This window comes from Puntigrus tetrazona, chromosome 16 (genome assembly GCF_018831695.1).
Source record: "Puntigrus tetrazona isolate hp1 chromosome 16, ASM1883169v1, whole genome shotgun sequence".
Classification (NCBI taxonomy): Eukaryota; Metazoa; Chordata; class Actinopteri; order Cypriniformes; family Cyprinidae; genus Puntigrus; species Puntigrus tetrazona.
This window is the reverse complement of record NC_056714.1, coordinates 4,278,809-4,350,897: the sequence shown is the minus strand read 5'-3', so window position 1 is coordinate 4,350,897 and position 72,089 is coordinate 4,278,809. Positions and strand designations below refer to the sequence as shown.

The window sequence follows — 72,089 nt, the reverse complement described above, 5'->3', positions numbered from 1 at the left end:
GAACTCTTTGCAGAGTGATTCGTCCATCCTGGTCTCGATCAATGCTAATGGAAAACATCCAGTATCCGGGATTTGAGGTGACTTATCCACTGCATGCATCTTTTCACCAGATGTTGAAGTCAAAATTTGCAAACTCCTCCAGCTGCATGTGCCAAAGAGATTCTTAAACAGCCATACGGATTCAGACATAAAGTGGTTGTTTTATAAAAGTCACGATCACCTCTTTTCAGCTTTCTGCAGATGCTTCCTTCTAGTCTGCTCTGTCTGCCATGAGCCAGGAGCCAGAGTTTCTCCATTGACACACCACCAGCTGAATCATCATGGGCGTCTGGAGGGTCCAGCTTCTCCAGCGGAAGAGGCACTGACGAACGGGGCTTGCTGTGCCTCTCCTCCCTTTGCGTAATACAGTCAACGGAGACACAGCTGAATACATGCACACAATAATCATAGCAACCAATCACGATGCTTTACTTCACTTGGTTGGTGCTTTCTTTTATGACTGGGAAACCTGCTGCTTGGGAACCAGCTTTGTGTTTACAGGATTTGTAAATAGCTTTTCATTTCAGGTAATTTCCTTTGATCTCATTCATGAAATCCTTAAAAGGAAACAGTAACATTTCTTTGACCTTCATCGTGGTTTTGTTTTTTTGTAGAGGCAGATCTGCTCTGATTTTTAAAGTACTTTACTAACTAAATATTAAACTAAGTATTTAATATAGGGCTTAGTATAGATTTAAGGTTATTGCATGCAGTTGAATTATTTTGTGCTAATACCATAGGTACACGTATGTAAAAAAACAATACTTAAAAATGTTGTGTCTATGTTCTTCATGTTAATGTTCCATTTTCATTTTAATATGTCTATATAGTTGTTATTGATATAGCTTTAGTCGTTTTATAACTAGTTTATTTAGTTATTTTTGGCTAAAACGAAAATAAGTCTTAGGTGAAGTTAGCTGAAATTAAACAAGATACTTTTTATTTTATTTTAGTTAACATTTATTATATTTCAAGAAAAAAAATAGCAAAACAGTTTTATATAATTTTAGTCAACACAATAACTGTGATGCACATATGTATCCTGGATATTTGTGTATCAATATTAATTTTCTGATTTTTTAGTAAAAAAAAAAACTTGACAGGACCTTTCAGGATAAAAACTGGTTGATTTTTTTTGCTGATTTTATAAAGGGCTTTTGAAATAGATACACAGATGTCAAAACCTTATGAAAACTTGTCAGGACATTGCAGTATATTCTTAAAGGACAGTTCACTCAGAATGAAAATTCTGTCATCATTTACTCAGCTTTATGTTGTTTCAAAATTGCATTTTTTACAGCAGAAGAAAGTAAAGTGAGTAAATTAGACAGAATTGTTGAATCTGAATAGATTGGCTATATTACTGCAAAAGGAGTGATGAGCTCTGCAGTGAGCTCTAGGTCTTCAGGCAGCTGCCCTGCTCTCCTTCAGATTGAGAGACTCTTCAGCAGACGAGATCCAGTCCAGTAATCTCTGTATCTCCTCTCTCTCTGCCTCGAGCAGACAGTGTGCTCTGGATCCTCTTCGCCTGCTGCTTCGCTCACGCCTGACCTGAGCCAAATCGGCAATATATACCATTATTCTGTATTCAGCTCTAAAGCAGCTCAGCTTTACTTTATTATCTACACGTTTATTTTTTTAAGGAGTCTCCAATATGATCAACAGGTTTTAAAAAATTATTTTGCTCATTTCATTGTGTTGCATTGCATTATATGTGTTGATAATTAAACTATCATCTTACTTCAGTGACTGATTTTTATCTGAAGTACTGTTATAAACATCTTTTCATTTATACGTGACAAGATATTCATCATTGTGTTGATTCCATCACTTCAATTACCATGCCTTTATAGAAGAAAATGAGTGAGACTTCCAGAGCTCCGATGGTCTCTGTTCAACCACAAATCTCAACAGATTTCAAACTGGATTAACAACCCAGTGATCATAGTTCAACTGGACTCACCTCTTCATAGCGAAGTCCTTTGTGATGCTGATCCATGATTTGATGGTGATGACCGAGTCTCGATGGCAGGACGAAGGTGAATCTCCTCACCCAGTTTGGCGAATCGTTCTCGCGTTGCTCTGCTGAGCGCTTAAAAATCCATCGACTCCGCAGATCACAAAGACCATGAAGTAATAAGATACCAATCTCTGGGAATAATAAATGAGTCCATATCCACCTTACCTGATGACAGCTACGAATGCCAGAAGAGCCTGCTCTTCCTCAGGCAGCACTCCATACTTTAGGACCCTCTCAACATCAGAAAGATGATCCAGAAAACGCAGTGAACCATTCCATCAAACTCCTTCTGCCTGAGAACAAATATGTTGTGAATATCAAATATGTGGAATGTACAACCCAAATGTTGGGCTGTTATTAAATTTAAATAAAAATGTAGACTTAAAGACTTTCACGTGCGAATGTTTAAACTGAGAAATTTTACACTTTTATCCACTAAATGAGCTCATTTCAAATTTGATGCTGTTACAAAAAAAGTTGGCATGGTGGCAAATAAAGGAATTTGGAAAAAGATTCAGCTTGGAGAACATCTACCAACTACTTTGAGTCAACTGCATCAGGTCTGTATCATAATTTGCTACAAAAGGGTCTTAGAAAGGCAGAGTCTCTCAGAAGTACAGATAGTCAGAGGCTATCAACGTCCAAGGTCAGACCGCAAAGGCTTGGCAAATCTAACGCTCTATAGTGCAACATCATCAAAAGATTCAGAGAAACTGGAGAAATCCCAGTGTAAGGGAGAAAGCTCCAAGATCTCTGTTGATGCCCATGGTCTCAGGCTCCTCATACAACACTCATCACTCATGATTCTGTCATTGACATTACTGAATGGGGACCAGAAACCACTGTCGCAGTAAACACATTCCTCCGCACTCATCTACAAATGGCAAATTCAAAACTTGTGAACTTGTGAATGAAGGTCCTGTCATTATCAACGGCGTATGCTAGTACCTGTTGCAGCGCCGCTCTAGTCGAGTCTGTCTGGACACCGAGAGCTTGCACAACGGACTCCCAGCGGCCCTCCAGCTCCTCCATCTGCTCCTGCAGCCAGTGAGCATCGGGCCGTGTTGCTCCGAGTCAGATCCTGACCGAAGCGCCAGCGTACGGATACAGCTGGCACGCCCCAGCTCCCGCTGAACACTCCAGCGCCAGAGGAGCACAGAGCTCACCTCAGCACACTATAACACTCCTAGTTTGTATATCCTGAGATGTGCTACCTTGTGCTTGTCAATCAGATTGTTGATCAGGTTTTTTCACCGCAGACAGGCACATCTTCAGCCAGCTGTGGCTCCTGGCTCTGTACAGCCAATCATTAAGAGCCTGCAGAGCGCCAGTGAATCTGCCTGAAAACAGCAGAGCCTCTTCCAGCTTGTGTTGCCTTGGGACAAAAAGCAAAAGTTAGAGCTAAAATAAAATCACAAAAATGACAATCACAACAATAAACATAACTTAAAAATACAGTGCAATCAGTTCGTCACAGTGCTCATTCAATAAATGCACAGCTAAACAGATGGGCTTTGAGTCTGGATTTAAATGTGAATGTGTTAGCACGCCTGATCTCTTCTGGTTTCAACTGCAAGCAGCATAATAGCTAAAAGCAGACTTCCCTGTTTTGTGAGAACCTCTGGTATTTCTAACTGACTCTGATCCTAATGAATTCAGTGGTCTGTTTATATTCAGTGAGCATATATGCAATGTATTTAGGTCTCTACGCTTTGGTACATCCAACTGTTAATTTCTTCATCAGTGCATTGGCAGAGGGAATCAATTGGGATGTAGTCATTTGGAGATAAGGCTTTGGTAAAGTTGTGTCAACACATAGCTGTGATAGGCAGTTTGGTTCTTTCTCATTATATGACTTAGGCTAAACAGAGAGGTGCTAGAACTGAGCCTTTGTGGGACTCGCATGTCATGGACCTCCACTTAGACTTATGCACTCCTAAACTCACATAATAACCTCTCCTTTCTAAATATAACCTGAACTATTTGAATTAAAAAGCAAATCTAATTTATTATCTTTATGAGCGCTGTCTCTGTGCTGTGATGCAGTCAGAAAACAAATTAAAAAAATTGTCCAGGTATCCATTTGGGTTTAAGTAGTTGTTCAGCTGATTAAAAACTACAAAGCTCCCATAGGCTCACCTCTCGCTGATTTGCCGCTGATGGTGTCCCATGAGCCTCTGAGCTCAGACACCATGTTCTCCAGGTGCTGCATGTCTTGGAGAACTCTGAGCTTTCTCCAGAAGTAGAGCTGCCACTTCTTTCAGACAGGCCTCAGCACATCGGCCGCTTGGAGCTGGAGCAGCTTCTGAACTCCTGAAAACATAAAATCACCTTATAAATGAACTGACTCAACTGACTGCTTCTGTGGTGAAATTTCCAGTATGGTTTATACGTTTTGTTTTACTGTACTGAGAAGTTTTACAGCAAATTTGAATGTGCCATCATCAGAAATAACATCTTAGGTATCTGTTAGTTTACATCTTGATTTATTTTATTTTTATTTTTTGGATATTTCAATTTTTTATTATTTTTTACAAAAAGGTTACTGCAACTTCTTTATTTCACAGCTTGATATATTTTCTTACATTTGCAAGGTTACGTTTATATCTTGCTATAGTTCTGACAGTTTGAGAGTTTGTATCCATTCTCTCTCTAATTTCTCTAATTCCTTTTAATTTTAGAGGTTAAAATTAATAAATTATTACACTGTCAGCTGACATTGATATTTGTTGTTTTTAGCTTGTGTAACCAAAATCAAACATTAAGTCAATGTCAAATTGGTGTCAAATACTGAAGTAAATCCTCACTTTTCTTCAACTAAAATGCAACATCAACCTGACGTTATATTGATGTCCTATGCCTGTTGAGAAGTGACACTGTTATCTGATATTTTCTTTAGTTGGGACGCTGATTGAGCAACTATTAACATGATAATGCGTTATTGCTTTAACTAGACCCTGAAGGCTGATAGATCAAATAATTGCTTTTACTGGTTGGGACATCGATTATTGGCTGATACACTGATGAGTTCCTAATTCATTTTCAATCCTACACCATGTAAAATATCAAAGAATACCAAAGTTTGCCATAAATTATTATTATTATCAGTGTCAGCGTAGCACTGGCCTAAAGACCAAACTGTCACCTGACTTCGAAACTCTCTGACACTGGCCAGCAGTGACCATTGTTGCCGCGAGTCCTGAGATGTGACGTGCACCTTTTGTTCAGTGAGCTGCTGTTTGATCTCTCTTCCTGTGACACTGCAATCTCTTTGTGTGTATCCAGTGTCTGTTCGACTCCGCTATCCAGTCCACCAGTAGGTGCCATGTGACTCATTGAACTGTGGAGGAGAAAAGCACAGAAGCTTAGTATTTGCCAAATGATTTCTAAGAAAAAGGTCTTTTCTGTCAGTGTTTTAGCTCTTATGCGCTAAGTCAATACCTGTTTAGCTTGTCTTTTGATGTCCTCGAGTGTTTTCCCCTGTCTGTGGTGTGCTGGAGGAGTTTCTGTATCTGTCCTGGACGGTCATGATCAAGTTCTGGACCACATCGCAGTCTTCCTTCCTGCTGAGCTCTGTCAGACGCATGGCAGCGGTTTCCACACTCGCTTCCTCTCCTCCCATAAGACTGCACCTCACCCATCAGCACCTAGAAACCACAGGACTGAATCACACAGACGCCACCTCAGCGCACACACACACACACACACACACACACACACATACCCTGTGCTCCTGAAGCTGAGAGCAGACGGTGTCCAGGATGAAGCTGGGAGCAGGCAGAGTGTTTATAGTCTCCTCACACTTGGCCATTTTGGTCAGCAGGTCCTGACATTACTGTTAAACTCCTTTGCAAGACCAAGTCCCTCTGTTAACTTTGCCTAAAAAACAGGTACATTATAGTGACAGATTTAACTGAAATAAACTAGTTGATGTAGTTACTTATAGTTAGTAGAATGTGCAAACTGGACTATCAAGTTTAACCAAGCATTCAGTAAATGTTAATGTCAAAAGTGATACCTTTTAATATTATTTATTCCTTTGGCATGAACTGACACAAATAGTAGTATTTTTTAACTAAAATTAATGGAACTAATCTTAATAAAGATGGGTAAATGCTGAAACAAATGCATTGCTTATTGTAGTTTTTGTTAGTTAATTTATCTATTAATATTAACTAATGGAACCATAATGTAAAGTGTTAACCTAATTTATAATTTGGTCACACTTTAGTTTGGGCTCCATTCTATTAACTATGACTTTTGCCTCTCCTTAACTCATAATTATCTGTTTATTTATAGTCAGTGAGGTAGAGCTTTATAAGAAATAATAAGCCATCAGTGTTCTAGTATTATACACACTAATAAGCAACTAGTTGACTGTGAGAACTAGACCCTAAACTAAAGTGTTATATTTTTTTATTATTATTAAACATATCAAATTCTTTTCATTTAAAGAAAACTAAGTTCTCAAGACTCTCAAAGCCTGTAGATGGCTATAATTATGCAGAATATCACCTTTCTTTCTTGCATTTTAGCATAGACAGCGCTCCACTTCTGCTCCAGTATGCATAAGCTGTGCTCTGTGCTGGAGCCCCGGGACACTTCTCTGCCCTCCAGCATCCTGTGGATGGCGTTGCGCACATTTGTGTAGGCGTGCATTTTGGAATCCATCTCATTACACAACTCCTGCAAGATACAGAAACGAGACTTCAGTGTAGGATCAAGTATTCTAAACACAGCTTGCAGGGTTAAGTCTCCACGTTCAGCACTCAGCATTCGAGTTCTCCTTACCAAATGAGCATTCAGTCTTTCATTGGCAGAGTCTGGCATTCCCCACACCGTCTTACTGGACGACAGCCTCAGGTCTGTGTGCTCCAGCCACTGCAGGAGATCCTGGATCTCCATGGTTACGTCCTGAACCTGCAATCCAGTTATAAGGGTTTATGACACACACACACACACACATATACAAATTTCTATTGCATTTCATTGAATCCTCTCACATGTAAATATAAAAAATTATTTGATTTCTCATTTCATGACCCATTTGACTGAGACTCATTTTGACTCTAGAACAGCTGTAATCAGATCATGAATAAATCACTCAATGCAACTTTTTGACCTGGAGAGGAATTCTATTTTTTCAGCTACTGTATGTTATTGCATTGACCTCAGTGAATTAGTTCAAGCACAACTTCACTCTCAAAGAAATTGGTTAATGTTAGGTGTTCCTTTAAATATCTCACTATGCTATGTTCTGCCAAATATTCATTTGAATCCTTTTGTCACAGGTTTTACTTCATTTTGGAACTAAGTTTGAGTGATAATATAGCATAATAAAATATTTAAAAGCAAATGCCAGTCATTTTTGACTGAGCACCAAATAATACTCAGCACAGCACAAGGGTTATGGATTATATGTCTATAATGAGACCAACTAAAACCATTCTGTTTTCATGAATTCTGTAATCTGGCGTGTTCTCTGGTGTTTGTGGTCACCTGACTGAGGTTATTCTCCAGCTCTAGCTGTCTGCGCGCCTGTCTCACAGCGCACAAATTCCCAGTGTTCGCTCAGCTGTTCCAGACGAGTCTGCAGGACATGTGAGCTGTCTCCTGCCCCAGACTCCATCAGGTTTCTGCCGGCCTGGTTCAGAGAGTCTACTGCCTGGACATGTGACATCACATCATTCCAAAACCTAAAGACACATGACAAACGACCGCTTGTTTTAAAAGCAGCAGCCAGTATACAGTACTGTCAATACAGTCTGTGTAAAAACTGATGCGGTTAGAGTCAGCACGACTTCAAGTTCAACATTATAGTTCACTAATCCCAAGCGAGGCATGAAGGACATGTCAGATTTAAGATTTCAACAAGGGTTGCATGCTTTTGTGGGACAATCTGAATAATTTATAGGATTTCTCTTGTTCTGATTGGATGAGGATGTAATCACATAATGATGTTCCAACCATGTAAGTTATCTGTTTGTGTTCTTCCAGAGAATTGTTTATAAAACATCACGTAATCTGAAGAACCTTCTTTTGCCATAAAGCACTTTTTGTGAAACAGAACACTTAGACAAAAAGGTTCTTCTATGGCACCATGGAATCACCTTTTTTTAAGAGTGTAGGGCTAGGTAAGGTCTATGGTTCATTCAGGAACATGTTTTACATTGCCCATACTATTTTTTAAAGCAAAAATATGTTTAATGATGTTTATAACAGTTAGTGATAAGGTAGTAATTTAATTATGTTTTAAAACTTTTATTTTTATATGAACATTAAAAGGAAACATGCAAACATTTTAGATTTTTTTCAACAAGTACACTGAAAATTTTGTGTTATTGAATTTATTAAATGTTTTTAAGTGGTTGTAATCTACTTATTTTAGCTACATTTAAATAAACTAATTTAGTTCAACATTCTTTTTATTTAAATGTAGCTAAAATAATTTCTTTGCAACCTTTCCTTAAAAATTATCTTTTTTCTTACTTATATATAAAAAAAAAATGCTAGAACATCCGACTAAAATGTTTCTGAAATGAAACAACATTCCATGAGTTTTTAGATGTGTCACACTGTTCATAACTCTGAGAGAACCTTTATAGAACGTTAGGTTATAAAATTCTAGCATAACTTGTGAGTTGGGATACAGTAGATCTATGCAGCATTCAGTAAGCTGTACAGTAGTGTTTCATTTGAAATTAGCAAAAATCACTGCGAAGTGAGGACACGCCATGGCTAAGAATGTGCATACGCAAACATGCCATGGACAACTTGTAGTGTGTGTTTGTACTTTGTGCTTGGCTAGCTCTATCTCACAGGTTTGCAGGTCAATGCTGATTGGCTGAGAGGCCTGCAGTAGGTCAGCCGTGTGGGCGAGCCAGGCGTGCAGCTCATCAAGAGTGTTCTGGAACTGACCCAAGCTCAGCAGTGTACACTCCAGCTGGTGCTGCTCGAAAACACAGTGCTCTCTGTGAAGCACCATTATGATAAAATGTTATTTATATTTTAATTTAGCAGAGATTTTACCTGTCTGCTGACAGTCTCTGACTCCAGATTGTCCCATCGCTGCCGAAGTCACACAGTGGAGAAATGGACCCAGGCCGCCCAGTGCCCGGGAAAGACGGCACACAAAGCGATGGTTGAGACTTTCAATCTCGATCTTCTTCTGATAGAGCTCTCGCTTAAATTCCTGAAAAGAGAGGCAATGGCATCACCACAGATTTGTTTGTGATACATTTTTCGGTTCTCAAGGTATGTTTGCGTGGTCTTACCTTCAGGTCACATAGCTGCTCTTTAACTGATCCCAGGTCAGATCCCACTGAGAACTCCTTGGTGGATTTCAGCTCTGCAGACTTCAGCCACTCAAAGAGTCCCTTCAAGAGAAGGTCATACGTATTTATAGATTTGCTTATGCTTTGTTCTCCTGAACTACTCTACAGTATATGAATATTCATAAGTGCACATTGTCAGTTTCTTCTATTGTCTCAAGCGAAGTCAGCACAACCAAGAAGAGGATTCACTGAAATATGCTGACTTTAATCCAAATTCTATATAGCGAACATTGGTCTCTCTAGAAGGGCATCCAAAAGTCCTGCCAATTGGCAGGAAGTTGGCCAGTCTGTTAGAGACTCATCGCTACAACCACACATGGAGGCATGAAAACTGAAATACTATAACTGTAGACTACCAGCACCACTTGATGAGACAAGACAGAAAAAGTAACAAATAGACCATTCTTTGTGATTGTGTTTGGAAGTTTCTACAGTAGGTACAAACTTTATTAGGAAGGGTGACATTACATGCTTTTTCTAAACTGCTATTATAAATGTCTTGGTTTTACTATTGTTTCATGCATGCATAAAATTTATGAGGTCAGTAAAAAGAACATCAAATAAATGAAAATAAATCTAAACTCCTGGAAATTATAGAAAACAGTTTCAGAGCATGTCTATTCTGGAAAATTTAGGTCAACCTAGATTAGGAATAGAAAGTTAAAGGAATTGAAACTTGTTTCTTGCTGCTAACTCACCTGCATACTGTCCTTATAATGGAGCGCCACTCGTAGACATTCTTCTAACTTACTGTTGCACTCTGTCCAAATCTTACTGAGATTGTTCCATGTGCCATAAAGCTGCAGAAAAACAAACAGCTGGATAGTGAGATGTCAACAAATGACTACACAATGACTGCAAGAATTAGTCACAATTTAGTTTTAAATACAAACCTCATCCAAACATTTGGTGACCTCTGGCTTGTCTGTGTCACCACAAGCTGACATGAGTTCCATTCCCAGAATTCCTAGTGTGTCCAGGTCACCTTGCAGAGAATCAATATCCTCCCTCAATGTCTGAGAAGGAAGCATAAGAGAGTTTGGATGGTATGAGGCTTTGCATTGATTCAAAACTTTCAAAAGCAATGAGGAAATATCCTTAAATAACCCCGTTGAAAGAACAAAGCCAAGTAATGAGCACAGTTCTGACGCTGGTCCTTCTAAAAGCTGCTAAAATGAAATATATATATATATATATAACATAACAATATACATAACAATATATATAACAATATTACATAGGTCAACCAGCTTCTCCAGCATTTCTGGTTTACCAGCTAGATCAACACTACACCAGCAAGAGCCAGCCTGATCAGCATAGAGCAGAGAAGCACTGGCCACAGTATCATTTTTTTGTAGCCTACCTGCATGGTCTCCAAGCTCTGTCGAATGGTCTCTGAATCTGATCGACTAGAGTTGAGGTCCAGAACAGCTTGCTGGGCGTCATTAAGTCCAGATGTCATGTCACTCACATCATTCCAGAACCTGACTGCCAAATCTAGAAGATTGAGAAGCCACTTCTCCCTCTCCTGAGCTTGCCTTTGAGCCTCCTCCCAGCGGCTTGTTAGACTGCAAACCCGGTCTTTAATAGCTGAAATTACCAAGATCATGACAGACTGACCAGTGTTATGAAACAAAAGTGTTTATCAAAAGTTTTAGGATATAAAGCTGTATGTGCTCAAAGATGTATGCAGTTCCTGTTTAAGGTACCTGTGCAAATGGAACTGTCCCCAAGAGCCCCTGTGTTGGTCAGGAGCTCCTGAGCCTGTGTCCTCACACTGCCAAGGTCCAGATCCATTTTTGAGAGCTCAGACAATGTGTGCTTGTTGTCCTGTAGCTGCTCCTGTATTCGTGGGGTGAGGCCTTGAAGAGCCATTGAGGCCTGCAGGTGACTACACAGACGCTCCAGTCTCTCTCCAATCAGTGTAATCCTCTCATTGCTGACATGGACATACAGAGTTTCAAAAGTGAGCTTGTATTTATGCAGCTAAAATGTGAGATTTTGTCTTTCTATACTACTTTAGCAATGTAAAACTGATATACTGTAAGTTATGAAAAAGCTTTTAATAACAGGTTAATCTTTTAAACATTCTTTTTAAACAAGTGTACAGTAAACTAGTCTCAGCATATACATTGTAGTTGGGGAATTCATCAAACTAACTTTTTTCGACTCTCTGATTTATAGCTACAGACCATGGCAAACCAGATTTAAGCATAAGAATCCATTGTTGCTGGATTCTCCAGTATGTTATGGAGAAAACGCTTCTGTCTTGCAAAAGGATGCTGACGAGGCACAGTTCAAGAAGTCAAAACTGGACTTTACTGCAAAAAGACAAATCTGAGACCTGTGCAGAACATCTGACTTACTCACAGCTCATCCTTATTGCAGATGTTCTCCTCCCAATACTCCCTAACTCTTCACCTCATGAAATGGTCTCTTGTTCTTTTGTAAGGGTGGCAGACTATGTAGAAACATATCACAAAGTGACTATTTGTTGTATTTGCTCTCTTTTTATCTAAAAACATGTTGAAGGCCATGTAGCTGAAATTTATTATCACTGTGGATGCCAAAAGAGCCAAAGGATTCCATGAGCCAAAATCCCATTCTTTCCCATGCAACTTCTCCAACAGTCATGTAGACCAAGAGGCCTTTAAAACACATCAGTTTTACAGTATTCAAACTACAATTCTACAACTGGACAACAGCATAAACAAACGTTACTTTGCATGCATGCTTTTGTGTCCCTAACTTAACTTCAGGTAGACATCGCAATAGTATCAGTAACAACAGTTAAATCCTTCTAGAGTAGATTTTTTACTTGATAACAAGCAAAATATGTTTGCCACGTAAATCAGACAGATTTATTAAAAATGCTAATTCATTCTCTGCCAGCAGGACGTGCTTTTATGTGAGAAATAGAGGTTTCTTGTAAGGGCTGTAGACAAAGCAGCTATGAGCTTACAAACGCTGAGCTTACAAACATGCAAAATAAAATTCAAATTAAATTTTCTAAAGACAGTCTTCCTTCAGAAATACAATGATATAGAAATGCCTTTGGTTTGATTTTTTAAACCTGCATTATGTGCACATGTTTATTTAACAAAGCCTTTTAAAAAATTGGTCAGTTTTTTGATATTGTGGCAGGTCGCCACAAATAAATAATTGTATTGAAATGAACACATCCTACAGCACAATAATCTGAGAGACCAACTTGTATTGCTCATCATTAGCTGCATTTGTTGCTGGCAGCATTAACCACACCGATAAATACAGACCAGAAGTTAAATTAGGCCAGGCGCATGTGCAAATACGAATCGTGTGTTACCTGTGTATAGCGGGCAGAGACTCCTCCAGTACTCCAGCAGCTTCTTCGAACCCTATCTCTGATGGCAAGGTGTTGCTCTTCAGTGTCCCTGGCTTTCTGGCAGAACTCCTCTCCTGAACTGCATTCAGGTCGGATAGACGCTGGGCCAACATGATCAGCCGTGCTATCAGAGGCTTATGCTCTGCTATGGACTCTCTGATGCTCTATTTGGAAGTTATGGAGCAACATGGTCAAACATTGATATATGTATTAGTTTATCTAAAACAATGAATTAAGACCAATGATCACAATACAAAGTTAATGTATTGAACAGTGTGATGACTTTTAAGATTCAATTTGTTTGAACTTGTACTATATGAAATGGGAGTAAAAATAGCATCTGTTGTTAATATCTAGCTCTGAAGAAGCAAGTTTATAAGTACCTGTAAGAGGTCCTGTTGTTCTCGGAAAGCCTCATAGCTGATGTTGTTCAGGTAAACTGGCCAATAAGGGCTTTGGTTTCCTGTAACCATGGTAACACCTCAGCAAAGCCCTCTGAGAACTGAGACAAGAGCGACTGAGCATGCTCCAGTTGAAGTAAGACTTGGGAATTAGTGGCAGTAGTGACCTGGCACTGCTCTTGTAAAGTGTCTAGGGAAGACTTTGGGGGAGGGAAAGAAAGTGATATTATCTTAGTTCTTATGTCAATATATATAAAAAGGTATAAAGAATGAATATTAGCTTACCTCAAGTGTCAGTGTCTTCCCATCCTCAGTGTACATCTGCAGAAGTTCCAAAATCTTCACCATTTTCTCAATAAAGAAATTTGTGCTGCAGAATCTCTACAGCAAGTATCTACAAAAAAAGAGACATTACAAAGATTATTCTGAAGAATTTTACAGAATTTCTAGTATATGCAATGAAGAACATCATTGTGAATGTGCAGCATCTCACTTTTTGCTCATTGAGCTGGGATGCAATGATGTCTGGTTCCAGATTAATGGCTCTGAGTTCTTCCAGTGCCAGGGAGGTATCTCTAAACCAAGACAACTCCTTCTCAACGGCCTGTTCCAGCTGATCAAATGCAAATAGGCTGATAGGTAAGCAGGCATTTAGCAGCTGTATTTGTCCAAAGTGACATACAGTACATTTCAAGCAATCCAATATCTCCACCTTTCTCTTACCTTCTGCCTCTCAGAAGAACACAAGACTGCATCCACAGCCTGATTCTGGGCAGCAGGAGCCAGCAGCTCTCTCTCTATTCTACCAAGCCACAGGTGGAGGTCTTCTTGACTGGAGGTACATCGACTAGATGCCTCCAAAGCCTGTTCCAGTCTCTGCAAGACATCAGCACTACCCAGACTCATCACAGAGTACCGGATACGCAGACTGTCTACTCGCTCCTGCACCAGCTGGGTTTCTCCTCTTTAGATAAGCATGAGAAAGATTGAAACATGCTTGAAACTTGTCCTTGTGGGCTTAAAGTTTTAAATAGCTCAAAATAGGATGAAACACCACCTGAAATATTTTCCATGAGCTCATGAGCACATTGTTGAGTTTCCCAGGTCGATACTCTTAGCTTTTATCTCTTCCATGATTGCCTAAAAGTTGATCGAGAAAGGCAAGTTCATTCCGCACTAAAATCTTGTAGTATACAAATTTATTAATGGATAAACAAAACCTTTTCTAATGTTTTGGTGACCTTTGCCTGTCCTGTGGCTTCTTGCAGATGGAGCATCCCTCTCTCTGCAGAACGGAGCTCAGCTAAGTCCTGATCCACAGATATAAGCCATTGCTGTAGTCTGTCTGTCTTCTCCTGGAATAGCTGAGCTCTTGGCAAAATGTCCTCCAGAATCATGTGTCTGTGAATTGTCAAAACAAAACGTTCCTTTACTAATGTCAGATTAAAAGCATCAGGTAAAAAAAGATTGCTGCTAGCTTTTTTATTTCTGCCAAACAGCCCCATTTAAGTGAGTCTTCCTGGGACCAAATTGTGAACCAAAGTGTTAACTAGACTGACCTGCTGCTGGCACCCTGAAGTAGAGCTCCCACTTGAGCTTGAGCTGAGCAAGCTGCACTTTGGTCTTTTCACTGTCATTTCCCTGAAGCCCCTCTGCCAGGTTTGGACCCTCCTGCATCATGGTCTCCATACTGGGTCTCCTGTCCGCTAGGAGGCGCTGTAAGAGCTGCATGACAACAAATAAAACTATTATGTTTATTATGCTTTCTCCAAGGGCAAGGACCAGCAAGAAAGTAGTTCTCAATCTTGGGATGCTTCTTATTATTTATTTTCCTTGCTTTTTCGTCCATGAACCTGTATCTTGAAGGACATCTCAATTCCTTTGAGTAAAGAAGCTTCCAGAGGAGCTATGAGCTAGGATACATAAGTATGTCCTATGTGAGTCCTGACGCAGGAAAATGTGCTGTTGTTGATAGGACCACAACTTTAGTAGACTCCTCTATGGGTCGATTTCAGGAAAGCAACAAAACGACCAATACAGTTAGAGGACATGTTGGGAACTGGCTTGATAGAACACCCTTTTGCGCCTTCAAAGATGCTTTGTATGAGGAAATAGAAATAGAGGTGTCATAGAGGTTCTCCATATGAGAATCTAAAAGATTTATAATGCACCTTGTTCTCTCTTTGTGGTACTTAAGCCAAACACTTGTATCATGTGTCAGAAGATCATTGTGGACATTCAGGTGTGTTTTACCTTACTCACTAAGCTAACAAAGATCTCAAAAAGGTGAATTTCTTTTCCCCCACCTATTCCCATATCATACACAAAGGCATTCAAAACTTAAATGAATGAACTTATACAGTATGCTTCTCAGTTTAAAGATGGGGTAAGAAATGACATAACAAGGGTTTAAAATAGCCTTTTATCAATACTTAATGTGAATAATAATGTATTAATATATTATTTGTTTGTTTATATAGCAACAGCTGGGTTTTTAACATACCTTCTGTTCTTGCAGCTGTGCTTTCACCACTTTAAACTCTGAGGATGGTGGTTTTTGATTAGCTGTGAGCTCCTCAATCTCGCAGACCCACGTCAGTAGCGTTTCCAGATATTGCTGGAATTTCAACGGATCCCTGAACTCATCTTTCAGAGCCAAAACACTTCTGCCATCCTTGACACAAGATCAGACATATGCTATTACGTTTTCTTAAAAAGTTACAGGTTAAGGAAAGATCAGTGAACTGTACCTTCCATTGATCCAGACTTGATTCCTGGTCTGAACTTGATTGACCGTCACTCTGCAGCTGTGAATCGGAACAATTTTAAATTGGAAAAAGAATAAATTGGTTAATCATTGTTGACTCATTGACTTCAAAATCAGTTAAATGAAAATGGTAGTGATGGTAAAAAAAATATAAAGAAAAACATTAAATTAAAATAAATGAAATTGAGTAACCTCTGCAAGTTCCTCAGCAGCTCCAGTAAGGACTCTAACAGTTCTAGTAACAATAGGGTCACCTCCTTTCCCTGCAGGAGGATACTCTGTCACCTCTACAATCTCGGTAACAATTGTCTCTGTCACTTCTGTGACCTCAGTAACCTCTCGAGTGTTCAGAGGCTTCCAGGACCAGGGACTTCCAGAATCCCTTCTCTGGAGGCTGGCTCTCCTGTCCACAGATCCATACTGACTCAGAGGGGATCTTCTATACTCTGGAACATTACACCTTCTCGGCAAAGACCCATTTCGTGGTGTTTTTACTGGGGACGGAGTGCTTCGCCAGGCATTGTCCAGAGTGCTGGTAGTGGTGACAGTAGGAGCAGGGGAACTCCTTTGCTTGTCCGGTGTCGGAGTTTGTTGAAGAACCTCTTCCTCATCTTCCTTCTTTGTTTCTTCTAGGAGGCTCTGGGAGCGGCCATTCTCTCCGTTGCTGGTAGCACTCTTTCAAGACGCTTTCTCTGACTTAACTTGTTTGGACTTTTGTCCCAAACAGCTAGGTCTGCTAATGAGGTTACCCATGATTCTTCAATCCACGGGTTAATTGGGTCTCTTTGCCATACATACAGGCATCACCTAAACTACCTACAACACAAGGAAGGTCAAAGTGAGAAGACGCTCTTTAAACACCTATACCCTTTTGAGGAAATAGTAGCCCAATAGTTTCCAGTTTCCACTGGAGTCTTCAAAAGACATTCATCCAGCTCTGACAAAGACCACTAAGCTTAAATCTCAATTAGATTCCTTGCTGTCCTACAAAGGAGAGTGTTTTACCACTTTCACGCCAACAAACACCACCGCCATTATTTATACGGTAGAGATGGTAATACTTGACTGAGGCTCTGTCCTGACCAAGAGGGGCCAGATTACTGCTGGAAAAGTACAACATGAACACAGAATTGCTAGTACTATCCTTACAAATGCAAGTGACAAGCCTGTTTATGAGGGCAGTCTCCTCCAGGATACCCACGGCTCCTCCTGGCAGCCATAGCCACTGTTCTCTGCCAAGACTATCTGCGGGATGGCCCTGGGAAACCATTTAGCTACTGATCAGATATGACAGGCATGGAAATGCTGCTTCATTTCTTTGCCACAAAAGAAAGAACAGTGTTTTTTTTTAGTGCACGTGTTCACGGTTTACTGGGAAACACAGACTGCATGCCTAAGGAGCGGGACAGCGATGAACACGTAGACACACACCGAATTTAATGTTAGAAAGACTTTTGTAAATATATATTTTTACTTAAGGTGTATGTGTGTGGTTGAAATTTAGTGGTCATTGCTGGTTAAATTACTGTCCTGATGAATAGGAAATGTGTATATTAGTAAAATAAAAGATTACAGGCTGCTTTGTGTGGATTACAATAGCGCAGTAAAAAGCAGTGCTATTTCAGTGCTGACATAATCTGCCTGAAGATTGCAGGTGTTTAGTGAATAAGCACCTGTTTAGTGAAGAATGATTGCTTTAGTGATGTCAAACACACTGATCACATCTAAAATAAAAGTTTTTGTTTACGTAATATGTGAGCATGTACTATGTATATTTATTATATATCCAAACACATGCATGTATATATGTTTATATATTGAATATATTTATATATAATATTAAATATAATAATATAAACATATACATTTGTATGCTTGTAAAAATTTCTAAATATATGCTAAATAAACACAGTACATATACAAAAATTTTAATTTTGGATTTAATTAATGGATAGATGTACTCTGACTGGTTTCCCCTGAAATGCATAGTGTCTGAAATCTCAGAATTTCATAATATCTGTGCAAAGTTTGTGATTTTGTGGAGATTTCTTCTGAAACTACAGGAGACGTGAGCTTACTGGGGTCTAATCAAAGAAAATTCTCTTTAAATCAATTTTAATATCATTCCTGTCTAGGAGACATATCTAATTTCTGATTTATTTTTTCCTTATGGATTAAAAAAAGCTAAATGATTTAAACTTAAATTTGCAAATCTTATATTTAAAGAATGCAAATGACATGTTAACCTTTGGGCTGATGGTTTTGTTTGTCCAGGAAATACAAAGCTCTGTTGAATCCAGATAAGCGAGCATGTTAATTGCACAGGTGATCTGGGTCAGTCCAGGTCATTGTGGTTCACTGCATGCTAATGGCGAGTGCTGAGGGATCTGGCTCCAGACAGCAGACAGACTCAGTGTTTCTAGACCACTGGAGCAGAAGACTTGGTATCAGCCCACATTCTAGCAGAGTGGATTAGCTTGTATAATGTGTGAATTGAGATTGCTAAAACGTGACAGGAAATACTGTAATGATGAGTTGGATGCCCTGATTAATCTAAAGAATCTCTATGAAATTGCTTGATTTATACTCATTGTTCATGTTTTTACAACACTACAGCAGATATACTGGTGAATATTACATTTTCATTCATTTGGTTTCCATCTTATAAAATCTATATAACAGTACTGTCAAACGATTATGTGTTTAATCACATTCAAAAAGTTTTTGTTTAAACAATATATGTATGTGTACTGTGCATAATTATAATTCTATACAAATGCACACACATACAGTAAATATAAAATAATTTATATTATATATAAATATATTTAAAATGTACACATTTCCATAAATATATGCATACATGTGCATGTATTTATATATACATAAAAATATACACGTATACAAACACATATATTATGCAAACAAAAACGTTGATTTTGGATGTGATTAATCGTGATTAATCATTTGACAGCACTAATACGTAATCAATCTGAACAATATCACCATCGACAAATGCACTTCCTCAAATCAAGTTTAATTATATTACATCTCACTCCCAGCCTACATGCTTGATGGATTACACAAGCTGAAACAGTCAGTGAAGCTTTGCCATTTGAATATAAAGGTTTGCAAGCATCATCACACCTGGAATGGCTGTTTCTATGGTGTTAGAGTTGACACAACATTTCACACCTCAGTGCTGAACATTTCAATAGAGGTGCTGTTATTTTCCGCATCTGATCGCCAAAACACTAGTTTAGGTATAGTATAATATCCAGGCTGGTTTATCTTGGTGCTGTTGTAACTGGTGTAAAAATGAGCTAGCGATGTCAGTCAGTCTAGAAGGTTTAGCATCAAACTAAGATCTCAAAACCGAAACATACAGAGCGATGGTGACTGAACAGATTAACGTAATTGTCCAAAGCTTGAGATAAACGATACCGATTGATTTTCCTTTGCTTGTTTATCAAGGTTTATCTGAAGCAGCCGCCCTCTTAACCAAAGCCTAAAGTATTCTTTGATTTAAGACCACCCCGTGTAGCCTCTTGATATTGATTTATGAGGCATGTCACAGACTGACCCCCGGTGAGCTAGATTAACCTCTGTGATGGACAGCTTTGTGCATCAACAATCCATAAAGGATGATTAATATAGTTGAAACAATTGACTCAAATGGGAAAGATTCTTGCCTTATTCTAATGAACGATATGTCAAAGAAAGAAAGTGGCAGAGATGCTCGATGGGTGTGGGTACTGTCAGAGAGCTCCATGACAATACCCTTTCCTAATCTGACCTCAATATGGCAGACAGACGGCGTATACTGGTGTCATGCCATGCTCTGCTGGTGGAGTAACTCGTATATGCAGCAGCAAGAGGGGTGTGTTCATGTCTCTTTATGGATTTCGGAATAGTCATAAATCAACGTTCTCTGTGTAGGCGAGTTTGTGCCCTGATCATGAGAATGGTTTCTCTAATTAACAGTGCATAACAATGCATAACATAAATAAACTGTATAACTACTATACTGTATTTTAGTTGCACTGATGTGCAGGGAAATATACAATTATATTATATATTTAGCAGTAGCAATGAGTATATGTGAGCCTGTGGAGCACATTCTTAAGTATCACAGGTGTATATATATATATATATATATATATATATATATATATATATATATATATATATATATATTGTTGAGTGAAAATAAAATGGACATTTTTTCATTTAGGCCAAAAATCATTAGGATATTAAGTAAAGATAATGTTCCAATCATGTAAAATACATCTAAACTAAAGTAACAGTTAAATAGTTGTATCTCAGCCAAATATTGTCCAATCCTAAGAAACCATCAATGGAAACTTATTCAGCGTTTAGATCATGCATTTAAAAAAGGATTCTAATGACTGGTTTTGTGGTGCAGACCCACATATATCACGTGCATGTATTAATTCAATATAAATAAATACTCACAGTACAGTGAAATGAACTAATTACATCCAAATCCCCACTTTCAGTGGTATTCAAGTGGTTCTGATAGCATCACTGTCCGGCCGCATCCAAAGCAGCTGCTGGTTTCAGTGAGAAACTTTGAATGAGTCCAGAAAGAGCTGGCGGTTGTGGCGGTTGGGGTGCATACTTACCCCCGTGCATAGAGGAGGACAAACGGCCAAACGAACAATTCCACAAGTTCCTCCGTCATCATTCAAGCAGGAGAACAAAAAACCTGTCTTCTCTCAGCATCCTTTCAGAGGCCTTCCTTTCCAGACGTATAAACATGCGAAACCTTCACATTCACTTGCTCAAACAGGACCTCACTTGCTCACAAATCCCGGTTTAAACACACACACACTCACACACACACACACACACACACACACACAGTTTATGCAAGATGACCCATGCTTTTCCGTCGCCCACAGCCACAAGCAAACAATGTCCCTCTCTCCCTCCGGCTGCCCCCTCCCGTCAGCGGTATTCTCTCTCTCCTGCCTTTGTTGTGCACGGTCCCGTAGAGGAATTCCTTGCTGGGGCGACCCACAGGATGTTCATCTGCTGGAAAAGTCCTGTATGCCGTGTTCTCCGAGCTCCAGGGTGGCAGGTGTTCCCCGTCGCTGGTTTTGCTAGAGTTAAGGCAGGTCTGTAAGTCGGCAGCCTGTTGTGTGAACTCTTGTGCCAGACATTTAGACAGAGGAGCAGTGCCTTCCCTCCCAGCCTTAGCCCCTCCCCCAGCTCCTCTTTTGGCTCACAAACTCTGCTTCAAATGAAAACGAGGAGGATAAAAAGCTTTCTAAAGACCCCCGGGCTGCTCCCGAACATTCACATGTTAAGTGACAGCTGCCTCCAGCCCCTCGCTCTCGTTTTTCCCTCCCTCTCCGGGGCAGGCCGAGGCGGGCTACAAAAGGAGCCAACCATCCCGCACACAAAGCCCCCAGCACCATTCAAAGCCCCCGCCACGGCCACAAAGACGACTAATTACTGTAAGACATCTCTGATTACTTTCAAGTCACTTTCGCTCCCAAAATCACCAAACAAACAAAGAACAGTAGAGAAACCAACAGAGCGGAGGGGTTTCGCGGGACTTGCGCGATGCTCCGTCTCCGCTTTTAGAGAATAGAAGGCTGCGTTAGAATGGAAGCTTCTATCGCCACTATGTCTGTAGGTGTCAGGTCTCCAATAATCCCTCTGATTGGTTCCCGTGGGGCGAGAGGGAGAGTGACAGGTGTGTGTATAGCAGGTGCAGTGAGGAGACTCAGGTGTGTAAGATGCACACAATCGCCTCTTTCTTTCACCACACAAAAGACTCCAGCAGCACCTGCACTGTTACTTAACCTTCAGCTCACACGAGAAACGCTCGATTGCACAATAGAACAGGTCACTAACACACGGGTTATTACAGAACATTACACAGATGACAAAACCTGGCACTTCTTTTACACTGTACAATTATATACTTTCAATTCTATACTCATCCAGTTACAACTGGTAATATATCATTACATTTTGACCACATAATTGTGACCTTTTACGACTTTTTGTAGACCGTGCAGGTGTTTGTGTGTCCAGGGTGAGGTGTTCCCGCTGTTATAGTCTGTCTCTGTTTCCTGTAAATGATCACAGAAGACAGCGAGTGTGTGTTTTGACCTTGCGTGTAGTGAGCCGGGTGATTTGGAGAGGAGCAGCGGACACACCCCAGACTGAAGTGAAAACAGAGGAGAGTGAAGAAGAGCGGGCAGAGGCACACATCCACTTTATGATGATGAATGTGTACCTCAAATTCAGTAGGGACCTGCAGAAGAGGGGACGACACGGCCACTACACTAACCACAGCACTTCAATTATTAACCCCGGCCCATCCCCCGTCTGAAACGGCAAAATAACACAGACAATAAGAGGAGACCAAGAAAAAAGAGGAGCAACAATGCCTGTCACCCTGACTGTCCTGGGAAAGAGGATTCAGTGCTGTGAGCCCAGGAGGTCAAGATATTTAACCTGAGCAGGTCCTTAAACAGTGTCTGAGTTATGCTCCTAAAACAGACCACCTCCGAAATCTGAAAATATAATCTCTGAAAAGGTTTTTGTGATGTATATGAACACAAATTTAATTTCTAGATCAGATTTGGGTAGCAAATCATATATATAGGAGTACTTTTTTAAATAGTCAGAACTGCTAAAATAACACCAGAATTGCAATTGCATGACATAAAAGCATAAAAATATTTTTTAGTAGTTTTGTCTGTAATATATATATACATATATATATATATATATATATATATATATATATATATATATATATATATATATATATATATATATATATACATATATATATATATACATATACATATATATATATATATACATATATATATATATATATATATATATATATATATATATATATATATATATATATGTATATATATATATATACATATTTTTTTATTTATTTTATTTTATTTTTTTTTTTTGCTTGGTCATCAATACACAATATATCATGCATAAAGTGCACAATATCATGTCATAATTAACTTGCAAAAGATTTGTAATCCAAATAAGTGCTATTCACTTTCTATCCATCAAAGAAACCTAAAAACTGCATCATGGATCAATAATTTCTGAAGGAGCATGTGGATGTTTTTATCAAAGGAATACATTACATTTCAATGTACAGTATATTCACGTAGAAAAACTATATTATATATATATATATATATATATATATATATATATATATATATATATATATATATATATATATATATATGTATGACAAGAGATACAAAATCATCAGTTGTGTCCACATTTGGCTGTGCTGAACTGCCATTATATGACAGAAGGCCTGGTTACTCACAGGGAAAATCTAATTGTCCTCCCGTTTCATTTAACCAGTGTGTGAATCATATAACATTCAAGGCAGGTTTTTTACTCATATGGCAATGCCAATCTTACAAATTCAGCTTATATACTTATGAGTTCCTCAAAATCCCTGTGCCTTAAAAATACCCTGCAGTTCACATGCATATATGTATATATTGCGCTTAATGGACTGTATGAAAGCTGTGATAGGAGTAATATATCAGCCTGGATCTATTGTGTGCTGCACATGTGGCTTGTATGTTCAGAGAGCAGCAGATGAATCAGCGTAATGCCAAATGTCTTGCAGATGTGGCCAAATGTGATCACGGGTCCCCTGTGTGTAAATACCCAGAGAGCCCTAAAGTGGATTAATCCCACAGACATGTTCTCCTCCCCCATCACTCCTGCTTCAAATCAAATAACACACAAAGGCTCCTCTGGTATATAATTAGCACCTCTGCCCGTGTTTCACGAACGACTACACACTCGTCCACTATGGGCAGAAATATCAAACGCAACGGTGTGTCACAGTAACGGTCACTTCCCGCTGACCGCTCATTGTGAGGCTTCCCTGCTGGGATACTGGAAATGAACCCATCACAGGGGATCAAACACAAAAGAAGCTGACAGGAGTAAACCACAGTCCTGTTAACCTTTTGATGGAGCAGTTATTATGCAATCTAATCACAGTCTCTGCATAAACCCGAGCTAGTAAAGGGGCAATAATCTTTTAAAATAATCAGAAAAGTCTTTATCTCATACGAAACAATGAGGATTACGTGTGCTTGAAAGGTTCTTCACAGCAACTCCACAGAAGAATCATTTTTAGAATCATCCGGTCAAAAGAACCATCTCTTTCTTACCTTTTTATAATCTGGAGAACAGACAAAAAAGGTTCTTCAGATGTTAAAGGTTCTTTATGGAACCATTCAGACAAAAATGTTCTTCTATGACACTGTGTTTTCAAACTCAACAGATAAATGTTCAAATAAACTCATTTTTGACCTCGAAATACACCCTGACTTCTAATAAAAACTACAACATGACCAGCCACTGAATCGCCTTTTGAACGACTTCATTTATATGAGTTGTCAAAAACAACCAAAAAAGACCAGGACAGCCTAAGAAATACTGAGAACTGAATTATTGCATAATGCACAGGACAAAAGGTATGATGAGTATTTAATTATTATCTGATTGATATTAGAATACACATTTTAATATGTGAAGTACTATGCAACACACAACAATAAAATGCAATGGTATGCTATATTGTTGTTATATGTTCATTGCTGAATGTATAATTCAGCAAAAAGCATTAAATTATGACACAATACATTGACCTAAAAGCAACTATTTTGCACCGTGTTTCGTCACATAGCTCCTTACTGGAAAAGTTGTGTATTGAAAATTATTTTGAGAAACATCAATGAAAAATGTAGTTGTCACATCTCTGGACTCTGTGTTTATGTTTTCGTTTCATGCCATGTGCTCCCTGTGCCCTGCCTTCCCTCTGTGTTAATTATGTTATTGTCATCAGCTGTGTCTCGTCAATTACCCTGTGTATTTAAGTCCTGTGTTTTGAGTTCTGTTGGTCCGAGCGTCGAGGTCCTTACCTGATGTCTTTACGTGTGTTTATCCTGCCTGCCTGTTCTACCTGCCTGCCGTTTTGTATCTTTATTTTGCCTTTTGAGATTAAATCCATTTAAGTTTATTCTAAGCCTCGTGTCATCCGTCCCCAGCGCCTCAACCGTGACAGAACGCTCGGAACTACAAAGTGTAAATAGCGCGTATTTTCCCCTTATTTTTTCTTGTTTTGTTTGCCATGTTTGCCCAGTTTAAAGACCCAAACTTCCTCATCCGCCTGCTGGAGCAGGGGGATTGCTCTCTCGAGGACTATACAGAACTATTCCTCGAACTGGCCAACGACTCCCGCTACCCGGACTGCTCTCTGCTCGAAATCTATTTCCGCGGACTTAACACCTCCAGCCAAGCGCAGCTGTCCGGGAGCGGTCCTCGAGAGAGCCTCGCCGCATACGTCGAGTGGGTGCTGGTGTCCTGCAAATCAACCATGATGGTTGCGCCTGAGGACAACGACACCAGCCCCACTCCAGATCCAGAGCCTAGCTCAGCCCTTCACCGCATGGTCGAGCCCCAGCCTGAGCCCACCGCTGACACGGGGGCGGAGTCGAGCGCGACCACGGACCCATCGCCAGAGAGAGCGACAGAGCCGTGGAGCGTAACAGGACCCGAGCCGTATACGTCAGACCAGGTGCGCGAACCAGCAACGGAGCTCCCCGCGGTGGAGACAGCCGACAGCGATGAGAGCGCGGAGTGGAGCTCCGCCTACTACACATCTGCTGAGGATGAGCTGATCATCCACCTGGGGCTGCTGGATCTGCAAAGGGAGCTGGATGATGTGGACTTGGACTTAGACTGGGCACCTCCCCTGTATCCTGAGTTCCTGTTCCCGTTCAGCTACCCCGTTAGCCCGCTGGTTCCGCCCAGCCGTCCCGTTAGCCCGCTGGTTCCGCCCAGCCGTCCCGTTAGCCCGCTGGTTCCGCCCAGCCGTCCCGTTAGCCCGCTGGTTCCGCCCAGCCGTCCCGTTAGCCCGCTGGTTCCGCCCAGCCGTCCCGTTCCAGTGCCCGCGCCCGCGCGCGCTCCGTCCCGTTCCTGTGCCCGCGCGCACGCGCGCCTCGTCCCTGCTTCTGTGCCCGCGCCACGTGCGCTCCGTCCTGTTCCTGTGCCCGCGCCCGCGCGCTCCGTCCCGTTTCCTGTGCCCGCGCACGTGCGCTCCGTCCCTGTTCAGTGCCCGCGCCACGCGCGCGCCCGTCCCGTTCCAGTGCCCGCGCGCCGCGGCGCTCCGTCCCGTTCCTGTGCCCGCGCCACGTGCGCTCCGCCCCGTTTCCTGTGCCCGCGCCACGTGCGCTCCGTCCCGTTCCTGTGCCCGCGCCACGCGCGCCGTCCCGTTCCAGTGCCCGCGCCACGTGCGCCCCGTCCCGTTCAGTGCCCGCGCCCGTCGCTCCTCCAGTGCCGCCTCAAGTTTTCCCACCTCCCACCCTTGTCACACAACGGCGATGGATCCCAGCAGCCCCTGCGCTCATCCTCAGCTCTCCATCAGGAGCTCGCCACGGGTCTGCCAGTCTCCATCGCCGTCGAGGTGAAGGATCCCTCGCCTCGCCGTCCTGCCTCCGAGACCCAGACTCCTCCTCGGCTCGTGACCCGTCGGCTCCCCCTGGGCTTCTAGCTCCCTCCTCTCCACCGTGGTCCGTCAGTCCACCAGCTCTACCAGGCTCCATCGTCCCTCCGGCTCCGCCTTGGTCTGTCGTCGACCATCCGTCGCCTCGGGATTCCTCTCCTCCGGCTTCGCCTCGTCCCTCCATCCCACCGGCTCTGTCAGGCTCCTCCTTCCTCCGGCTTCACCTCAGTCCTCAGTCGCTCTGGCTCCGCCGCGTCCTTCCCGTCCCCGTCTCCGTGTCGTCGCCGAAGCCTGCGGCGTCGCCTTGGACCTCCAGCGCCTCGACGTCACCCTGGCTCTTCGGCTCTCCGTCTCCGCCTCAGTCTCCTCCACCACCTGCTCCGCCGCCGTCGTCGGCCCCATGGAGTCGATGGCTGCTCCTCCTCCATGGCTCCTCCCTCCGTCGGCTCCACCGTGGACCACCATAGCTGGGCTCTGGATCTCCTCCTGCTCCGGACTCCTCCTGTCTCCTTCCTGGCTCCTCCCTCCATCTACACCTCCTTGGACCCTTCTGCCTTCTGCCTGCCCCCTCCTGGGGATCCGTCCTCCACCAGAACCTCCTCCCAAGACCCGGTATCCCCAAATCCTAGTCATTTTGGTTTTGTTTGTTTTCATTTGTTACCCTTTAGGTGCGAGGACGCACCTTCCGGGAGGGGGGGGTAATGTCACATCTCTGGACTCTGTGTTTATGTTTTCGTTTCATGCCATGTGCTCCCTGTGCCCTGCCTTCCCTCTGTGTTAATTATGTTATTGTCATCAGCTGTGTCTCGTCAATTACCCTGTGTATTTAAGTCCTGTGTTTTGAGTTCTGTTGGTCCGAGCGTCGAGGTCCTTACCTGATGTCTTTACGTGTGTTTATCCTGCCTGCCTGTTCTACCTGCCTGCCGTTTTGTATCTTTATTTTGCCTTTTGAGATTAAATCCATTTAAGTTTATTCTAAGCCTCGTGTCATCCGTCCCGCGAAAGCGCAACCGTGACAGTAGTTAAGTTAGTAAGTGCTAAAGTAAGTGTTAAAGAGCCATACCCGATCTTACCCTTACATTTATTTTTGTTGATGTAACCTGAATTTAACGATGTTAAATAATTACATTAAAAACAATTCATTGTTAATGCAGTTTTTTATGTTATCGGCGTACTTTAAGCTGATCGTGTGACGCATCTGAAGCTGATCTGATACACAGATGTGTGAATATGGTAATTAAAGAGACTAGACACACCTGAGTCGATGGCCGTGTGCCAGACAGAGTCCCCTGTGAATACTGACAGTGTGAACACAAGCACTTCTAGTGTGCATTACCAGGACACGATTACCTTAAAGATGCTAGATTCCCCCAAAATTAAAACCTGTCATCGTTCACTCGCCGTCAAACCGGCACAAACCCCTTTCCCCAATTTTTAAAAATATCTGGCCAATGACAGGATTTTCATTCTTAGACTTTACGTGATTGATTATGCACAGATGTGTATGATGTGCGGCATTATGAATAATATGATGATAAAAATTTGTGGTAGCACTTTAAAATAAGGTTCCATGTGTTAGTGTTAGTTAACTACACCAGATCACGTAAACGAATGATGAAAAATAATTCTACACCATTTATTAGTTATTGCCAATTTAAACTTACATTGAATAATTGTAACAAAAATGAACAAACAATAAATAATGCCATACTGTAAAGTGGTACACCTTATTTTACCGTCCCTATTAACTTCATTAGCATGCAGTTCCCTTAATCCTTAAATTCCATACTAAACCTAACAACTACCTTACTAACTACTTAGGTTACACTTTATTTTGTTAGTCCAATTTAGACATTCTGCTAGCTATACTATAAGTAGCTAATTTAATACACCAATTCTCCTTCATTTGCAACTACTAACTCTCAGAGTAACTGTTTAGGGTTAGTAGTTTAGGGTTAGTAGAATAAGTTGACCTATACTTGTGAAGTTTCTGATAGTATGTAGTATGCTGTGCTAGGAGATATTAAGCAGACAGTCTACAAATACTCTGCTAGTTGACGTGTAGTTACTTACTGTTAGTAGAATACTTGAAGTGGACTATTGATGTAAAGTGTTTTGGAAAAAGTTGGCATTTACTGAGGCAAAAGTCAACAGTGAGAATCAATTTTCTTTTAACAGTGTATGAAGCTTAACATCACTTGTGTGCCGTGCCAAGTTCATTAAGAGTTCTCATATTAAGAGTAAAAAAATAAACAGGCTCTTTACTGAAAGAGTAAAACACTTGAGAAGAAATGAGAAGAAAAAAGCGTGTTTGTCTGAGGAGCTCTGCGCAGGAGGAGGCTGTCATTAGAAGGGTCCGGTCGGGGAGAAGGAGACCATGCTGTGCCGTGACCCTTCACCCCGCTCCATCACGGCTCTGTTTACAGGTTATGTGTGCGAGGCTCATTTGAGATGCAGAGTTTGCCACAGGCTCAGGATAAAGACACACAGACACACAAAGACTTCACCGTTAGTAGGAAGCAGCGGATGAGGCCCTGGGCAAGAGTCAGAGCCGCAGACTCCACACTGAAAGACAAAACCAAAACTCAAAATAAAGCTTGCTACAAGTGAATAACTCATACTGATACTAACCCTAAGGATGTTCACCTGTAAAACCAAACACCAGGTGAAATCGAAACAATATACCTGCAACAGTCCCACAGACTGAGACAGAAGGAGGGGCCCGAGCCATGTTTGGGAACCAGACCAGATCACAGATACTCTATATCTCTTTTATTACCAGATAATAAAAATTAATAAATAATTGCTACATTTTATCTTTCAGTTTGGGCCTTTTCTCATAATTATGTTTTTTCTTACGGTTGCACATTTATATCTCAAATTAGATTTTTTCTTAGATTGAGAGATGAACATTTTAATTATGAGTCACTAAAGTTCAATTCTGATGAAAAGAAATGTCCTTTTTAATTAGAATTCATGTCAGCAATTTCCTTTTTTATTTCATTTTTATTTTGTGCTTTTACACAGTGACAGAAACGCTCCATGCGTATTCACCACGAGATAAAAAAGCTGATTTAAAATCACGATTTGTACTTTTTTTGGCAATTCAGAATTGTGAAATTTAAACTTACCTCGTTTAAACGTAAAAGTCCGAATTATGAGATTAATAACTGCAAATTACAATTGATATTTTTTTTCTTGCAAGGTGTTTTTTGTTGCAACTCTCACTTTTATAAGAATAAGATCAGTTTCTCGCAATTTTGAGATTAAAAGTGGCAATGACTCTCATCCTAAGCCACGATCTTTCTTCAGATCAGTTACCGTCGACCTGAGCGAGACACTGAGGGATAAAGCAGAGAGAGGAGTGTTACAACATTTCCATTGTGGACAGATAAGAAAAGGTTCACTGTAAGACGCTGTGTTTTCCTGCGGTCCGTCAGCGGCTCATCAGAGTCTAATGTGCTTTCAGAGTGCTCTCTCATGTGTGCCCGGGGCCCCTCACAAACCTGGAGCCCGTTCTCCTCCAACAAAAGAGCTGTCCTCTGAGGAGTTTCTCCTCTCGCAGGGCTCGCCGATTTATGGCCATAGCTCAAGCATATTCTTTGAGCATATTTGATAAGGATGCTTATCCCAGCACCATGGGGACAGTGTGTGCTACAAGCCTCACAGCGCCGCCTTTGATCAGCTTTTTTCTCATCAAAAAAGGCCCCTGCCCATACAATTACCACTCAACAAAGAGGCCGGCGTGGTCCGGGCTCGTGCTTTTTTCTTCCCAGGTGGTCACGATGAAGAATACCACATTGCATAAATGTCTCTCCACTTTTCTCCAAACCTTAATGTTCTTCTCCTTACAGTGTGATGTCACGAGAAGTGAGATGTACTTCATCACAAGACAAAAGAATGGAAAGCCTGGGTGGAGACGGTTAAAGACTCGGTAGCGGAACAAAAGAAACTCGAGGTTATTCGATATTCCGATAGGAAGCCGTAACAGAAGATAATAAAGCGACAACCGTGAAAGGTATGTTTTGTATGAAGAGGGATACAGTGGATCACCACCCGCAGCAAATCAAATTTCACATCACATTTGTTTAGCAATTGAAAATGCAATAATGGTTTCTTACTAAATTTGTGGTATCTATTCAAGCATCAAACTTTCTCACAAAATATGGGGCTTTTTGTCGAAATGTTGTTGCTTTACCATTTTGTTATTGCTGTCTTCCTCTGAGCGTGTGATGTTTATTGGGGGCATTCTCTAATAAAAACAATTCAATATTTTGAAATAAATACATCTCTCTCTCTGTCTCTCTCTCTGTCTCTCTCTCTCTCTCTCTCTCTCTCTCTCTCTCTCTCTCTCTCTCTCTCTCTCTCTCTCTCTCTCTCTCTCTCTCTCTCTCTCTCTCTCTCTCTCTCTCTCTCTCTGTCTCTGTCTCTGTCTCTCTCTCTCTCTCTCTCTCTGTCTCTCTCTCTCTCTCTCTCTCTCTCTCTCTGTCTCTCTCTCTCTCTCTCTCTCTCTCTCTCTCTCTCTCTGTCTCTCTCTCTCTCTCTCTCTCTCTCTCTCTCTCTCTCTCTCTCTCTCTCTCTCTCTCTCTCTCTCTCTCTGTCTCTCTCTCTCTCTCTCTCTCTCTCTCTCTCTCTCTGTCTCTCTCTCTCTCTCTCTCTCTCTCTCTCTCTCTCTCTCTCTCTCTCTCTCTCTCTCTCTCTCTCTCTCTCTCTCTCTCTCTCTCTCTCTGTCTCTGTCTCTGTCTCTCTCTCTCTCTCTCTCTGTCTCTCTCTCTCTGTCTCTCTCTCTCTCTCTCTCTCTCTCTCTCTCTCTCTCTCTCTCTCTCTCTCTCTCTCTCTCTCTCTCTCTCTGTCTCTCTCTCTCGTTCCGGGGGTGTACAGGTTGTAAGAGACTCACAGCAGGGTCGAGCGGAGGGAGTCTCTTCTCCATGGTCTTCAGCCAGTGTCTCAGAGCCCTGATCTGACCTCTGAACTCACTCTGCCACTGACTCCACTCCTCTGCATCCATCCTACAACAGTACAAGAACACAGACCGATACATGTATATCAAATCATAAATATCAAATACATATAGAATTTTATGTTTTAGTCACTACATCGGAATGATATTTTCATGTGTGTTTCTATTGCTCTTAAATGTAGAAAATATTCATGCATGCTGAGAAGACATATCTGAGCGACATTATAGTGTTCCTTTTTTGGCCATGCTTTTTGTGAAGGTCTCGCCTTTAACAATCCATTAACTACGACTTTTGCTTCAAAGTCCTAATTCGCTGCTTATTAATATTTAGTAATAGGTGGTTGTTAAATTTAGGTATTGGGCAGGATTAGTGTTGTAGAAAATGGTTGTGTAGCATTAAGCATTAATAAACAGCACTAAGCATGCTAATAAGCAACTTATAGCGATTATTGGTTCCTATATTAAAGTATCGTTTTCATATTTTATAGATATTTTGACAACAGGCCCTTTAATGTGTCATAACAGAATTAGAATAACTGTATTGTGAATTTTGTTAGTCGTGACAGAGAGTGGAGTGACTATATATTCAGCACAGCCTTAATAATTTAATACAATTATAACACAGGGCTTTCTTTGGACATGTGAAAAGTCCTGCTGGAAGAAGAAGAAGAAGAAAAGAGCAGGCTGAGATGGCTTGCTGATCTTAGCTGGTTTTGTCTGGTCTTGCTGGTCTCAGTTTCAGAGAGCCCGGGTAAGACCAGACAATCAATCTAGGTTTCTTTAGGCTGGATTTTCAGCAGGTGTATCATAGCTGTTATATCATGGATTTTGAGAGCTGGCAGAGCTTGCATCTAAAACATGTCAGTAATATTAATGTGTAAATAACATCAGTTTAGGTGAAATCTCCATCAATGAGTTAAAGCCTGTAAATCACAATCACTGTGAAGATGAATTCAATGGAAAAGCATAATGATCATCTCATAATATACTTTAGCCCAGACATGACCTACAGCCTTTGTGGAATGTAATTGAAAAATATACGGGGTTTATTATTAAATTAAAATATAAAATGGCAAATGAACATTAGGCCTATATGTTTAATTCAACCGTACCGTCTTCCTTTCGGAGCAGCTGCTTCCTGAAACACAGGGACATCAACCGAACACACGCTTATTGATTCATTCACAATGAACTATTGATTGCATAAGAAACATTTTCAAATAACCTTTTTAAACGACTTTAAGAAGATTAATTCTATTTTTGTGCTGATCTGAAGACGTACCACAGAGCCACCATCATGCACGGGCACAGTTAATGCAGGAGGAGCAGAGAGGCTGTCGGATGTGTAATGGCACAAAGGAAGGCCATCCATAAGTGTGTCTCCTTCTGGGTTCTGTCTTTCATCCTAAAGATTTAACATAATGTCATCTGAACCCGTCATTCCACTTCCCCACCACCAGAGGACAGCATGCACAGAACACTGACTGTTTCTCTGATTAGCAACATACTTCCTGTCTGTATAATGTAATATATAGTCTGGCGATTACTTATTTTGTAAAAGTATTCAGATATACGATTGCTAGAAATATGTGTAATGTACTGTTTTTTACATGTCATAGTGACATGGATGATGATTTCACTAAAAACAAGATAAAAGATAAACACAAACTCTACAAAGTCTGGAACTGATTTTTCCAAAATATATTTATTTACACTTGAGTATAGTGTTATTAACTCACACTTTATTACCAGCATTTCTAAAGGAAAAGTTCATCCACCAGTTAGTATTTCATACATCTTTTACTCATATAATCTTCCATATATTGGTGTAAATTCAAAAATCTATTCTTCATCTTTTTAGAACACTTTATAGCAAGTTAGTAAAACATGCAAAAAATATATTTTACATATACAACATCAAAAAAGAAAAACAAACAAAAGCAAAAGAAGAAAAAAATCAAGTACAATTAATATAAAAACAAGCAAAGAAATACATAGGAGGAAAAAATGAGCAAAACGTTGTTGTTGTTTTTTTGTGGCACAGGAAATGTAAAAATAACAAAATTAATTGCCATACACTTAATGAGCCTAAATACATTCAGTCAAAGATGTAATCTGTATTTATTTGTATTATGTAAATGTGCAATGCAGTACGATGGTTTGCATACTGTATCTAATGCATTGAGTGCTTTATTAAAAACTCATATTGGGGCTAAAATCAATATATGCAATAGAACTAAATAAAAGTCCATATTAAGGTCAATTTAATGGATCCAATTCTTGTGTTTGAATGATTTTGTGTAAACTCCAAAGTCCAGCTCCCAGCTGATGTCCACTAAAGTGTCAGTTCTTGATATGATATCCAAGGCAAACTTCAAGGTAGCCCTAGCGTCTAGTGTCTTCATGCAAATGGCAGATGCAATGGAAGGAGGAAACCCTCAGTGAGACTCTAAAAACAACATTGAAAATATACTGTGAAGCAACAAAATGACAAAAGGGCAACAAAACAGTGAATGAAGGGAAACTAAAATATCAAACGTAGGTACATACAAGGCAAAATAATAGAGAGATGGTGAATTTTGAATGAATACCTGAATGTGTAAGAATGTGGGCTGCTGATGAGCATCATTCACCTCCAGAAGTTGTCCATAACTAGTAACCGATGATCTCTGCGAGAGAAAAACACAACAAAACAGACACTAGCATTTTAGAAGCATACATACGGTATTGCATTCAATTTTTATACAAAAAAAGACTGATAGGTGTTGAGACAATGAAAAATAATATATAAAAGTAAAATCAATGTGCTCATTAGGAATCAGCGACAATATACGTAAATTTAGTTCAACTTACAAGTACTACATTTCATCCAGCTCTGCCCAGATGTTATGAGTGAGGTATGGATCAGACACCTGAGACATCTGAAATCTTCACTGGATATCACATCAGTGGAGGACTGAGAGTAAATCTGGGCCTTGAGGACTCCTTTATAGGGTAGTCAGGAGCATTAAAAGGACTTTGGAGATGGACTGGATCCAGTAAATGTAAATGGACTTTCATAACAAAAATAACATTTTGTTTTAGGGGACTTTAAAATTGGCCTGTTGTACAAAGTGCTTGCTCCTCCTTTAGTGTGTATGTATGTTAAATGCATAGGTGTAGTGTTTTTTTTACATTCTGCGAAACCAGCGGCATCTTTTATTTGATATGATGGCTAGCATCCTCTAATATATCCATCTATCAAATCTATACAAGTATGTAAAAACAACCACACTTTGTCTACTGACTTTTTTTTTTGTAAAACTTGGTATATTTTTCTGGTACATTATGCTTAAATAAACTTAAGTACAAAAAGAATTTCCTAAAATAACATGTAGAAATGTAATAGTAAGTAAATACAGTCTAATTAGAGTTTGACAAAAAAAAATAAAAATCTCCAAAATGTAATTTGCTGAATTTTTTACGTTTCAGATTTTAGATGATGTAATTAAGTATAAAAAAAGAAAGAAAAAAATATCAATTTCAAAATATGCAGTATCTTTATGAACTGAAATAAATCAAAACTAGACAACTACTGTATGATTAAAGATAACCAGGTAATGGTTCTCAGGCATCCAAAATACATAAAATGGGAACTTAACCATCGCCAGACAGATACTGGTAGTTTTTGGAATGCATTTTCCTATACCAAACACATGCAAAGCAGAATAAAGTGATTCTTTTTTTTCTTCTTGAATTATTTCTGTGTCTTATGTAACTGTAGTGTATAAAGTCAGCATTGAATATGAAAGCTGCAGGACCATGTGGTAGGTTTGTTGTAAGGTCCGGCTTTAAAATCTGCGGCTGTAACTAGAGGAAGTATACGAGGATGAGGAGATGTTCATGCTGAATCCAGAGCCAGTAGCATCAAAGCTGCCTCTTCTTGAACCTGACCTAGAGCCTGTCCTGGATCCAGACCGAGAACCAGAAGCAGATGCAGCACCACTGACATTGTAAGGGCTGTAAAGACCTTTACTGGATACTGAGGAAGCTTCCAGAAGCCTAAGACCAGATCCCTCCTCAACCATGCTTCTGTCCATGGCATCTTTGTAGGAGATCTTCAGTTTGGTTTTAGGGCACGTAAGGTATTTTGTGTAAGCACTCACATCTCTGAGCTTTTGTGCTGTACGGCCATCAATAGCAGCTTTTCTGATCGCCTCCTCAAGGGAGATTCGTCCCTCAACCTCTGGCTCAATTAGACCACCAGTAAGATACTGCACTTCCAGGAAACGCGTTGCCCTGCCTCATAGTAAAGCCAGCCTTTCTTGAGAGCCTGAGCAGCAGACATTCTGACTTTTGTACGAGGATCCTCAAACCCATGGAAAGCTTTCTGGGCCAAGTTGAGTCTGTCAACCATTATCTTGTCAATAAGACCCTTCTCTGTGGCTTCGGCAACTGAGAATTTCTCTCCAGTAGATGGGTCTATTATGCCACCAGTGCAAGCCTGTGCCTCCAACAGTCTCTGGCCAGTTATAGAATCCACTAAGTTCCTACGCATGGCTTCAGTGACAGAAACTTTTCTAGACTATCTGTATCAAGGATTCCAGCCACAGGACCAGTCTCCTCAGTTGGATCATTCCATACAGTTGCAGGAGTTTTGATGGAAGGTATGGGGCTCATTGGAAAAGAGGAGGTGGATCCAAAGGAGGAGGAGAGGAACGGAAGCCACTCATGTTTCCAGATAACATATCAGCAAATTCTGTGATAGAGAGGGTGCCAGCACGGTACTGCTCAATTGCACTCTGGTCAATAAGACCTCTTGAGATAGCATCATCAATGTCATACTGGCGACCTGATCTTCGGTCAATGAGTATAGACTTTTCAACCCCTTCTGAAGATGTCATTGTGATTTCTTCCCACTCACATTCCTGCTCTGAAAGTTCAATGTAAGTCTGATGGTCAATTAGTCCTTTGCGGTAGGCTTCATACACAGACATCTCTTTGCCTGAGTCGGGATCAACAATGACTACTCTGCGCTTATGCGAACAGAGGATTTAGAAGAAGTCTTTCTCTCACGTTTCTTTTCTTTAAGGAGCAAGAGCACAAGACCTGTGTCTGGGTCAACAATGCACCTGTCCATCAGTTGCAGGTAGGTAAGATTCTCCTCTGTGTTTGGGTCAAAGAAGCCCTTTGTGTCATCCGATGGGTCACTGAGGATCTCATTCATCTCCTCATCGAAAAGCCTCGGTTGTAAGCCACTTCAACTGGCAGTCGGTGACTCTGCTCAGGGTCAATGATTCCTCCAGTAGCAATCTGGGCCTCAAGAAGACGAATTCCATGGTCTCTCAAAATCAGGCCCTTTTTCATGGCCTGAAACAGTGAAATCATTTTGCCTGTATATGGATCTCTATAGCCAGTCACAGCCCTCTCAGCAGACAGGAGCTTGTCTTTGAACTCTGGACCGACGATTCCCATCTTGACTGCTTCATTTACAGTTAACTTGAGGTTCTTAATAGGGTCAATGATATAACCTGTGGCTGCTTGGGCTTCCAGCAACTCAAAAGCAGTGCCTGGCCTAATCATATTCTTTTTCATGGCTTGGTAGATAGATAGTCTGTCTTTAGTAGACTCCACAAACACACCAGCAATACAGCTTGAGCCTTCAAGATATTTTACGCAAGCTATCGCCTCACCTCCTCCACGTTAGTAGTCCCTCATTAAGCTTGCTGACTGTTTGTTCGCTCTATGATTTTTGAGCGGAATAACTCTTCTATTGTTATTTCTTTTCTGAGACCTTTGAAGAGCAGTCTTTTGTCTCCTAGAGACAACAAATATTGCCCATCTTTGTCTACCTTACATCTTTTCAGAAGCTGAGAATATGAAACTTTTCATCAGTCAATGGGTCGACGTATCCTTTAACCTCATCGGAGAGCTTTTCATTTATCTCTTTGTTAATATATCCACGTTGTGTGGCAATCTCTGTTGGCAAGTGGAAGTTATATTCTGGATCAATGATGCCACCTGTTGCTGTTTGAGCTTCAAGAAGTTTTAGGGCATAGTCCTCTGGGACAAGGTCCTTTTTCATTGCTTGGAAGAGGGAGATAACCTTTCCACTATATGGGTCCTTATAGCCAGTGACTGCTCTCTCTGCAGACAGGAGCTTATCATGAAGTTCTGGGCCCACTACGCCTTTACGCACTGCTTCATCTACAGTGAGCATTTCATTTCTGACAGGATCAATTATAAATCCAGTGGCTGCTTGAGCCTCCAAGAGGGCCATTGCAATGTCTGGCTTCATCAGCTCTCTCTTCATTGCTTGATAAATGCTCATCTTGGCATTTGAATCAGTCACCACACCAGCAACACTGCCAGTTCCATACAAATACTGCTTAACACTTTGCATCTCCATTACATCACGCATAGTCTTATTCTCTTTCTTTAGCAGGTTGTAAGTCTCAAGGTCGATGATACGAGCATTGTAAAGATCTTCAATAGTGATTTGACGTCTTCTTGTGCTCCCAGTCTGGGTGCCCCCCCCTGTAATTATTTCTCTCTGCTCCAGAATCTCAATTATAATGATAATCATTCGTTCCTTTGTTAAATTGCCAGAACGATATTCTTCTAGAAGCCGAGCTCTCTGATCCTCAGGTATTAGATTTGAATTCATGACATCCCAGAGAGACATAGAGCCCTGACCTTCGATAGGTAGGTCAATCTGGGTATTGGATAGATCACTCTGGGTTTGTTCTTCACTGTAAAGGTATGTCTTCTCCACAACTGTTGGGGCCTGTGGTTTGGAGAGCTTCAGTAGATGTAAGCCTGTATTGGAATCTGTCATGCACTTGTCTTTCAACTGTTTGTATGATACACTCTCATCAGATGCAGGGTCAGAGAAGTACTTGCTTTCAGCGTTGCTGCTGGCCAGCTGTTTGGTAACATACCCACGCTGGATTGCGTTTTCAACAGGAATGCGATGACTGTTTACTGGATCAATAATTCCACCAGATGCCAGTTGCGCCTCCAAGAGAGGCATAGCATGTTCTTTGGGGATGAGGTCTTTGTCCATAGCTTGATATAGGGAGATCTTATTGCCCGTGAATGGGTCTTTATATCCAGTGACGGCTTTTTCAGCAGAGAGAAGTTTCTCATGAAGCTCTGGGCCAACAAGACCTGCTTTAACAGCATCATCCACAGTGAGACATTCATTTCTTGATGGATCCACAATAAATCCTGTGGCAGCTTGAGCTTCAAGCAAGGAAATACCTGTGTTCTGTCTGAGGAATTTCCTTTTCATTGCTTGATAGATGCTAATTTTCTCTTTTGTAGGCTCAAGGTAAACTCCAGCAATGCTCTCAGAGCCTTGAAGATACTTGTTGACTGATGCATTTTTGCTGACCTCCTTTGGAGACTTTTTACCTTGTTCGAGCAAATCAAAGGTAGACTTATCAATGATTTTGGAGTCAAATAATGACTTGGCTGGAACTGGTGCCCTAAGTCCCTTAAAGCAGCCCTCTTCTTGCTTCTTGGCCTCTGTCTTGGTAACAATTTCAATTAAAATCTTTATAATCTTCTCAATTGTCATTTTCCCAGATCTGTATTGTCTTATTAGGTCAAGCCTTTGCTCTTCAGTGATATAGTCAGAGTTAATGAGCTCCCATAAGGTAATTTTTCTCCCTTTGAACGATCCACTTTGAAGTTCAACAGTTGCCTGAGTCATTGCATCCTTGGTCTGGGCATCAGTGTACTTCATCTCCTCTTTGGCATTGATCGCTTGTTCAGACAAAGGCAGAAGCTGAAAACCAGTCTTTTTGTCAGTGACACAACGTTTATATAGCTGTGGATATGTCAGATATTCCTGAGTGTTTGGGTCAAAGTATCCCTTAACTTCATCACTTGGGCTGCTCAAAAACTTTTGGGTTGCATCATCAAAGCAGCCCTTTGCGCAGGAAATGTCATGTGGAATACGGTGACTTTGAACGGGATCAATGATGCCTCCGGTTGCGAGTTGTGCGTCAAGCAGTCGGATTCCTTGTTCCTTCATGATCAGATCTTTCTTCATAGCCTCAAACAGAGAAATAGTTTTTCCAGTGTAAGGATCTTTATAGCCTGTGACAGCTCTCTCTGCAGACAGTAGTTTTTCATGAAGTTCTGGACCTACAACACCTGCCTTGACAGCTTCATCTACAGTAAGTTTTTGGTTTTTAACAGGATCTACGACATATCCAGTGGCAGCTTGCGCTTCCAAGAGATTTAGAGCAGGCCCAGGTCTCATCATGTCTCTTTTCATGGCATCATAAAATGACATTGTTTGTTTGGTTGAGTCAATAATTACTCCAGCAATGCAGTTAGTGCCCTTTAAGGCATTGCGCACATGCTCCATCTCAGACACGTCTTTTACCAGAAGTTGTCCTTTCTGCAATTTGTTATAGAGGTCTTTGTCAATAACTTTTGTTTCAAGAAGTTTTGAAGCAGGTACAGGTGCTCTCAGACCATCAAATGCAAGCTCATTCTTTTTCTCTTTTTCCTCTGCCACCGTTAGGACAATTTTGATGATCTTTTCAACTGTAATTTTTCCCTGCTTTGTACTGGCGGATAAGATCTTTTTCTGGTCTTCAGTGAAGTACTCTGAGTTTATAATCTCCCATATGGTCACAGTCTTTCCTTTAAAACGGCCAAATGGCACAGACACAGTTGTCTTGTCAAAAACATCTCTTGTTTCCTCGTCTGTGAATATCCTGGCATTTTGAGCAGCCTCCTCAGAAATTGGCAAAAGAAGAATTCCTGTCCCTGGATCACTGACACACTTTCTAGTAGTTGTTGGTACATCAGATTTTCTTGGGTGTTTGGATCATAAAATCCTTTGACATCATCGGTTGGATTTTGTAGGACTTTATTGGTGGCTGCATCAAACTGACCCTGCTTATAAGCTATTTCATTTGGCACACGGTGACTATTGACTGGATCAATAATGCCACCTGTTGCTATCTGAGCCTCAAGCAACCTGATGGCATGATCCTCCCCAATGAGACCCTTCTTCATAGCTTCAAAGAGGGAGATCTTTGCCTCTGTGTATGGATCCTTGTAGCCAGTGACAGCTCTCTCTGCAGACAACATCTTGTTGTGAAGTTCAGGTCCAATTAAACCTTCTTTAACTGCTTCATTGACAGAGAGTTTCTTGCTTTGAACTGGGTCTATTATGTATCCAGAAGCAGCCTGTGCCTCCAGCAGCACTAGCCCTGTCCCAGGAGCAATCTTCTTCTCCTTGACAGCTTGATAGATGGGCATTTTTGATTTGGATGCACAAGCAGGCCACCAATGCAGTTTTTGCCCTGAAGAACTGTTTTAAGTTTGTCTGTCTTGCTAAGTTCTTCGACTGTGGTTTCACCGTTCTGAAGCTTATCATAATCCGATTTGCTTAAAAGTCCTACTTCAAAAAGTCTACTTGCAGGGACCTTCTCACGAATGCCATCGAAGGATAATGGAGAGAAACCATGTGTGCTGTCAACCTCATCAGTAATACTTTGACCATTAAGGACTTTTTGCATTCTGTCTGGATGTGAATCTCCTGGGTGATTTTTTGAGCAACCTCCATCTGCTGAAGTTTCTCACGTAGTTTCTGGTTTTCTTCAGCAAGAACCCTCTCTTGTTCAAGCCTTTTCCTCTCAATTTCTTGCATCTCTTTCTGCTTAATGAGCATCTCTTGTTCGGCCTCTTTCTGTTTGATCAGAGCAGCATTCATAGTTGCCTTCAGTTTCATCTTTTCATCCTCCATTTGTTTTCTTTGTCGTTCCTGCTCATCCTTAAGGGCTTTTGACTTTTTGACCTCTTCTTCAAATTGGCTCTCTAACTTCTTCTTTTCATCCTCAATTTGTTTTTCCTTCTTCAACAGCATCTCCTTTTCTGACAAAATGTCTGTTGGAGAATTTTTCTCCTGTTTAATTTGTTCTTGCTGAGCATTCGCCATCTATAAAAGAAGAAACAATAAACAAAGTTAAAACAATGTAAAAACGCCAAAACACTAATAACACTAACAACGAAAGACAAATAATTTTCAATGATGGAAATATCCAATTTTAAGATTAATGAGAAATCAATAGGGAATATAATCAAAGATTGGAACAATTGTAACAAAAAGCTGTTTTAAAGCAATGTTAGTTTTCGGAGAGGGTTAACAATGACATGAGCAGCAATTTATGCCATCTTTCACACAATACCTCTTTGGACTTTTTCTGTAACTCTTCAGCCTCTTTTTCAATTTTGCCTTCTCTTTCTCAAGATCAGTAATGGATTTGCGCAAGTCATCGGCTTCTTTGTTACTGCTCAATCTCTGTATTTCCAGTGTTTCAACAATTGTCATTTTCTCTTTGGTAGCAAGCTCTGTGTCATGAAGTCGGGCACTTATCTCATCTGCCTGCTTCTTGAATTTCTTGGCTTCCTCCTCAGCTCTTGACTGGGCATCACTGAGCCGACACCTGAAGTCTAAGTTTCTCTGCCTCTGCTGTTATCTCCAACTGTCTTCTGCGCTCAGCCTCCAATGATTTTTGGAAGCCCTCGGTTTCCTCCTCCAGTCGTTGCTGCATCAGTTGGTTGTCTTCAAGTAGCTTTTGAGCTTGCTCTTGGGCAAGGTCTTTCTGCCTCTGTAGCATTTCTGCCTCTGCTTTAAGTCTAGAGGCTTCCTGAATGGCTTGCATCTTTTCTTTAAGCATCTTTTCAGCAAGTGCTCTTTGTTCAGCAAGGTCAGTCTCTGCAATGTGTCTCATGCGAGCAGTCTCCTGGGCCTCTATACTAAGCCTAGCTGCATCTTCTGCAAGCTTTTTCATGTTCTCAGCCTCCTCAGCCAAGAACTTTTGAGTATTATCTTTGTCCTTCTGGATGAGACGTTGGTTCTCCTCTTCAATTCTAAGCTTGAGTTTAATGAGCTCCTCCATTTGAATCTTGACTTTGAACAGTTCCTCCTCTACCTGGGCTTTCTGTTTAACGGCGTCACCAACCTCATCCTTCAGGCGATGAAGCTCATCATCCAGGAGAGTCTTCTGTTTGTCAGTCTCATCCAACCGCAGTTTCACTTTAGCAAGCTCTTGCTCAACCTGAGATTTCTGCTTAAGTGTTTGCTCTGCAAGTGTCTTGTGCCTAGCCATCTCCTCATCAGCCAGCTGTTTCTGTTTCAGCGCTGCTGCCTCTGCCTGGGCACGCTTTTCTGCCTCTAGCTCTGCCTCTTTTCTGAGCCTCTCAGCAGCCTCTTGGGCTTTGGCCTGATTGGCTGCCTCAACCTCAGCGGCCTGACGCTGACGCTCTGCATCTTCTGCTTGTTGGCGGAGCAGGGCAGCCTCTTTTTCTGCCTTATCTTTGGCCTTTCCTGCTTCTTGCAAGCTTTTGGCTTTTTCAAACTCTTCCTTGAGCCTTTTCTGTACCAAGCTGTCCTCTTTCTGCTGAACAAGAACACTTTGAACTTGCTGTTCAGCTGTAATTGCTTTCTCAGCAGCTTCTTGGGCAGCATGTATTTGCCTTTCAGCTTCTTTGTCAGCATCTTCTTTTTGCTTTCTGGCCTCATCTGCTTTCTTTTGAGACGCTCAACTTCATCTTGAGCAGCCTGGCGCTGTCGAGCTGCCTCCTGCTCTGCAGCAGTAATCTTTTCAGTTTTTCTTCAGCCTCCCTTCTTCTGTTTTCTTCCTCAAGGGCAAGCTTGCGCAGTTTCTCAGCTTCCTCCTCAGCTCGCAGTTTGCTTTGTTGTGTTTCCTCTGCAATGTTCTTCAGCTTATTCAGTTCAAGCTCCAAATCAAGCTTGCCGGATGAAGCCTTCTCAAAGTTCACTTTCAAGATACGAATCTCCTCCTCAACTATTCGTTTCTGTTTAAGAGTTTCATCCACAATTGATTTCTGTCTGTCTAGTTCCATTTCAGAGGACTTCTTGAGCTGTTCAATCTTCTGATCAATGTCTTGCTTGTGCTGGCTTGCCTGATCTTCAAGAGCTTTTCTCTGGTAAGCCTCATCCTCAGCTTTCCTTCTCAGGCGTTCATTTTCGGCCTCTTTTTCTTTTAGAGCTATCTCTGCTTCTGTTTTCAAGCGAGTGGCCTCATTAATGGCAGCAAGTTTCTCTTTGAGTATTCTCTCAGCTTCCGCTCTCTGTCTCGCTGCTTCTTCCTCAGCTACCTGCCTCTGCCTTTTTGCCTCTTCAGCAATGGCACGGAGTTTGGCTGCTTCATCTGCAAGATCCCTCAGTTTAGCAGCTTCTGCTTCCAGGAGTTGTTTACTCTTTTCGGTGGTGGACATGCTGTCCTTTTCAGCTTTAGACTTCAGCTGCAAAAGTATGTCCATTTCACTTCTAACTTTAGAAAGCTCATCTTCAAGCTGCTTTCTCTGCTGCTCTGCAGCACTAACCTCATTCTTAAGACGGTACAGTTCATCGTCGAGCAGTGATCTCTGTTGCTCGGCATGATCAAAATCAGCTCTCAAGCGGATCAGCTCTTGCTCTGCAGAAAGCTTCTGTTGCGCTGTGCTTTCTGCAAGCTTCCTCTGCCTCTCCAGCTCTTGCTCAGCCATGTCTTTCTGTTTGAGGGCAGACTCTTCAGCTTTGCTCGTTTTTGGCCTCACGCTCAGCTTCGTCTTTTTGTTTTTCAGCATCTTCCTGTGCAAGACTCTTTTTGTGGGCTTCTTCCTCTGCCTGGAGCCTTAGGCAGAAGGGCCTCATTGGCTTTTTGCCTCCACTTTCAAGCTCCTTCTCAGCCTCCTCTCTTGCTTTGTCTGCCTCTTCCTGTTGCTTCTTGAGGCGTTCTGCCTCCTCCTGCAGTTGCATGACAGTTCCATGCTTTTCTCTGAGCGATTCCTCAAGTTTAGAGGTCTTCTCAACAAAGGACATACGCTTACTTTGCAGCTCAGCAGCGGCACTTTTCTGAGCTGCGTCTTGAGCGAGCTTGATTTGTCTGTCTTTTTCGATCTCAGCCTGCTTCATGTGTCTTTCTGCCTCCTCGGCCTGCATCTTGAGTTTCCCAAGGTCATCCAGGGCTTTCTGCTTCTGTCTGGCAGCCTCTTTCTCTGCTTCAAACTTCAGCTTCAACTCTTCCTCTGCCACCCGCTTCTTCTGGGTCTCCTCGTTAACCTGCTTGCAAGTTTCTCAGCCTCTTCCTGAGCAGCTTTGCGGTCTCTCTCCGCCTCTGCAGCCTTGTCTCTAAGCTGTCTGAGCTCATCCTCTGCAGTTGACTTTTGCTTCACTGTAGTTTCCAGCTGAAGTCTTATGATGCGGATCTCTTCCTCTATTTTGGACCGGCTTAGCAGAGCATCCTCCACTTGTTGACTCTTTGATTTGATCTGTTGTTCTGAGAGGTTTTTGAGCTCGTGCAGCTCTAACTGGATGTACTGTTTTTGTCTTTCAGCATCCACAGCAACAATCTCTCGTTTGCTAACCTCCTCTTGCATCATGAGCTTGAGCTCTTGTGCCTCTTTTTCAGCTTTGGCAATGGCCTTGGCATGAGCTTCAGCTAGCTGCTTCTGTTTCTCTAACTCTGCCTGCATCTCAGCCATTTTTTTCCTCTCTTCTGCTTTAAGTTTCTCAGCAGCTTTCTGTATTAGTGGAAGTAAATCGTAAAGAAAATCATGATTAAGATAAAGCATGACGGGTGTTAAAGGAGAAGTTTACCCAAAATGAAAATTCTGTTATTATTTACTCACCCTGTCATTCCAAAACTGTACTGACAATTTTTTACTTTCTTCTATGGAACACAAAAGGTGATGTGTGGGATACTTAACACACACACATATATATACATGCATATGATGTATCTCTGCCACTTTTAAAAATAATAAGTAAATGATAACAGCAGAACTGTCAAATGTAATAAAGATGTTGATGCTAGCTTTGTTTGAGGTGCAGATCATCAATCAGCAAGTTGCTATTCACTAGAATATGTTTTACAGAATACATTTTAACCTAATTGAATATCTTAAAAAAAAAATTTGTGGAGGACTGTTTGATCACTTTTGAAGCTTGATAGCGTCAGATCCAATTCATTATTGAATGTTCCTTTTATGTTCCATGGAAGCAAGACATTTAGGGTTTGGAATAACATGAGGATGAGCAAATGATGAAAGAAGTTTGCATTTTTCAGTGAACTAATTCTTTAAGTGTTAAAGTGATTATTTGGCTCAAAGAAAGACAGGCTTGGATGCAATCATGACAAACGGGGTTAAGATAAATTAACAGTGAAAAATCATATGCAATCATTTGGATCATGGCAAGATGATATAATTAATGTATGGAGACACAAGACATTGGTTTATAACACTACACTCTCACAACATGCAAAAACAATTGCATTATGAAAACATTTTACTGCATTCCAGTTAAACAAAGTGATTTAAAGCAAAATCTCTGGAATAGAATGTATAGTCTATTCAATATGCTGTTGCTATAAACTAAATGTCTGGATGAAAACTGAGTACTCAATTAATACAAACTTCTAGTGTGTCAAAACAATTCTGCCTTCCTAAAGATTTATCATTGTTAAGTATAAGAACTTGATTTGGTGGCCTGAAAAATGGTGAGAAAAACAGAACAACTAAATACTCACAGTGCAAGCAAGTACTGTAGTTAGCAATGCAAAATGAACTACAAGTGTTAAAAGAAATGATTCAGGCAGACAAGCAGGTCCTTATCCACAGAAAAGAAAATTATCTAAAAACATTAAAATATAAAAAAGGAAAGTAGGAATCTGATTCTCAAATAAGATTATTTACACATATACAGTATTACAACAAAAATAATTAAAATACACAAATATATTAAATATAAACGTAATTGTGTTAATTGCAGCTACTTACTACTTATTACATTTAAGCTATGTATATGAAGTTATTAAGTTATTGAGGTATTGTGGAGACCGTTTAAGGTCATTAAAAATAAATAATTTTTAATCTACCATATGAGCAATGAGAATCAGAAAACTACAATGAACAAAAGTATCATAACGTTTACTAGAAAGGGTAAATCAAAAAAGCTTGATGAAAGAAAATGCTGAATATTCATGAAGAAGGATACTGGAATATTGGTATGAAACTACTATAGCATAATAAAAAAGTTTTACCTCTTTAGAGCCCAAAAAAGTTCAAGCAATCATCAAGACAAAGCACTGGCAAGCAGTTAAGAGAAGCAAAGAAATCAAAGGTTAGGGTTTGAAAGACATACAGTAGTGAGAAAAGAGAAAGTATATAGGAAAGTTGGGCCTCATATGACATGCTCTTGTGTATGAGATACTGTCTGATTTTTATAACATTTACTGTTCTGTTAAAATATGTATTTGCAAATTAATCATCATAAGCTATTCTTTCTTATATTTTTGCAAAAAAATAAAAAAAAATAAATAGCCCTTAACAGATAAAGTGATTATTAATCCTTTATATTGCATGATTAGCAGAGGATGTATTCAAATGTGTTCTACTGTCACATATATCTATTTCTGATTCCTATAGCTAGGATACTATTGGAAATAATTTTATTTGTGCCCAAAATGACATGTCGAGTCAACCATACATGAATTATATCTAGATGTTTTTTTCTGATGAGTGGTTGGTTGGGTTGGTTAATGTTAGGTGTTGGATTAGTTTGGTATGAACAGGGTCCCCTGATGTCACGCACCTCCTCGTCCTCGATGCGCCGCTGCGTGTCTGTGATGAACTTGATGTACTGACTGGTCAGCGTCATCAGTTCACTATAGCGGGTTCTCAGAGTGACATACTACAGAAAACACACAGAATATTGGAAAATTACAAAACATTTAAATCAAAGTTGTTAGGAACACAGATCTACGGCTGGGTTGTTCCCCGTGACAACGAATGCAGCATGATGTGTGTTCATTTATTTACATTTTTATATATATATAAAAAAAGCGTCTTATTATATTAGCATAATTTAAAATATAAAATTCATGTTTATTTGCAACAGTTGTCATTATCTGAAGACGATGAGGAAATTACCTCGCTCCCTAAGTGCTTTTTAAACTACTAAATAATGACACTCATGTGCTCTGCTCACTCAAGTATATATGATCGCTTTGATTTGGAAAATGACCATACATGAACATCCCTAAAAATAATGCAAATGTGTAAGAAGTGATCTGAGCTCTTGCTAACCTCTTGAATGATGTTATCAGAGGCAGACTCCATCTTGGTTTTCTTCAAAGGAGAAGTCAGAGGTTCGACCTGAGCTTTGTAGGCAACCAACTGAAGTTCATAGTCCTGGAAAAAAAATGAAGACTGTAGCACTCCAACCGCAAACTGTAGATAGATAATAAATAAGTGTGTACACTCTCTCTTATTGAACTGTCTTACCTTAATGGTATCGATGTAAGCTTTGGCGTACTTCTGGCATTCATCAACTTTCTCTTTGTTTTTCTCAATCTCTTCAAGCAGTTTCTTTGAAAAAAAAAATCTGCATATTATACCTTTGCAGCAGGTTAACAAAAATAATCTCATCGCAATGTATGTCAGACAACTAATGCACTTAAATTAATATTATTCTGAATATTTTTCCATTTCTATAACTTGTTCTCTTTCTGTATAAATTCAGTCACTTAAATCAACCTCTGTCACATACTACACAAAATAATACTTTATTTACTATATTTGATGTCACTGGTTCTTTGAAATTTGTAATTGAAACTGAAACGAGCTTAATGATAAATATCTGATGACATAAAGTGAGGCATTTAATAAGTTGGTGTTGGGTATAACTTGTCATAGCATTAATGCTGTCTACCTTTGGATAGTAGGGCTGGGACAATACATCGATTGTGGATCGATTTTAGGTGTAACGATTTGGAACCAAGCCGAGTACGGCGCTGAATCGCAATGCATTCGTAAAATGTCTTAATCGATGCTGAAAAATTTCACGATTTGCGATGCACCGATGTATTGTCCCATCCCTATTGGATAGGCAACTTAGATTATCGCTAAAAAAGCACAAAGAATTCACTATCTGTTAACCCAGGGTTAAGTTCAGTACCTTCTCCTGAGCCAGCTGCTCTTTGAGCGTCTTGCTGTCGATGATGGGCACGGCCTGGATCTTCTCCTGCCGCTGCTTGGCGTCTGCGATCCAGCGGATGAGCCAGTCGTAGCTCTCTCTGTAGTAGCCCAGCTGCCGGCCCAGCTGCTCCAGCTCACGCTGCCGGAGGTCGATCTGAGCGAAGACGGCGCGCCAGCGGTCCTGCAGGCTGCCCAGGAGCTGCCGGTAGTGATCTAGCTCTGCGTCCCGCTCGCTGTGAACCTGAGCCATGCGCTGGCTGACCGCCGTGGCCTTGGACAGCTCGCTCTCCATGTCATCAAACACGGGCCGCTGGGTTTCTGCGTCTGAACGCATACGCTGAACACAAGAGAACAAGTTGACTTAATCCCAAATTTGTGGTAACTGCATTATACATACAGTAGACTATCAGGTACAGCAGGTAAAATAAGTACTAAACACGTCAGTAAATATATTTTTAATGGAGGTGTCGACTGGAGCTGTTCCTGATATCAGTAACAACTCAAGTAATCCACGTTGAATAAGTTCAGAAATTAAGTTATGTGTAATAAAATGGAGTGACGCCTGCGGAAAAGGAACTGAACACTTTAAAGAAAGCATGGAAAGCCGAGAGACTTTCACTCCTGAGCAAAGGCTTAATTTATGAACTTATTTGTTTTATTTGGATGTATGGGTTATTAGGGAGGTTACCGATATCTGGTGTAAAAATCCTAGGTTAACAATTTCATGAGAATTAGTCAAACCGACACAACCATACAAGTTGAATTTGACTGTTCGCCAAACCAATGGCAGACTGGGAAACCTGTTGAACAACAGTCATTATTTTTGCACTTGCATTCAGTGTCGGAGATATAGTACATTTAACCATTAATATCTTCTAAGCTCAGCCTTTTTAAACACAGTTTTACACTAATTTGTCTTACTCATACATCATCTACATCAGTGGTTCTAAAGAGACTTGAATGCTTTCTTTATTATAAAATACTACAAAACAAGCATTAAAATACGATAAAACAAAACTGAGATTATTTTAATTACTAAAATAGCAGCTAAAATTTAGCTAAAAGTGTTAAAGGATTTCTAAAGCTGGCTCCATAGACATTTTTATAAAGAATATACATTTTGTATTTATGCCAAGCTCTAAATGTCATTTAAGGTAAATTGTGAGTACACTTTTTTTTAAATCCCTACCCTTTTATGCTTGTCCAGTAAACCACAAACAACTGGAAACATCACATAAATTAATTGGTTAAAAAGATCAGGATCCTCAAAGAACATTCAGCTCTTAAAACCTCGGAAATCCTCAAATTTAATTTAACTAGAAATGTCAGGAACATTTTTGTGGACAACGGAGGGCCTAAAGGATGAGAACCACTGACCTACATCTTTGTTCATAATGCTAGCGTTATAGAAAACAAAGCTTCAAGCATTACCTTGAGCTCGGAGCAGTAGTTCTCCACCTCCTGGACGTTTGTGGGAACCGTGTGAACCTCACGCAGGCGGTTCTCATATTTCTTCACCACATCTTCTGTCCCCTGCGTGTTCCGGATCACAACCTCTATTGTCTTCAGTCTACAAAAAAAAAAAAAAAAGAATCAAATGATTAGGATTTTTAGCACATAAAATGAATAAGAGCATGAAGGACAAGCGGCAGTAGATTTGCTGTGCACAGGTGAGAGCGCTCCGTACTTCTCCAGGTAGATGGAGGACAGGTTGTAGGTTTGGTCCATCTTCTGCAGGGCGATGTCCAGCTCCGAGCGCAGGACTGGAGAGCTGGACTGCTCTGGAGAGGACAGCACCTCCTCAGCTTTCTGAGACACTCGGGTCCAGGTTCTTCTTAATTCCGTCCAGCTCTATCTGCACTTTCTGTTTGAGACAGAAACCAAAAACACAAGGATTCATTTGGTTAAACACCACAAAGAACATGGTCATAATTCATATCATAATCAAAATATAGAATTATATTCAGGGTAATGTTAATTACAACTAAAACTCATACTGTTAAAACTAAAATTGTTGCTTGGAATAAAATAAATATAAACTGATCAAATAAAAAAAAAAAAAAATATATATATATATATATATATATATATATATATATTTTTTTATATTATTTTTAAGCAATCTTTGATTTTTTAGTTTAAAGGTACAAAAATGACTAAAACTCAAATAAAAACATCTAAAATCTCTATAGACAGTGGCAAAAACCCAACAAAATTACTATAATTTTAACAAAATGAAAATGGAAATATGATTCAAATATTAATAAAAATATTAATAAAAACTATAATAGTAAAAAACACTAAAATAACACTGATTATATCGTGGAGACATTTAAGCACAAATTTGCAAAAATTTGTAAAATCTAATAACTCTAATTTATTGATATCTAATATTGTTTTAGTATTTGTTGTTCTGTCTTTAGATTGTGTTACAGTAATAAGCATTACAATAAATCGCAATGAAAAACATGTATCATCTAAGTGAAATGTGCTTAAATGGCACAAAAAATGATATCGCAAAGCAAAAAATGTTAATGTTCATAAATTGTGATTGTAAATAAGGAGGGTTTTGTGGCATACTCTCTGATCAGCGGTCTTCTGCAGGCAGTCTCTGAGAGCATCTTTATCCACTGGCTGCCGGATACGGGCCACTGTACGAGACTCGCAGTCTTCGATCTGCAGCCGCAGGTTTTTGATTTGGGTGATGTATGACTTGCATATGGATTCATCCTGCTCCCCTTTAAACAAGAAAAGATTTGTTATTACACTTTTCTAACAACACCAAAGGGGGTTTATTTCTCCATTTATCTGTCTGCTGCAGCCAGCATTCATGACACTTCACACACATTCCGTCTGTGTTAGTGGCTCACATTTCATCCCAAAATCAAAAGAAAAAAAAAAGACAAACATTTAATGTGCAAGAAGAAAATGAGGCATATTTCAAGAACCCTTACAGCTTATACCAGTAAAATATACAACAAGCACTACCATGATGCAAAATACTACACAGAATATAGACAACTTCAATAAAATAGCTCATATGGGTCAATTTTGTAAAAATGCTTCCATTGATGTATGGTTTGTTAGGATAGGACAATATTAGGAAATATTGAGAAAATAACTTTAAAGTTGTCCAGATGTTGTACAGATGTCCTCAGCAATGCATATTGCTACTCAAAAACTAAGTTTTGATATATTAAAAATAGGAAAAGTACAAAATATCTTCATGGAATATATTTTTTTCTTATTATCCTAACGATTTTTTGCATAAAAGAAAAATCTATAATTCTGTCTTATAAAATTAAGATTGTTTCTGTGCTCCTGGCTCACATACATACAAAAAGTGACATTAGCGCAATTTAAAAATATGTTTTGTCATCTAAGTGAAAACTACAGTTTGCCCAGCTATACGACTATGATACGACTGTGTTGAATGTTTCGGCACATGCACACTCTGTAGAGATGAGCACAGGAAACAAACGGCGACACAAGCCGACACTACATGTTTTTCCATCCTAGAGCGGCTCATCCACGATAACGAACTCACCCTGCGCTCTGACAGCTGCTCCTGAAACGTGAATTCAACAGTTACCCGACATCAACAGAAAGGCCACCCTCATGTGTGAGTCTCTGGCGTCGTCAGTAATGTGTCCGTACCTTTCTCCAGGGTGCGGAGCAGGCTGTCGTAATGCTGCACGGTCTCCTTGTAGTCCCTCTCGATCTGCATGCTGTCGTTGGCATCGAAGAGCCTCGAGTCCTGGCTGTCTTTCAGGAAGTCCTGGTAATGCAGCTGGAGGTTCCTCAGCATCAGCTGGTACTCGTCTGGCTTCATCGTCTTGAACTGAAACGTACGAGACACACGTGGCTACTTTTACAATCGAAATGGATCTTTTACAATAGCGCTTAATAATCGTGATCTAGCCTCTTCTTAAAACTGTTTTCAGATGTTAAAACAGCAGAGTCACGTCTGCTCTTTAATTCGTTTAGAAGAGCTCTTGAAGGTCTTGTTATTCAATGAAGCAATTTTGCTAGTTTCCTAAATATAACCCGCTCCGTCTGCATCCTAACAATCAGGTTACTGGTAAAAGCCCATGTTGTTTACCGTGTTTTTTTCTTTCAGAGTCAAATTAAGTTTCACAGCATATATGCACTGATCTCTTTCAGCAGCAGATGCATCAACTTTTCGTAGAACGCACCATGGTGATGTTCCACGAGCGGATGAGGTGGATGTCTTTCATCAGGTATTGCCAGGAGAGCAGACTCCTGAGGTCCACGTGAAGCTTCTGCCACAGAGACAGAGTCTGCTGGTGACCGGCCTCCAGACTGACAGAAACAAGAAGAAAACACCACGTCAAAACCTTACAACACGGTTCAGGTCATACTGCGTGCCAAGGGAAGACAAATCTCTTATCTTACGTTTATTTATTTCAGCCGGTTGCCAAGGCAACATTTCCCTCGTTTTTAGTTTAACTTCAATTATTTCAAAAACTACCACTGATACAGAAAATAATAAGTAAACATAAAAATAAATACAGTACTTTTTTCAGCTAGCTTCCTTTTTTATTTCAGCTAGTTGCCTAGGGAACATTTCTAAAATATATATGGGTCAAAGACGAAAAAATTAACTGCAATTTTATTTTTGTTTTTCTGAGCCAAAAATAAATAAATCACACATTTTCCCGATTTACTAAATTTACCGTCATTCGGTCTATCAATCTCAACATGCACATTTACAACAAAAATTCATTTGTGACACACTAAAAGATAAATTAATTACTATTTGTAAATTTTTTTTATTTGCCACTATCCTACGTTTAACTCTATTCATCAGTATTTTATGTCCAAATCAGAATGAGCATGTTTGCATTTTCTGCATAAATATTATGTTACACTGAATGAAAATGTAACATTATTTCAACCAAATTTGACATTTTATTCTCCAAAGATTTATGGAAAACTTTAAAAGTAAACACTTTACTTATATTTGAAGTGCTTTCTATGGGCCTAAAATCACTTTTGTGACATCTTAACATCTTTGACCCACATACATGTTTAACACTAATAAAATGAAACGAATACAGAACAAACTTGAAAACTAAAAAATTAAAATGGGATTCACTCAGATGGTAAGATAACACTGCTATACAGGTTGGTGCTCCAGGAAACGCTCTTTCTCCTAACGTTCATTGTTTTCATGTCTTTTTTGTAGTTCGACCACAGATTTCTCTGTCTGTGTGTTACGTTTTTTGATTGTTTTGTTTTTGTTCCTGTGTTCTCATTAATTGGTTCCGTGCATTGTTTGATACAACAGCCCCGATGTCGCCCTTGTTGTTGGTGGAGCATTGAACTGTGTTTCTGTGTGTAACGCACCTGGACACGTTCTCGACAGCCTCCTTGTTGAGGGGCGGCACGAGGAAGCAGATGGACGGCACCACGGCCTCGCTTCCCGAGCGGTTCAGGACCTTCCACTTGAAGGGCTGTGAGTTGTTGATGAGCGCGCACTGCCGCCTTGTGCATGGTGATCTGTGACGAGAAACAGGGCTTAAGCGTGAGCGCCAGCGCGGTGTGATGTGTGTGCGCCGCGAGCCTCTACCTCCATCTGTTTGAAGTCACACACGCCTGGATGGGCAGCTTCCTCTGAAGGGGTTGTAGGTTGCGTGGCTTCAGCTGGACGATGGACTTGGCTCTCTTGTTCAGGCCGGAGATGTCCGACTTGAACTCGCTCAGCTGCTCCTCTTTCCTCCCATGCGTTCAAACTCACTCAGTCAGCCTAACCTTAAAAATCTTACTTCTTCATTTTAATACTGTTATAAGAAATGCTTTTGCTTTGAAATGAAATCTTTAAAAAGACAGCCATAATTAATAGTGATATAATTTTGTAGATGTAATATTAAATGAATAAAAATAATAATATCTATTTTTTTATTTTACTAAACTATTGCAATACTTTTATTTCTTAATGTTTCAATTTAGTCATTTTTTATTTAATATTACTACTACCACTTATTATTATTATTACTATTTATTATTATGTAATGTCCTTTTAGTGAATTATTATTTATTTTTAAATTGTATCTGACTGTTTTTTTGTACATTGCTTTTCACGATACAAATCGTTGCAAATCAGCTTTACAGAAAATGTTACGTTTATACTATATTTAGGAGTGGGTTATTAGAGGTGATTATGGCAGAAATGTACAGTAGAAATCATGCTGTTCTTTACAAATTACATGTAATTAACTGCAATGATTATATATGTTATGATTAAACTTTGCCCTTTCATTTTAATTAAACTTATTTTATTTATATTAAATATATTAATTTTAGTCTATTTTATTTTTAATAACAGCATGTTAGCAAAACTGAAAACTGGTAAAAAAAAAAAAAAAAATCTGTAGAATTTCCAGCAAAAAACAGCTGCTAATGTTGCCGGAATTTGATTTTAAAAAATACGGTAACAACATTTTAGGTTTTACGGTTTTTTAAGTTAAATTTACATTTAATTACCGTAATTGAATTAACTGATATAATGTTAATATACCAAACTATTAAAGTACTGAAATCTGTTTTGTACCTTTGAAATGTACTGATAACCACCAAAAAGCAGGTGGTGATGAAAAAGTCACAAGCACAAGCAGCTTTTAAATAAGAACATATATAGAAGGCCCACAGTATCAGTATTTTTTACAGTTAAAAACATGGCCATCTTTACAGTTTGGTTTATAACTCACGACAGCGTCCTGCAGCAGGTCCTCCAGGCGAGTGGCAGTGGTGCTCCGGTCACACATGTACTTCTTCTTCATGGTCTCCTGCATCTTCTTCATCCTCTCCTCAGCATCTCTCACATCAGCAAAGAACTACGGGTAGAACAGGAGGAGACAGAGAAGCACGCTGCTTATACACGACTGACCGACACAGAACTGCACACGGTTGCAGAGATACCGACGCTGTACCTGGAAGTATGCAGTGTTTTCTTTCAGATGAGTTTCGATGCAACAGCACACCTGCAGGATCCAGCTCCACTGCGTCTGCAGAGCTGCGGTGAACGCCTGCACATCGACACAACACACATCTCACACTCACTAGCGTTCAGAACCGTTCAGAATCACCACAGATGCCCGAGCTGATTTCTGAAGATCATGTGACACTGAAGACTGGAGTAACGAAGCTGAAAAATCAGCTCTGCGTCCCAAAAATAAATGAATGTTTAACAGACATTCATACAGAAAATAGCTGTTTTAAATTGTAAAAACATTACTGTTTTTACAGTACTTTTAATCAAATAAATACAGCCTCGATAAGCAGAAGCATCTTTGGTAACGCTTTACTTCAATGCATTATAAAAGTAGTTTAATGCATTCATCATGCCTTGCAGATCTTTTGATTAATTATATTAATCACAGGAAGTGTAGTAATTGCACTGCATTTTAAAATAGTTAATAATTATTTTCAACAAGATAGAATGCGTCACAATGCACATTATGAAGTATTATGAAGTGTTAGCATTTCTTCTTTTAATGACATGAATGTTGACTCTGTACCTCAACAGTCTTCTTGCCCGGATGTCCGTCTTTAATGAGTCGGTCTCCAGTTGCCTGGATGTCGTTGATCTTCTTCTCTCTAAGTTCCAGTTCTCAGCATGAGTCCCCTGAGGAATTAATTAGACCATGAAAAACAAGCTTTACGCCAGGTTCAACTCTAACGAGCGACAGGCAAAGCCTCATGAAATGCTGGTTTTGGCTCTTACTGAGTAGTTCTCTTCTCTTTCGCAGCCATGTTGGTGTTGCGCCGCTCCAGTCGTAGTTGGTCTCTCCTCCTCTTTGTCATTGAGCCACATCAGTTCTTTGGTGGCGGCGCTGACGAAGTTGTACAGCTGGTCAAGGTTTCTCAGACGGGACTTGGAGGAGTTCTGGAGAGAAGAGGAGTATGCTGACACTCCGCAAGCCCTAGTGATTTTTACTAGCTGCCAGTTAAAAGACTCACCAGTAGTTTGGTGTACTGCAGATCCAGTTTGCCCAGATATTCTCTGTATGTGCCTTTACTAGCAGGAGAGAGCTGGCTCTGAAACACACACAGAGGAAGAGATGTCATCTAAAGCATCTAATTTATTTGTATTGAGATTTCATGCCTTATGGGCTGCTCACACCAACTATCAAGTTTTTAGTATTGTTGTAATTTGATGAGAACATCATAGTCTCCACAACATTTAAAACGATTGCGAGAAAGAGCGAGATATCAGAGATATCAGATATCACCATCCTGCTTTAAAGAGCTTCACTATTTACTTCACTCATTTCTTTGCTTATATGGTATATGGTTATATGGTAAGTGGCTATATTCCATGAAACAGAAATAAAAAATGAAATGAAGGGTAAATTATAAATATATATATATATATATATATATATATATATATATATATATATATATATATATATATATATATATAAACATAAATAAAAAAATAAAAAGATTAAAAAAAAATCTACCACAAAAATTTTCTCATAAAGTCTAATAGAAAGTCCAAGAGGAGTCTATTAAAATATGCTTCAAAGATAATGGGCTTTAGCATACAGGAGATATTTCATACGGAAAAGTAGTCCAAAGTAGCACTAAAAACGTAAGTCAACCTGTGAGATAAAAAGTGAAGAATCTGAAGTACCTCGCCTGTTCGCGGCTGCCGCACGATCTTAGCCTTGAAAGTCCTCGATGGTTTGGTGAAGTCCTCTGTGGCTGCCCAGCTGAGACTCCACCGAGGGCAGATCGATGCCCCACTCGGCCGAGTCGATCTCTGCGCTGGTTCTCTCCACCCACGCCAGCAGGTCCTGCGGCGTAACGCAGCGTGACCTCATCCAGCCTCGGCCGCGCACGCTGCACGGGCTTCTGGGAAATGTGTGATGGAGACGTGAGAGGCCGCGGCTGACGCTGGGCTTAAGCCTCAGATTATAGTCGCTGCGCAAGTTCACCAAGCGCCGTGTAAGCGTAGACCCTGAGAAAAGAAAACCAAAAAAGCGCTTTAAATTATTTGTTGATTTCAGTGTCGTTTCATCCAGAAGAATTACTTACTAGAATAGAAATATCCCTTTAACTCTCTTTCCTCCAGTAAAATATTTTGACTTCACAACATCTGAAACATCTGAACATGAGGAGTTTAATGGTTCACAAAACTCACGCGTTCAGTTTAATTGAATACGATACGGGTAACTGTTTACTATGGAAATTAATAGACATAACTGCTTATGTTGAAAAATATTTAAACCATGAATCAGATTAACATCAATTGATATCACGTGAACTAACGAAAGCAAACTTGGCACAAGATTATGCCGCAATGAACATTATGTCTCATACCAATTCATCTCTTTAATAGGATTAGCCCAACTGAATCATGAATACTTAAATGATGGTAAGGTTCATAAAAAAAGAAACATTTTGAGCAACATCTGGATCGCTTTTGAGCAAAGATGCAGTAGATGGTTTCATCATCACCACTAATGCTTGCACAGTCCTTTATTAATTTCTGGATCCACATTTCACTTTCTATAACATTAGGCAGTTTTCATTTATATGCTGCTTATTATTGATGATTGCATTATTTGTGATGTACATATGCACACTGCTTGTTTCGCGCTTTTCTCTGTCCCGTGTTCTTGATCGGCCCTTTCTAGACTTATTCATGAGACGATAACACACCTCCTAGAGTACAACAGGAAGCCAGAAGATTGGAGGAAAAAAAGAAGATTGGAGGAGAAAGAGTTTAATGCACTGAAGTCTACAGGTAGTGGTACTGTAGTAGTAATGGACTGACCTGCGATACATCTGCTCGGCCTGCAGGTGGCGCCTGTCTTTGAGCAGCTGAACGTCGTTGAAGAGGAGCCGGATCATGCCGTCGGCTTTGTCCAGATCCTCTCCACCTCGACCGCAGCTGCGCTGGTTTCCCAGCACTCAGGAGACGGAGATCCTGCAACGGAAGCGAAGGTCACTACAGCTCACAGTTTATACCTTTTACACTTTTATTGTTACTTTTTTTTCTGAATGAATTGATGTACGCTGTAAGGACAGGACAATAATTGGGTAATATTTAAAAATCTGGAATCAAATCTCTAAAAAAATATATTGAAAAAATCGACTGCTTTTAAGTTTTGATGTATTTGGTGGTTGGAAATATACAAAATATCTTCAAGAAACATGATCTTTAATTAATATCCTAATGTTTTTTGGCATAAATATAAAAATATATCATTTCAACCATACCCTGGACAGGTTTTGTGCTCCAGACTCACAGCAGTCTGTTACGCCACCAGTTTATGCCACTGAATGCATAATTATTATATAACAGCATAATAATGCAAGAACTCCTACACACTTTCAAATTACAAAAAAATCTAAATATTTAGCTCATGGAAATGAAGTATCAAAAGATCTCTGTATGCACAAAAACTGAACGAGCGCCTCATGGCTAAAGCACATTATGTAAGAGAAGCTGCAAAGGCATAGGAACAAGTGGAATGCAACATTTTTTTAATGTTTTTTTATGTGTAAATATAACGGGGCGATATATTGCATACGATTGAGGTCATGTACATATATTGATTATTGTGATTATTGAGGATGTATAATCTCACCGTCTGCAGGAGGGACTCGGTCTGGTTGAGCTGTTCCTCGCATATGCCTGACTCCATCTGCACTTTACTGACGATCTGCTGAGACGCCCAACCTGCAAACAATCACAGACAATTCAAAATTCTAATTCATTTTTATTTTCGAAATTGGCAGCGCTGACTCGATTAGTCAAAGGTCTGAGACTATTACGCAACGACTGGAAGATTTTTCAATAAAACGTTTGCGCACAGGACTAAAATAATACGAACAATACGACGAGTGCGCATAAATCCCCCGGACGTGAGCCGCTTACAAATAATTGAAAAACCAAAAACAAGCAGGTAACTCACACAGTTTTCCCGACGCAAGCTAAATACTCTAAACGATACGGGTCTGTCACAAAGGCCATTTTTACAGTCCGACAGCACGCAAGACTCTCAAAAATGAATAAAAACATGTTTTTCTTTGTTATAATTTGTCATGGGACTCGGACAGACCAAACCACAGCCAGGATGCAGTTGTTGTGGCTCACAGTCCATAAAGAAACAGCGTGCTGCGTATTACTCAAGAAGCAGCATTGTCTTGTGACAGGGGACGTGTCCTGGTGCGGACGATACTCCCTCTCCTTCAAGACGTGGACATCGACGACCATCCCTTTTTTTTATTCAAATCAGAATTGAATCACAGCATTCTTTTTCAGGTCTGAACGAAATCGCTAAACTGCTTCCCAGAAACTGAAGAAAAGAATCAGTACTTTTACTTGGAAATCACTCACGCGATTAAAAGATTAAAAGGCAGAATTCATAAGCTGTGAAGTCTGGAGTGTCCTTAGGACTATAATAATCACACAAAAAGCAAAATCTAAACTGAAAAACTAAAACGCTTTTCTCCATTCTCCTTTATTTCTTGCATCAAAACAGCTAGAATTTACTTCTCAGTTTTTTTACTACAGCACGTTTAAGATATCTATACTGTACTGTAAATTATCTCAGTTATGACTGTATAAAAACACTTTGCAGTTCATTCATTAGAGTAATAAATATGTAAATATAGTTCATGATTATGGCAGTTTTGAAAGATTAAACAAAAAGTGATGGGAAAACACACAAACAGGGTTTCGACTTGTTTATATGTACTGGGACCAATCTAAAATCACCAAAACAGCAGCTGATTACAAGTCACTACAAAATCAAGAAGAAGAGCTAAGAAAGAAGCTCTGTTTGTGGATACCAGCTTTTGATAATAGATATCTTGTATCAAATGCAATAAAACGCTGTGCATTTTTAGCGCTGAAGTGATACGCCTGGTTCTCACGCAGCTCTCATTAGTCCAGAATGGCCCTCATTGTGTTATAACGGCTGATGTGGATGTCAGATTTTGACTGGCAGGCGGCTCTGTTCCAGTCAGGTTGTCATTTCGCCACACACTGCTACATTCCCATATTCTCAATGACTACAGAAACAAAACAAACCATGACCAAATCCAGGATAGGTCTGACGGCTTGCTCACCTCTCAAACTCCTATCCGGAGAAGTCTCTCCTCTCCAGGATAGCCACATGTAGACGCCCCATTCCTTCTCAACGCTAATGGGATGATAAAATCCAGAGGAACCTTGACCTGACCAGCGTGGACTGCGCCTGTGAGGAGATGGTGGGCGAATGGTGATAAAAGCACTTAAACTACTTTCACATTTCATGATTCAACCTCCATGACTGTAGCGTGAATACATTCTTGATTCTGTGTAATCACTCCTCGAGGTCTGGTAGAGGTGCTTTGGAGCGGCTCTTGTCCAGTTCTTTTGTGGAAGCTCTGTTCTTTGAATTCAGAAATTGACGCCACAGAATCTGGAAAAATAGCCACACGAAAGAAATGAATAAAAACACACAGATATCTAATATGGTGCAAGAGAGACTAGTCCTGACTAAGGGGCTAGAAGTCTGAGCTGTTTTAACTGCGAAAGGAACTTGATCTTGTAAGTATATCAGCAAAGCGCTTGTTTTGTCTCTCTAGATGAACACTCAGTAATGATTTCACTGCATAAGGCGTGATTTTAAAATGACTTAAATGCTCTAATTGAAGTACAGTCTAATCCTGGATTAGACTAAGACTAAACTAAGACTAAAACAAAACCATACTTAAAACCACATTCTTCAATCATTTCAATAAAATAAACTGTAACTGTAATAAAATGTAAAATTATAAAAAGAAACCATTTTATTGTAGCTGAAGTACTAAATAACAAACCAAACTAAAACTTAAAACTATTAGGCCATTTAAAGATCTGTTGTAACGCTTTATAATCTCCAATATCCTCAGTTAATTCCTGTAGCTAACTCACGTAAGTTAACTGAGGCAAAAGTCTTAATAGTGAGAATTGGTCGCCAAACAGAAGTGTGGTGTATATTTAATGAACCGGAGCTAACAGGAACAAACAAATGAACAGGCTTATTTTTATTAACTAACATTAACAAAGATTCAAAGTGCTGCAACAAATGTATTGTTCAAAGTTGTTTCAAATGCTAGTTAACTAAGGAGGGCCACACGTAAAAGTGTTAAAAGTGACAAAACACAACAAAATTACTTAAACTCTTAACTGAAATTTAAATGAAACCTGAATATATCAAAAAATCAGAAAAACTACAAGAGTACACCAAATGACAGTAAAATAAATACTATAGGGAGCAGGGTGGTATACTGACTGAAATAGTAAAGCATGTAAAGAGTGGCAGCGTGACTCTCAATGACCCCAGGAAGATAGATCTGATAGTTCAGTGAGTATTTGCTCATGGGTCAGCTTTGTTATTCCTCTCCAGCATGGAGTGACATGATTGAGGACAAGCTTCACGAAGCTGGTAATATAAGCAGCTGTTTTCTCAGATCAAGATGATACGCATCACACAGCCGCCACACCCAGAGACACAGCCACACAACTCAGAGAGCAAAGTAGAGCTGTGGATGCGTGTCATGACATGACTCATGTCTGCAGAGAAGGGAAGTTTCTCCGATAACATGCCCTCGGATGAGGAGTGAAATAGATCTCTCTCTGTTATTAGCAGAGCTGGGATCAATTTTTAGGTTGTTCAAGCAAGCTGGGCAGGTTCCTCAAAGCTAGCCTGTATTTAAAAAAAGTATATTTAAGTATAAAAACTATATTTAAATAAATATATTTAAACCTCCTTGAGAGTGGGTTCAAACATGCATAAAGAATGGTTTTGGCTCTTTTACTCGTTTCTTTTGTTGTAAAATGACATATTATCATTATTTCTAGAGATATTTAGGGAAATATTTTGGGGTTTTTTTCTTTCTCGTGATGTTTTTACAGGTGTGATAACACAATGATTTCAGCATCAACACTTACAGATAGTGTTATGTTTTCTTCATTTACTTTTTCCTTATTTATTTATGTTTATTTATTATTGCTTATGTGCTGCTTGTGTTTTTCATTTGAAGATTTATTCATGTGATTTATATATTAAAAACATGCTGTTAACTTTGGAAAGCATACTGTTATGTTAATATTGATTAAGCGTGTCAAAACATTTAATGAAATTAAATAAATGCTTATATTTTTGTTTGAAATATGAAATGTCACATCAAAATATAAGACTATTAAATAATGAAATACATAAAAAGCTAAATAATAAACAATACATTTGTATAGTACTAAATGCAATAATACAATTCTATTTGAGTTATAATAGTTACTATCATTTGGTCTAATTGTTAAACAAGGCATTACCATGCAGTCTGACCAGCTTAAATCTATAGGTTAAATTCTGGTCGACTAGCATGGATTTTGCTACTAAACTAGTTAGAACTCAAGCATCTGATGACTCTCCAATTCTGGTCCTTAAAGGACATTGACTCAGATATAATCTTAAATACAAAACCAACACCCAGCTCTCAGACAGGACAGCACTTACAGACAGTCTGGCACCATTCAATAACCAATCTAGCAGCAACCCAGACTCACCTCGACCTCCCCAGCTGCTGGGAACTTCCTCTCGAAGATGAGAACGTGATGTCTGATCCACTGGAGAAGAACGCTGACCAGCCTGTGAATACTCCTGCCAGCGTAGCTCCAGCTCCTGCAAGACCGAATAAAAATGGAACAGGAACTCCCAAGTCACTTACCACATTCACTCAATTAGGTGTCACAGTAGCAGCCTTGTCTGATAACAGTATATGAAGGGAGGGACCAATCAAAGCACAGAAATAGCTGATCCAGGTTTATATGATGGTTTGCACACATCTCACAGATCATCTAAATTCTCTTCTCATAACAGATGCTGACGCTAGTGAAGGAGGAATGAAATAAACTGCTCTCTGACAGCAGCTGAGGCTGCTATATATGGGCAGATGGCAGAGATCCAGATCACACAACTGGCCATCTATTACCTCTTCAAGCTTTATATTCTTAATCCTTTTAGCTCTCATTAAAGGTGTAAATATGACTGAAAGAGGAGCCTTCTGTCACTTTGTAAAGCCATTGAGGGTCAAAAAGGGTCACGATTCACTATATTTGAATGTGGGCAAATTTACACCAATTGTTAATCATTTAATTTTGAGCTCCTTTCTTAATAAAGCTTTTTCTAGATTAACATCCATGGAACACTTTTATTGCATTAAAAGCAGTCTTTGTAGCGAAAAAAAGGTTCTTCAGATTATTAAAAATATTTTCTTAAGCACTGAGAAAATTGTAGCGCTTTTTAAGAGCTGGGTCTTACTGATAATTTTTAGGGAAGCCAAAACTGGATTTTTTATCACTGAAAAAATTATATAGGTTCTTTTAATATAAATATTAACAAATTTAGGGAGCTTCAACAGCAGTGAATAATAGTGAAATTTAATACTAAATCTCTAGATAGCAGAAAATGATCCATTGTCCACCGTTACGCAGTCAAACCACGGATCTTCTGCTGATGAATACATGCTGAAGCATTGAGGTGTCTTAAATGTCAGCACAACCTGAGTGGGAAGATCTTTCTATCTTCATGTGCTATAGAACTCAAGACTGTTTAGATTCCTCTCAAGTAACTGGATTTTTGCTCTATGAAGTAAAATGAGTACAATTCTTTAGTCCTCTCATTCACTGTAATTGCATTGTGAAAGAGCAGCATGAACATTCTCCTAAACTTCTTTTGTGTTGCACTGAAATAAACTCACGACGATTGAACATGGCTTTCTCTGAGTACATGACGCATCATCTTATCGCTGTCAGCTTATAGGCTACACATACAGATGCTATTCAGCAGTAGTGTGCCTCTTACAGGCAAGGGAAACCTTAAGAAACTCACATTCATAAAAATTTTCACGCTTTGATAGATTTTGGTTCGTTAGCATAATAACTGGGACTATGTGCTGACTGCCTACCTCTGGAATCAATGTTATGGCACTTCACACCATTCTTAAAATGATGAGACAAATACTCACATTGGCCTTGACGCCATCCTGACATCTGGGATGTGTATAGCATCTAGAAAGGGAGGACATAGGTGATGTATGGACTTCTCATACAGGATGAGACACACATCTACATCTGCAAAGGAAAGAATCTGTAGATTAATCTTCATTGTTTCATTCAGTGTGTGTTCATTGTAAAGCACATGAAAACGTGATGGATTGTTTCTGTAATCATTTGTTTAGCAGGCTTTAATTGTCTAATGCAGCTGGCGGGAAAGAGCAGATCAAAATTTCAAACTAAACAACTTTGATTTTTAGTCAAAGTGCATGAAATGGAAACTTTTCTTCTCTCCATCGTGGATGGCATCTAAGGAAATATCTTTCTGAATGTGTAAAAAAGATTAGGTCTAATGCAGTGGAAATAGTGGATGGTTTAGTGGGCTCTAGGTCTTTTGTTTCATAATTTCTGCAAACTTGCAACCATTTGTTAATGTTTTCTAATTATGGATAATGATGGAGCATGGAATCATAATAAACACTGCAGTATGTGCATGTAAATTCAGAGAGGGTCACATACTTTGACACTTCTCTGCCTCAACTGAAACTCAAATGAAAGACCAACTGTGCTGTGCTGTGGGACTGAATTGAATACATTTAATCATTGTGGATTTAGCCCCAGTACTTCTGTGTTAAGATCTAAAAATCTTAACCTCACCCTCTGGTCACAGTCGCAGTGACACCAAGGTCTCGGGGCTTCCACACTGAAAAGGCCTGTTCCAGGCTCTCCAGGTTGGATTGGCGTACACTTTCTGACACATGTCAATAAGCCTGGGCCTGCAGTGAAATGAAGAGAAACAAACCATCAGCCCCAGAAAATCGTGTAAGAATGCAGCTTAAGCAAAGTTTAAATCTACTGATCAATTAACCCAAAAATGCCAATATAATAATTCAAATGAATGTCAATGCTAAGAAATTGAACTCTGAAAAGTGGCGTGTTACTAAAAACACAAATGTATAATGAAATGATGATGAAAACATTTTACATTGAGTAAGTGTGGATTTGAACACTGCACAATATATAATAAGTATAAATGCTGGGAGACGCGGTTAAAAGTGACTACCTGCTCCATAAATCCACATAACATCTGTCTCCTGGAGGGATGGAGCTACAATTCTCACATACCATGAATACCCAGAAATGGAGCGGCCCAAAACAACAAAGAGCTGAAACAAAATCATGATGCATCTGCACACCAGATAGATCTACAAAACATCAAAAATTCTGCAATCATAGAGTAAAGTAAGAAGGTAAATGAAGCAAGCACCCAGTCATCTCTAGAAATGTATATGCCGGAAGGGGCATGGTGTAAATTCTCCAGCATGGTATTGGAGCATCTACCACCATGCCTTGCACTTATCCATCCTGAAGCTCTCCATGGATCTGCATCACGCCTCTGGTAAATAGCCCATAGAGGCTCCAGTCCGGCCCATATCCCATCTTGAGAGTCTCCACTGGAGCGGCTCCCTGACTCTGGGAGCCCTGCCGGAGTCCAGGAGCCTCGGAGGAATATCCTCACATAATATCACCACACTTCCATCCTCCAAGTCATCAGTGAGAAGCCACAGTGCTGCTGATGCTGGTCCGACGCCTCAAGGACAGGCGCTTCATGTTGAGGTCATCACTGGGCTCCCAAAATGTGCTTCCACTCAGATGCAACTCCACTATATAGCTCTGAAATTCCATGACCAATCCTCCTTTGCATTACTTTCATGTTTCAAAATTTGTCACAGAGAGCTCCAAAATAGAGGGAGCAAATCTGCCATGGATTTCTGTCATGCAGCTGGTGCCTGCAAAGCCTCTTCCTCATATTTCCTGGAAAGGAGGCAAATTTGACAAACTTCTATGGGTGTTCCTAGCTGACAAAAAGCATCAAACTTCTCCTCTTCATGTCAGGGCTGGGCCATGCTGCCAAGTTTTGGCAGGTGATACATGTGCTAATGTTTGATAGTGTTGCCTGCTGGAAGGATCACAGTCTCCTGCCTGAGGTGGCACTACACTGGCCATTGTGCATTTATCTTTCAGCCTTCATTGGTACATTCTTATAAAACATTTTTTTCATTCTCCTTTGTGCTTCTTCATCTGTTAGAACACAATTCTCATTACAGAAAATTGCTGGTGTTTAGCTGGTCTGATCTGTGAGATGTGGGTGACTTATAGCTTCCTCACTGTATCGCTCATTTAATAGTTGATGCTCATATCACCTAAATCCATGTGACACAAAAGAAGATTCTGCTGCTCTTATATGTCATCCTTTTCTATACAACAATTTTGGACACCAAACTCCAAAAATCTAGAAACAAATGATATTTCAATGACTGTCTGATGAAACCTGACTATAACTATATATACCCACTGTGTATAATTAGTGAAACTAATTATATATATATATAAAATGTGTAAACTGCTTGAAAAGACCTTTGTACAGTTAAACACAAAGGTCAGTGAAGTTTCAGCACTCAGAGAGTATGAGCGCTGGATTGACGATCTCTGCTTAGGTATCGGTCTGCATAAAGATGCTGCCATTCAGACTCAGAACACATCCTCACTCAAGACATCAAGGACAAGTCTGTCTAAGAGTAAAGCTCAAACTCGAGCTAGTTACACATTTATAGATTTAACATTGCTATTAATAGCTAATCTATCAGACTTCAACATTTCTATTAAATAAACAAACATATGGTGACTACTTACTACAAGCCAACCTGCAATCTTGAGATGATGTGTACAGAGGCACTTTTACTGTGGCTTGTGCATAAATAGTTTGAAGAGCTCATTCTCTCCAGCCTAGCGGTAGCTATCGCAGCGGATCCCAGGATAAATCTCCACTATACGTCGCTTGAGACCAGAGGAGCAGCTTCCTCCTCTCGCTGACACACGTCATCCACTGACTGCCTACCTGTATATCTGGCAAATCTACTGACCCACAAAAATGAGTTTCATGGAATTAATGACATGTGGCAGCAGAAATACATGTTTATCAGTATGAAATCAATCAAAGTGGTTGATTTCAGACACAAATTTCAGTCATGCACTCACAAACAAATCTCCAGCCTCCCACTGAATACTATTGACCTCCTAAAACCTCTCTGGAATTGGCTGGGTAAGTTGTATAATTTAAACTGTAGCTTGCCAGAGCCCTAAGCTACAAATTACAGCATCTAAGCCAAAAAAAGCTATACCTTTGTAAAACTGGAATCTGTGACTACATCTGAGGAAACATCTGGCTTTACTAAATTTATTATAAAATAAACAAAATAGCTTACCTAAATGGAAAAGTCAGCTCTGGTGCACAAGTGTCATAGAGTGTGTTTGAATATTGCTTTTCTTTAGCATTGTAATTACTCATGTACAATACTACATGCCATTGAAAAAGCCATAGTCCACCTTTTCTCACTTCACAAAGTTATTTTAATGAAGTTTTCTAAACCTCCAGTATACTGGCTAAGAAGTTTGGTACTTCTAAAACCTGGTCATGAGACTCTATTTTCGGCCAGGCTACCCCCAGAAAGAAAAGCCTTTTATTTCTCGCGTGGAGGTGGGTAGGCCTGCCCATACACACTCCTGCATGGAACTCTATGTCATTGTTGATGAATGATGTGTCCTGCCAATGTATTCGATCAATCCAAGGAAATCAAATTCTCTGAAACACTGAAGGACATATTCAAGCACATAGGGGAATGCAGCCAGTCCTCCTGCTGCTGTAATGTGATCGAGTTTAATTGTTTGAGGTGGACTCACACAACTAGTGAGTGGTCATTAACACCTTAAAGAGTCAGGATCTGCTATAATTTAGATCTACCAAAACAGCCTGGATATTAGGGGATTATGAAATTAGATTTAGATGACTCTCATGCATGCAGGCACTGAATAGATTTGTGTAGAGAATCAAACAGACTGCTTTCATTTTTGGCATTCTAGTAAATTTAACAAACACATTGATCATTTTTTAAAATGCATGGATTTAAGCACTGAGGCAGGAGTATTGGTTTTGGAAGTGAAAATGCATTGACTCCCATGGATGTTTGATTGGAAAGCGAAAATCGACCTGCAAGACACCCAAAAGAATTAAAATTAACCAGTGATTGACCTGAGGACCGGCGTGATTGATCAGACTGATTCCTGAGCCCAGGAGGGAGGAGGAGGAGGTAAATGGTATGGGAACTCAACACTGGAGCAGAATAGGGAGACTCAAGTGCAGTGATATTTGGTCTCATGTATTAGACCCAGCGCCAGCTTTCTTGTTTCCGCCTGCAAATGTCACTGCTCCTGATATTCACCAGCTTTTGACCTGTGATTTAAGTATGAGAAGAACAATTACTTTTTCAATGAAAATACTCAAGGAGGCACTTTAAAGCAAAATGCCTATGCTGCCCTCTTCTCACTACGTATGACTGAAGATGTGCAAATCTTGTCTAGATGATTTTTGTAATGCTTCGATGGTCAGTTTGGCTACTGGGATAGCGTTCAATTAATTAAAGCCTATGTATGGGAGCAGCTTGGATATTCTGCAAATGTCTCCTTTGATAATCTGACAGATGAAATGGAAAATACACAGGGTTTGTGGAAACAACAAGGCTGGGAATGAGGACCGTAAGGACAATCTATAATTGTTGGACAAAACTTCTCCCAGTTTGTAAGCTGAGTTGTCTTCGCATCTGCTGCAGTCTGAGGAAATTCAGCGCCATTCGGGTACATTTCCTGGCAGTTTGTGGAATCACATGCGCCCTCTCTCACGAGGCTGTGGAGAGACAGACAAGAGCACACAAGATCTGTTTTAAAGAAGAGACTAGACTGAGACGTGTCCTCTGAGAGTCCAGAGAAACTTCTTTGAAGAATGAAGAACACTGGGACCTAGAGTGAGGCCACAGTGCAATTTTATGAACACTCACAATGCAAAAGAAAAGATATTAAAGACCCCAATTAAATCAAAATGTTTAGTCTATATCTGTATGCTAGGTGACAGAAAAAGCTAAATGTCAATTTAAAATATACATTTTAATAATCTGATTCACGTTGTGACTGTGGAGCGATACAGATTTTTGCCCACAAACTATACGCAAGAATGAGTATGTTCTCTATGCGAATAAAACTCTGCTGTGACAGGCCATGCCCCAGCTTCCTGCTCTACAATGCATTAACACAAAAAATGCAAAAGAATCAAACAACAAAACAAATAAAATGCATATCTATCCACTTCAAGGGGGTCTTTAAGCTTATTTGTGGCAGAAGTGATGGTCTTGGTGGCTTTAGGATGTAACGTGGTATAATATTGGGAATGAATGCAAATAACGACTGAATGCTAAAAACACACACAAAAACCATTCTGCATTATTGAAATAACCCAAAACATTTGGGACTCCTCAAACACACCCAAGAGTTCGTAGATATCATTTTGCAGACCCAAACAAATTTAACTTAAAAGCATGTCTTGTACAAACTTAGAATCAGTAATATTTTGTTTCAAATGAAAGATATCACTAATTCGCTTATATATCACGTCACACACCCAAACTGCTACGCTAGGTTCACAGATAGAGATGACGCTTGGTAAAGAGAAACAGCATCAGTCATGCAAGCGGCCAAACCCCCAGGCTACTAAGCATTAATTATTCATAATACAGTCAAATTGTAGAATAAAAGTCCCAAATTAGAAGCAAAAACATGCTTATTAAGACAGATATGTTGTTTTATTATCTTAAAACTTTAAAACATCTTCCAATATTGTTGTATTACTGTATGAAGAGGAATGAAACTGCTACTGCACTGCACTCCCTTTCCATTAGTGGAACTCTCAAATAAAATTAGAAAAGCAATGTTTTTGCTTATCTTAAAATTCTTATTTTTTTACATTTAGAATTTTCATGTTTCCTTTCAAACATTTAGACACCAAATCCTACTTAACAATTATCTTGTAATCTTTATTTTAAAGTGCCCTAGTAGGATTGTTTTTAAATGAACTTTCACGTAGTGAAGTGAATGAAAACATCCTGCAAGTTTAAAATCTGAAAATGCACCCATGTATAAAATTATTATCTCTCAAAAAGAGAGGTTTGACTTCAGAATCATTGGAATTAGTCTTTTTAGAGACATTTTTAATGTCAACATGAAACTCCCAGCATGGTTATGCCTACTTTGGTCTTTCCGCTGGTCTGAAATGAAAATGCAGATCCATTCTTCGCTTTTTTGGCAGTAGCAATTTCTCCGGTAGCGCTGCACACAAAGCAACACTTACAGGCGTGATGAGATGAAAATGAGTCGCTTAAGAGCTGTTGAGCAAATAAGGTACAAATAAATGCATTTTTTGACCTGTTATGAATGACAACCTGTTGCTGGGGAACCCATAATAGAGGCACTTTAATCAGCTGAATACTCTAGCCTGTTTTGAATCCGGGTGAGGACACACAGTGCAGCATTGAAGTGAATCAGCCAATGAAAGCAAGTATCGACAGCAAGTCTGATGGACGTGGACATCACAGCGCAGGCTGAACACAGTGAGGAGTGACTCCATGCCAACAGTTAAAGTATCCACTATCACTACCAACCGCACGCTCCGCAGACAACGTCCCGCCTCCCTGGCCTACCAGCAGGAGAAGTGCAGAGAGAGTGAAGGTGAAGCCAGCAAAGAGATGGGCTGTGGTCAAAGTTAAAGGTGGGAGGAGGGCAAGGAGAAAGAGCCAAAGAGGAGCCACATGGTGATTCAAAGTAGAGAAAAGCTAAAGAGTGACGCTAATGTCCGTAGCTGCTAAGCTAAGAAAACAAGCTGCCAGATGGGAGAGATGTCAAGAATTTGCTCTGGAAGACCTGAAACCCAGTGCTTTAAAAGTATTCAACAAAATGATTTTAATCGGTGTGTGAGACGCTGGATGAGGACTTTGCATTTGTGTGAAGGCTGAGGGCAAGCTTTGGAGTGTGGAGAGTAGACTGTGGGGCTAGAGATGAGCCTTCTTGTCAAGGCTGAGGAGCCGTTCGAGGTGAGTGAAGAAGCTCGGTTACACTTCCACCAGTGTCCTCTCCAGAGGAGGATTCTCCAGAAGAGAGATCAGGTTATGCAGGTCATCTCTGGAGGTCTTCCATGCACTGGTCATGGTATACATGCTTGAGTCTGAGGGGAGGAAAAAAAGCAAAGGATGAGTTTATGAGGAGTAACATACAAAAAAACATCAATTAGTTTGGAGGACAAAATCACTTTTGGTCCTTTGTCATACTTATCTCTTCCCTCGTGCATGTTTTTCCTCGCCAGATAGCTGGGGCAAAAAGAGTTTTGCATTTGAGGTTACAACTTCCAAAAGCCATCTTGGTAAAAATGAGATACTGAGTGAATACTCTGGCCATTACGCGCTTAAATGCCAGCTTTCAAGCCACTTTACTCAGATAGAAAGCTATAAAAGAGCATGCTATGATACTTCAGAAAGACATTTCCATTTAAAATGCAGATTGATCTAAGTCACTTGGAAATGTCTCTTTAGGAGCAGCGTTATACACAGACACGAAAGTTGCCTAAAATTCCACTCTGTGTACAAATTCAGAAACAACTTATTTGAGGCTGTAGACAAAGAATAGCTAAGAGTCCAAAACTGAACTC

General features: G+C 40.0%; 1 protein-coding gene, 1 long non-coding RNA gene and 1 pseudogene across 2 annotated transcripts; all 3 read right to left on the bottom strand.

Moving 5' to 3' along the window:
* Nucleotides 1-7,568: 7,568 nt before the first annotated feature.
* LOC122360355 (microtubule-actin cross-linking factor 1-like) lies at nt 7,569-12,870 on the bottom strand. Its single transcript, XM_043260883.1, has 9 exons — nt 12,719-12,870; nt 11,103-11,332; nt 10,757-10,983; nt 10,287-10,409; nt 10,092-10,193; nt 9,334-9,435; nt 9,111-9,251; nt 8,853-9,008; nt 7,569-7,724 (listed from the first exon to the last, which is right to left on the bottom strand). The coding sequence occupies exons 1-9, from the start codon at nt 12,868-12,870 to the stop codon at nt 7,569-7,571; spliced, it is 1,389 nt and encodes a 462-aa protein (XP_043116818.1).
* Nucleotides 12,871-14,257: 1,387 nt separating this feature from the next.
* On the bottom strand, nt 14,258-14,741 carry LOC122360133. The gene is made up of 3 exons (XR_006252771.1): nt 14,718-14,741; nt 14,400-14,559; nt 14,258-14,298 (listed from the first exon to the last, which is right to left on the bottom strand). It is a non-coding gene; the product is annotated as an uncharacterized LOC122360133 (long non-coding RNA).
* Nucleotides 14,742-35,177: 20,436 nt separating this feature from the next.
* On the bottom strand, nt 35,178-64,493 carry LOC122360354 (annotated as a pseudogene).
* Between the last annotated feature and the right edge of the window lie 7,596 nt (nt 64,494-72,089).

Bases quoted from the DNA above. Each gene is read 5' to 3' on its own strand.
- LOC122360355 (XM_043260883.1), bottom strand. From the start codon at position 12,870: ATGTTGGCCCAGCGTCTATCCGACCTGAATGCAGTTCAGGAGAGGAGT. The intron at 10,410-10,756 runs GTAGGCTACAAA...CTTCCTTCTCAG, and splicing joins AGAGCTTGGAGACCATGCAG to ACATTGAGGGAGGATATTGA. The intron at 9,436-10,091 runs GTGAGTTAGCAG...CTTCTCTTGAAG, and splicing joins ATTATAAGGACAGTATGCAG to GGACTCTTTGAGTGGCTGAA.